The sequence below is a fragment of the Corvus hawaiiensis genome, chromosome 20 (assembly GCF_020740725.1).
Source record: "Corvus hawaiiensis isolate bCorHaw1 chromosome 20, bCorHaw1.pri.cur, whole genome shotgun sequence".
In the NCBI taxonomy this organism is placed as follows: domain Eukaryota; kingdom Metazoa; phylum Chordata; class Aves; order Passeriformes; family Corvidae; genus Corvus; species Corvus hawaiiensis.
Window position 1 is genome coordinate 5459272 of NC_063232.1, and position 67143 is coordinate 5526414.

Below are 67143 nucleotides of genomic sequence, written 5' to 3' on the forward strand. Positions count from 1 at the left end.
GGCACTGAGGCCAGGATTTTGTCAGTATTTGGTACAGGGAAGGCAGAGACCCTTCCAGGGAAGACAAAGACTTCAGCACTCGCTCGCCAGGCATGAGGATGCCCAGAGAAGCCGAAAGTGTCCAAGGTCAGGTTGGACGGGACTTGGAGCAACCTGGGATAGTGGAAGGTGCCCCCCATGGCAGGGGGCTGGAACAAGATGATCTTTAAGTTCCTTTCCAACCCAAACCTGTGAATTTTTTGAAATCTCTCCCTGTCCATCCCACTTTTTGTAGCAGGGAGCTCTGGATGCAACCCTGGATTGCTTCAGCAATGCAATGAGCTGGACATGTTTCCACACCACCTCCGGGAGTAAAGTCTGAGCCTGCTGTTGGGTCCAGTTTTGCTGCACAGGAGTTTTGGGGGAGCTTGCTGGAAAAAGTCAGTGTCAGGTGTCAGGGCAGCCTGGCTGGGTTTGGCTGCAGGCTGTGGCACCTGCTTTGGGTGAGGATCTCATGTTCCTGGGCAAAATGCCATGCTGCGCATGAGAAGAGGACTCCCTGTCCCTGGAAGGGACAGCTGCTGCTATCCTTGGGATTCTGGTTTTTAAACTTTTAGATGGAGTTGGTGTTTGGCCGTAACAACCCAAGTTTGGAGCCCTTTTGTTTAGCTGAGCAGTGTCTTGTGAAGTATTTTGATGCTGACTCCAGTGGAGTGGCTGGGCTTTCTCCTTTGTTATTGCAGTCATTAGGAATAAATATTAAACATTGCAAAATGCAGGGAATCACACTTGGCCTTTCAATATTGGCTCTGGAACTCTGTTAAAATGTTGTCTTCACTTTGTTGGGATGCTGAAACCATAACAAAACAAAACACCCAACCTGGGCCCAGAGGTTGCAGTGCAAATATCTGAGAGGCAATGTCCAGTTAAAACATCTGGGTCCCCAGCTCTGCCCTGGATTCTGTAACTCCCAGCTCACAAACAAATATTTGGTTGCTCTTGATTCTCTGATTTGTTGTTTTTTTGCCTGTTCCTCTCAGGGTTGTTCTCAGTAGAGGGCAGCCTTGTCAAACCCATACCAGCAGGCTTGTTATATTTTATGTTTTCCTTGATGATGCCTATGGAAAGGCAGGAATTATCCATCCTCAAACACCTGTGTTGTGTGGGGCTGGCAGCGATGTGGTTCAGGTTTGGGTTTGTGAGGGGAATTATTGCTGCAGGAAAATACAGGGGAAATTTAGTCTGAATTTTAGATTTTTTTTTTAGGAGGGAAACAAAAAAATAAGGGAAAAGCTGTTTTCAAAGACATCCTAATCCCCCATGCAGGTGGTCTCTGCTTTTTTTTTTTTTTTTGTACAAATGGAGAGGTTCTGTAGTGATGTACAAGAGTTGGGCGCTGCGTTTGCATCAACAAGTTTGTATTTTCACTGCTGAGCATCCTCCTACAGCTCCCAGGCAGAGCTCTCTGTGTTTCTTTGCTGGCTCACATTCCTCAGGATAGTTATTTTGTGCTGTAGGAACATTTCTCACGAGCATCTTCCCATTAAATTCCTGTTTTGCAGCATTTTTCAGCCATCAAGACAAGCTTTTCTTCCTTTTTCAGTCTTAGCTGTTGAATTGTTCTGTGTATTTGTTTTTTATGTGTAATAAAAATAAAGGGCGAATCCTTACCAGATTTAAATTGCCCTATGAATTCAATGGATTACACCAGGTTAGAATCAAAATATTTAACTAAATTAAAGCCAACATGTCCATTAAACTAAGCCAAATAAAGGCAATATCCTTCATGAAATATTCAGCAGCAATTCTCTTAGTCAAGCCAGGCACTGCTTATCTTGGCAAAAACCCCTCTGAGATTCTCAGTAAAAGCCATTTTCTTTCATCTTTATCAAGATGGGTTTTCCTTTAACCTTATTCACAGAAATGATTTCTAAATCTGCTTTAACCAACATCCTGTCCTGCCACGATAAAGCTGACAAACAGCACCAGGCTGCTGATCCCTGGCACCAGTTTGGCAGCAGAGGGGCTTGGTCCCATCTTTTCCTGACTCAAGAAGTTACTGAGAGATGATCCTGTGAACATTTGGTCGTGTACTAAGAAATTCTGAAAAAACATAAAGGGAGGAGGGGCACAAAAGGTGATCAGTTTTAATTAATAAATGGAATTTTGAGGGGTGACACTGCCAGGATGGCAAAAGAGGTCATGCACAGAATGTGACTGGAGCATCCAGCGATGCAGAACAGACGGGCAGCAGTCACAGGACTCCTGGCACAAGTGAACAGAAGTAGCTAAATCAGCTAAATCAGGTTTTCTTGACCTTGAACCAAACAACTTCTGGGCTGGCACTCTTCCATTTTCTAACCCACAGCAGTGTGCGAGGGAAGCTCTTCCGTGGGATGCCAAAACACAAGCACGGGCAGGTTTGGCAATTTTTCCATAGCTTTTGACAACACTGCTTTTGGGGAAACAACACAGAGCCTTTTCCCACGCCGTTTTCCCTTTGCTTCCGAGCTTTTGCCGGCTTTGGATGTGATTTGCCTGTGTAACTTTGCTCAGGGATGCATTAACAGCTTGAGCCAACAGGCGATATTGCAATCCCAACTCACAGACCCTCCCTTCTTTCCCGAAAACAGCGTCCCTGCCTCGCCTCTGATTTCTGAGAGGACAAACTCCCGACTGCTGCCTGCCGGAGCTTTCCCCGGGCTCATCCCCGTGCTCGGCCCCGCGTTCCCCGTGCCCACGGCGGGGTGGGCGAGCTCCCCGCGCAGCCCGGAGCGCCCCGAGCCGGGCCGCCGGCTCCTCCCCTGACGTGGGGCGGTCACACCTCTGCTGCCTTCCCTGGCAGCGAACAGCTGCCCTGCTCTGCTCCATGTGTCCAACCACCTCAAACAAACCCCCCGGGCTGGCTTACTCAGCGCTTTATCAGGGGCTGAGCGGCAAAATGCGGCTCTCGTCCAGCGCAGCCCGTGTGTGGGGTTTGTGTGACTGAAGGGCTCAGCTGATCCCTCCCTGTCTGGCGCAGCCAAGAGGTTCCCAGCGGCAGCAGCAGCCACGGCCAGTTCAGTTCTGTAAGTCACCGGGATCGTGCTTTTCTCGCAGGTCGGAAGGGGTTGGCGTTCGGCTCGCAGATCCATAACACCGTGGGTTTTTTCCAGCACAGAAAATAAGGAGGAACTTGTGCCTGTGCTGCCCGGCACCAGTGTGGTACCTGTTTTATAACAGCAACGTGAATGAATGATGCAATCGGGCACGGGGGGAGCAGCAGCATTTTGGCAGGACAGGCGAGAGGGGATTGGAGAGTTGGGAGGTGGATGTCAACATCCAACAGGTTCCTTCTGCTCCTTTTCACCTGCTTTTCACGAGGTGCTTAAATGAGTTCACTGTGAGGCACTGCTGTGCAGATAATCGTGTGGAGCTGCAAGCAGTTCATCTCTTGACTTGCAGACAGCTTTGTGCCTCTGCCTTTACAAACTGGACAGAAGGCTAAAGAAAAACCAGAAATGAAATAGAAAACCCAGGAGGTTGACGAAAAACCTAAAAAAAGGAAGAAAAGCCAGGAGATTAAGGACTGAATCTTCCTATTCTCACCCTACAAACCACAAAAAGCTATGGGTGGATGGGTTGAACTTCTAAAACTTATATAAAACACAAACACAATTTGCTTAAATATAACTAATCTGCTTAAATGTATCAGCTTTCCTCTAAAGCTTTCAAAATATTGCTAATTCTGAGGATGAAAGCTCAGCACAGAAAAGCTGTGGCACTGTATTATTCCCATTTCACAGACACAGGGCTAGAAACAATGAGGATTAAGTGGTTTGTTTAAACTCATACCATGGAAACACTCCTGGGAATGTTCTTAGAAGCTGTAGGAGGAAAAGGTCCTGAAAAAAGTTTCAAGAACTATTTTCTCCAAATCCTTTGCTCTGAGCAGCAGTTTCCCTTCAAGGCAACAGAAACAGTTTAATATGGTTGAACTTCTGTTAGTGTTCAATACAATGTTAAATGGGGAAGTGAATCAGAAATTGTTTGCAAACAAGGGTATTCCTGAGTGCTGGGTAATACTTCATTAAGATGCACTTAATCTTCATTTTTAACAGCAATTAATGTGAACATCATGCAAAGTAGCAGCGTGGCAGCACTTCTGAAAGCTGAAATATGACAACGAGGGAGGTCTAGTCACAATGAGGGGTTTGAGATCTCATCAAAACCTTGCAGCCCCAGAACACCTGCAGTTCTGAGCACCACTTACTGCTTCCATTTGCATTACATGTGGCTACAGAGGATGGTTCAGTTTTTCTGTGAGGCAAGTGCCCTTCTTTGAAGGGACAGCAGAGAGGGTTTCAGTTGTTTTCCTTTCCCATGTGCTCTTACATAATTCCCGTGTTTGCTGCTGTGACTCCACCCTGTCTATTATGAAAGAGAATTATTTCTTGTGAAAATATCGTCTTTATTTTTTTTTTTTCAGAACAGCCTAATGAAATACTTCATAGTCTGGAGGCAAGGAGATCTCATGGGAATTCCACTTTTCCCTTGTGATTTCCTTTTTTCTCCATCTTTATTTCAAGTTTCACCCTACCTCTCTCTGTCACTCTTTATCTTCTTCAGCCACTTCCTTGCCCATTGTTCTTCTCTTCCCCATATTCTTCTTTCCAGCTTTTCCCCATGATATTTTATTATCAGACCTGTTGAAATGTTTGCTGCTTGGATGCTTTTCCAGCATGCAAATAACAGGGTAGGAATTGATTACCTACCTGAAATTCGGTGGCAGCAAGATCAGAGATTCCCTATCAGTGTTTTTCCTATGGAGACAGAACCCATTATTTGTGGGAATTTCTTTTTTCTTCCCATCTCATTAAATCATTTACACTTTTAAGTAATCAGATGCCCTGTATTTTGGAGTAATTAATCTCTGCCAACTGCACAGGCCTGGACCACTCTGGAATAAAAAACTGCTCTTCCCTGACTGCAGCTGAGATTTGTCCATAGAAGGGTTTTACACAAATTCAATTCTTTTTTGCTCTGATGAGCTACTGATGATTTCTGCAATTCTTCCCTTCCAACCTGTCATTTTTAGACAACATAAGCCACAATCTGACGCTATTTTCAAAGAGTTATTGCGCAGAGTAAGAAGAGGACTGGGTTAATTCCAACTATGACTCCACAATAATTCTTCCTCTAACTTCTTTATTTGTCCATCAGAGTGCAAAGTCCCCCACAGCTTTCATGTCATCATTGTTAGGACCATCCAGCAGGAAAGGAGCATGGGAAGTGTGGATATCAGAGAGAAGGAAATGTTAACATTTCATCATTCCTGCTCCCAACGCGCGTTTGGAGCGATAACGTTTCTCTGGGAGAGATTAAAGACCTGTATCCAGACCTAAATTCCAGGTTGTCACCGAGCAATCACGTCACAGAGCAGTGTCCCCACATGGTGACATTGCCTCATGGTGTGGCAGTGTTGCAGTGCAGCCCCAGGTGAGGCAACGATGGCTTTGCATAAGAAGGGCTCGGTGCTGGAACACCATGACGCCAATGTCACGCCCCAGGGATGCCTGCCCTGGAATCACAGCCCTGCTGCTTGGAAAACCAGGATATTTCACTGCAAACACAAACACAGCCCTCTGCAGTCCATGGCAAGTCAAGGCTAAAGCAAACGTGGAATTCATGTGTCACCTGCCCAGCCACTGCCAAGCCTTACCTCAGGACTGGCCTCGGTCCACCAAGCCTTACCTCAGAACTGGGCTCTGGCACAGGGAAGTTTTGATGTCCATGGCCACATTTCTTTTATGTGCTGTGCTGATGGCTTATGACTATTTTTCTTACATGTCCAGTGCAGTCTTTGTAGAAAAAAATAAAACCCCACATGGCCTGCAGCAAATAATCCTTTAGTCGTGATCCTAAGGCTAGACTGGAGTTTAATGGTGTGTCCATGCACCGGTGGCAGAGTTCTGCCAAACTGCAGTCCAGAGGTGCTCTGTAAAAGCCCTTTTCTGGGATAGCTCCTCTATTGCCACACACTCCCCTCAAGGGTAGCAGAAAAGCCCCCACAAAAAAGTCCTGTCTGATGGCTGCCTGTACCTTTCACGTCGCTTTGTGTCTCTGTTCCTTGCTCATTCACATCTCCCTGTTTGTCAGACAGAATCTCTCCTACAGACACAGCTCCTGGCTATCACAACAGGTTTCACCACTCAGGCTGGGTGGTTTTGTTTAGACAGATTTCCACCTTTCTGGAGCATTGTCTTTTATTCCACGCACAAGAGCAGATGAGAGAGGTGTGTGTTCTACGTTTGTAGTGCTGATGGTAATTTCTCATAAAGCCTTTTGTATCCCAATATTCACCACATCCTGGGACAGAACCCAAAGGTTCTTGTTCCTGCTTTGACCATTAGTAAGAGGAAAACAAAAAATGAAAGGATATAAAGACATCCATAATTCTTAAGAATGTGCTGTTGTTTTTCCCCCATCCCAGAAAAAGAGCCTGAAACCCAGATCAATCATACAGGACATGTTCTGAGAGATGTCTGAGAGATTAGAAGAAACAAAAACTTTTAGAAAAATCTGGGAAGTGAGATAAAAATGAAGCCGTTGTTTGTGTCTAAATGTAGATTAGTAAATAGTAAAATCCACACTGAATTAGTTCCCCTATGAGAGGATGAAGCACAAGGTGAGTAGGGGTGAATAAGAAGATACTTAACTCCTCAAGTGCTCAACATATTGAAGTGGACAGATCTAAAAGGGAAGAAAATAAACTTTTGAGAGGGACTGTTACGGAAAATGTGATGTCTTGATGGGTTGAGTGAAGTTCTCAAAGGCCAAGGGTTTGATGGATTTTATGAAAGGCTAATCCCCAATGCTAATAGCCTGATCTTTTATTAATGAGGATGTAGGAGAGGATCTAACCCTTTATGCTTTAGGGACAACCACTCATTGATAGGTTTAGGATAGTTTGCAATCAGTCCTTAGGGCCTGGGTGTCCTGCAGCAACCATTGTGACACCCCAGCCTGGGACAGATGAGAAATCAAGACCCACCTGAGATGAAACAGAACCCTGCAATCCCACACAGCACTTGGCAGCCCGGTGCCTCAGCCAATGCCAAGGATTACAACCTTGAACCCATGAACATCAATGGGCTGAGGCAGCAGGGAGCAAATCAGCAGCTGCCCAGGCCTCCACGGCCCACCTGGAGCACAGGGTGACCATCAGTAGGCAGCAACAGCTGGGAGCAAATCAGCAGCTGAGCCAGACCTCCACCGCCATTCCCCCTGGGATAAAAGCTGGCGACCAGGCTGTGCTCGTCCCTTCTTGCACGCATCAGAGCAGCAGCACCAATGGCTCAGGAAACAGTGCACTACTCCCACTCAGAGAAAGACTTCATCTTGTCTCCTCACAGTAAGAAGGCTACCAAAAGGATGGCATCCCTCATGGAGCTGAAGGAGATCTTCCGCAGCGCCGATGCCGTGTGCTTCGACGTGGACAGCACCGTCATCAGGGAGGAGGGCATCGATGAGCTCGCCAAGTTCTGTGGGGTCGGGGATGCCGTGGCAGAGATGTACGTATGGCTGGGGGGAGCTCGGACAGGGGCAGGCAAAAATAGCCACGGATAAGATTAATCTGTGATAATGAATTTATCATTCCCGGTCATTTGATTCAATCGTACGTTACTGCAGTTGAAAAAGGGGTTGGGGTAATAAGTGGAGTTGATGCGTGATGAAGTAACTTGTTTGGGAATTGTGAGGCCACCCAACAAAACTGTACTGGCATAAATTCTCCAGTGATAGTTTTGATAGACTGAGAGCAGCCCTCATCATTAAACTCGGCTAAGCACTACCAAACACTGTTATGGACCAGCAAACCCTTACCATGAGATGGATGAGAGGGGACAGCTCTCCCAACCCATCTCTGAGGCTGAGGCTGGGAAACAGCACAAGTTGAAGCTTGTAGCAAAAGCTCTGTTAAATTCAGAGAAGGGCACCTGAGCTGCAGCTCAGGAATATGGTCCCAGTATGGCATCCCAGAAAGAATGGAGCCATTTTCCTTTGCCTCCCTGGTTCTCCCATCCATGGAGATCTCCTTCCAGTGGATGCCACCAATCTTTTAGCTCAGTATAATCTCCAACCTCTGCTCTCTTACCTGGTTCCTTGTCATTCTTTGTTATTGCTCTGTTGCTGGGAGAAGCCTCAGCTTGTGAAGTGTCACTGATTTGGTGTTTTGGCTGTCCCCTCAGGACCCGCAGAGCCATGGGTGGCACTGTGACATTCAAGGCAGCTCTGACAGCACGATTAGGTCTCATCCGGCCCTCCTATGAACAAGTGCAGAAATTAATATCTGACAACCCACCTCAGCTAACTCCAGGAATAAGGTAAGAATTTAATTTTTTTTTTTTTTTAAGTATTCAGGAAGCAGATAGGATAAATAAACCAAATTCTGTGTCATCAGTGATGCTGTAAGATCACAGAGCTGGTTTCCTGCTCCATCTCCATGCTGGATGTGTACCAAGCTTGGATCAGGAGCCTGACTTAATGGCAAGTGGTTAACAACCCATGGAAAAAGAAAAGTCTTAGATATCACCTGGCACCTTGGCTGGCAAGCTCAGATCCTGGCTTGAGGATTAAAGGGGCGTGGGAAAGAATCTGTTCAATCACTGGTTTTTCAGGGGTGATGGGACTGGGAGGAGATTTAATACCTCCTTAAATTTGGTCTAGTCTGCAGCTCTTTTACCTCTCTCTGACTCCCCTCAGTACAGTCACACCCCTGGCTCAGTTTAGGGCATCCTTTGCTCAGAGCTACTCATTCTGAACTCTCTAAAAACACTAAACACCTCTTGTATTAAGCAAACACACATAAATACATGTATTCATTCATCCTGAGGTTTGGAATGACCATTAACTATTTAAACTGAAAAGCTCTGGGGATTTTTTTCCCCCTATTCAAATTGTTTCCAACAATTGAAAATAATTACTACAAAATTTGACCATAGCTTCAAGTCTAAAATATTTTTAGTATATAACAGGAATTGAAGATGATACTGTGCTTGTATTTTGTCTTTTTTCTGTAGAAGACAGAGCAAGAGGTAATGACAAAGAGAACATTGTTTCCTTGTTCAGGATCATGTGATTTTCCTTTTCAGTCCTTCCCTTTTCTTCCTCCTTTTCAGTCCTTCCCTTTTCTTCCTCCTTTTCAGGCCTTCCCTTTCTTCCTCCTTTTCTGTGTGTCCTGCTTTGAGCCTCTGCTTTGCTTGTCAGTCTTTAGTGTTTCTGCTCTTGCTGCTACCACTTCCTTGCTCCCCTTGCTGCAGGCTGGTCTTCCTGCCTCCAGAGCCAAATCCCCCAAACTTTTCACTGCCTTCAAGTCCTGCTGACATGAACTGGGGCCACAAACTTCTCTTTTTGATTCCTTTTCTGTAGCTGGTGCCCTCTTCTAAAGATGGCATCGATGTCCAGCATCTGGTGAACCAACCCTGAGCTAGAAAACATTTGCACTTTGCACTTTTCAGCCAACTTTTTGCATTTTGGAGCAGTGGCTTTATCTCACATTCCCTGCTTTTTGCTGCATTCCAGATTCATTTTCTTGCTGTTGTTTTACTTCAGAAAAAAAGTCTGAACTGGATCTGCTCTCGCTTGTTCAAGGGAACTAATGTGAAAGTGGAAAGAAAACATTTTTAGGGAGTGCTTGTTTTTGAGGAATTAAATGATGGCTTTGTCCAGCTCTTTGCAGCCAGGTGTGTGCACAAACAGAGGGAAAGAAGGAAAAGCTTTGGGCAGCAGAGATGGATGGAGCTGGAAAGCAGCACACACCCAAACTAAGCTGGACTAGCACAAAGCCTGGTTTAGGAAGGATTTATTTGACCTTTGTGCTCTCTCTTCTCAGGGAGCTGGTGAGCAGACTCCACCAACGAGGGGTTCAGGTGTTCTTGGTCTCTGGGGGGTTTCAGAGCATTGTGGAACACGTGGCCTTGCAGCTGAACATTCCCACAGCAAACGTCTTTGCCAACAGGCTCAAGTTCTACTTCAACGGTGAGAGTCCCCTCAAATCTCCTTTCTCTGCTAATTAATGGCACTTTTTTGGTTCCCACTGTCAGATATTGGGTAGCAGGCACTGTGCTGTTATTAATGCAGCTAATTGCAAGCAGGAAAATTACAAAACCTTACGAAAAAGCAGCTCAGGTAATTTTCAATGTAAAAAATAGAGCTGCAGTTACTTTTTAATTGTTGTGCCAAAGGTAAAACTTGTTACAGCTGCTGAGAGCAGAGTTTCATTTTCTCCTGCTCCTTCAAGTTAAAAGAGTTCCTTACACTGAGCTGCTCTCACAAACCTCCCTTTCAGTGGCTTTTTGTAGCAGAGCTGCTCTGGATTTTAAGCCAGAGTGCCCAAGCAGAGCTGTAGTTAGTGAGGTTGTTCCTTACTCAGGGCTTCCTACACTGTGTCTGCATCATCCTGGATGCTGCTTTTGGGATGTTCACACCAGAGTGGCTGGGAATGGATCTGTACCACTGCCCTGACAGGTTTCTGTTTTTCTCTGAAAATGTCTCTATTTTTCTTTGAAAATCCCTCCACTGAAGACTTGGGTGAAATCCCAGTCTTAAACTTACCTTGGAATTATTTATTTGGGACGCTGTGAGGTTTACAGGACTGCATGCAATGAAGTGAAGACCACAGGCAGAGATATTTCTTCATTTCCAAGAAAATATCTGTATTTCCAGCTTGTCCTTCCATTGTTTTCTAGGAGAATATGCAGGATTTGATGAAACACAACCAACAGCTGAATCAGGGGGGAAAGGAAAGGTTATCAGTCATCTGAAAGAACAGTTCCATTTCAAGAAAGTGGTTATGATTGGAGATGGAGCTACAGACATGGAAGCCTGCCCCCCTGGAGTGAGTATTGCAGAAATCCTGAATTCCTTCTGAGCAAATCCTTTGGGGAAAAACAAGAGTGAGGTTTGGATTCTTTAATTTAAAAAAATAACAGAAAGACAACTTTTATAGATGTTCCAGGGGAGAGATTTTAATTCCATCTTCCCCTTCAGCTCCTTTCCCCACACAAAAGTCCCCCAAATACCCCAAAGCAGCTCAGGATTTGTTGAATGCTTTCCACCTCAAGGCAAAAAAAAAAAAAAAAAAAAAGGCAAAAAAAAAAAAAAAAAAAGCTGGCAGTGGAAATTTTAAACCGTGCACTTTCACTGCAGGGGGTTTGGTGAGATGTAGAAATGATGATTGCTCTGGTTAATGATTGAGGACAGGGTTAATGTTTGCTTTTGGTATCTCTCAGATGAGGTAAACAGAGGTAAGATAAACAGCAGAGGGGTAATTGTGGGATGCTCGTGCATGATCCAATGTTTACTTGCTCTTGGATGGTATTGCATCACATTTGCATCAGATTCTCAGTAAAATCTCACCTCTGAACAATCTGGAAGCTATAAGGAACTGAGAAAAACTCCAGTAACCAAAGTGCTGCAGAATTAATGGTCAATAAATCTGAAAAGTGAACGTGCAAAGGAAAACAGGGCAGGGAGGAATGCTGTGATTTTAAAATCCAATCTTAAAAGCAAACTTTAATTACTGAGAAGCTCCATGGGCCTGCACTAATCAATGTGGCCATTCCTTGTGTTTCTCCAGGATTGCTTCATTGGATTTGGAGGCAATGTAGTCAGAAAGCAAGTAAAGGAGAAAGCAAAGTGGTACATCACCCACTTCGACGAATTGCTAAAGGAACTGGAAGAGCGATAAATCCTCGTGTAAAATAATCTATTTAACACCTGTAAATCCATTATTCAATGCCATTAAACATTTATTTGTTTGCAAACTTGTGGGCTGGAGTTTTTGATGATTCTGGCAGTTGGGCACCTTCCACTCTGGCTCGTGTGGCAAATGGCGCCGTTCTACTCAAATATGTTGTAATGAAAATGGTTAAGATTTTTTATACAGCTTTGCCATGGTGGAAGAAGGAAATTGATTATTTACTTCCAAGTGAAGTCCAGACATAGAAAATAATAAATTAAGAATACCTTAATGGATTATCTCCTGGTCAATATTGCACATCTGTTGTTTCATCTGTAATGCCTTTACTTATTTTGGGTGGCAAAAAAAGAACAGGGCCACAAACAAAAACTTTACCTAAATAATAATAATAATAATAATAACAAATAATTCAGGCTAAAAGCTGAACAGTTTGGCAAGTACCTTTCACTGCACAGAATCTCAGGAGCAGGTTAATCAGTGAACAGGTGGAAAACATCACTAAATATCTCTGATTTCATTAAATTATGGCTACAGAGAACCTGAGCTGCCTCAGTTGCTCAACCTGTCTGGGACAGGAGTTGCATGGAAATCTGAGACAGATCCAACGTTCATCCCTGTCCAAGAAACATCTTCAGGTGAGGGACAGAGTGGTTCCCATCCTTCATTAAAACATTCCAACCAAACTCCAAACTGGTGATTTTGTGAAGTGGTCCCACTGTTTGTGGAACTGTTTTGTTTATTTACCAACCCACCCCCATCAGCTGTAAATGGAAGGGAGTGAATTCATCAACCTGTCAAGGAAATTCTGGGAAACTTCAGTCCCTTCCTCTGCCTCCAACGTGGATTAACCACCCTTAAACTCTGCTAGAGTTAAGCCTGACCTGTTCTGAGAATTCCTCTGAGCTCCTGCTGATGGGTCCTGGTTTCTTACGGAGTCTCTTTAGTGTCTGATCCAAGAGAACACACCTGGTAAATGCTGACAACTCTCCTGAGTGTGTTTTTCACATTGTGGGACTTTCATTTTCCTGACTTGTGAGAATCTCACCTGTGAAGATGTAAAAATCTTTACCAGTGTTAAAATACACCCCACCTTCCACTTCCTTCCATCCCCACAACACACAGGAGAAAGATGGGTAAACGTGACATGATTTGTGCTGGAAAAAAAATCTCTGCAGAGGTTTTTATCTTCTATGTGCTTACAAAGAGTCCCAGTATTTTTCCAGAAACTGAAGTCTGGCAATTCTCTTTAACCCCACCACATATTTCTGGGTGGAACAGAAACAAGTGATGCCCTTACCTTCCCAAATGTCACATTGTCTTATAATAATCACTGCTTTTCACTACTAGCACTGAATTTGCTTAATTTATTATGATTACATCAAGGTGCCACGAGACAGCTGCTGCCCTATTGTTAAAGCATCACCAACAATTAAAGCAAATACTGGATTTGTTCATTCTGTGACATCGTTGGGGAGGATATGGGGGAAAGAGGAGTTAACACAGCCCAGAGTGAGGGGTGCAGCTCTCATTGATGCTCTCAAAAGGTTTTGGCTTGCAGTTACAACAGCATTTAATAGTAGAGAAGAAGGGTTAAAAGAAAACAAATCCAGAACCAGAAAACAAATCCAGAACCAAACTTGTGATGCTTTTTGGAGCAAGGCAGACATGCAAGAGCCACAGAGGATCTGTCAGAGTTTGGCAAACCCCACAAAAGCCAAGGCAGACAATGGCTGGCAGCACTCCCCAGAACTTCTGGGAGTGTTAAAGATGGGCTCTTTGAAATTCTTCCTGAGAAAAGTCCCAGCCAGCTCCCAGGGCAGCTCCTGGACAATCCTGCTTTTGTTCAGGCAAGGCTGCATGAGCAGGGCAAGTCTGAAGTCCTTCTGCTCCCACCATATCTCTGTGCAATCCCCCAGTTAGGAAGTGAAGGAGTTTGTTTGCTGTTTTTTATGGAATTCAAAGGCCACAAAGGAAATAAATCTGACATGGAGCTGATCAGCTGGAGCTCCAGGCACTGGGACACGGCTCAGGGCTCTGAAATTCCCCCAGTGCCCCAGCCAGGAGCTCTGGAAGGGATGTTAACATTCACAGCAGGAGCTTCTGCCAGTCGGGGCACTATGGAAACTGTGGGGCCGTGCCAGGGATTTCACAACAGCTCTTTAGGTCAGACTGGCTTAGAAAAAAATCCCCCCCTCCCCTTCCACTGGGCAAATACTAAGGCTGACCTCTAGCCCAAGAGGTAGCAGGAGGATTGCTGAGCTCAGTGAGAGGCTCAGCTGTTTTGTCTGTGAAATAGTGGAAAAAACCCAGCAGGGAATAAAGCAGGGTGAGGAAAGTTTCAGTGTTACAGATTTGCCTGGACACATCCCAGCCCAGCAGGGCAAAGTCTGGGGAGCAGCACAGGTCACACAGGGAGGAGCTGGTCTCCAGGTGGGTCTCCTGACCACCTGCCTTCATATAAAGCCTCTTAATGTGATTATTCAATGAGGCAGAATTGCTTTAAACTATAGATTTGCATGAGGGACAGTTTGCAGCCTTCTCCAGGACAACTAAACCCGAGTTTTAATTGTGTTGTTGCAGTGGGACAAGAGTTGAGAGTTGCCAGAGACCCTTCCAGGCCTTGTCCCCCACTTTTCAACCCTTCAGTTCTGAACTCCAGCAGTTCTGCTGTAAGAAATGCTGGGGGATTGCTTGTCCAAGGAAAACTTAGACTCAGCCATGGAATTAAGAGGGAAAATCCCAACAGTGTTCACAGAACCAGGCAAAACCAAGCTCAGGCAAAGGGAAGCAAGGAAAGCTTGGCATTACCCATTTCCATTTGAGTTTACATTGCTATCTGTAAGGAAAATAACAGGAACTATTTAATCTGCAGGTAAAATACCAGGAATTAACCCTGAAGGCAGCCAGAGCACAAGCAGGAAGCTCAAAATGAGGGGAGGCACATCCAGAACACATCAGGGCAGCTCCAGGGGGAGCTCAGAGCCTGGGAGTGGGTGAGGGACCTGCAACTCTTGTGATGTCTCCCCCAAAACTTTGTGGCCCTTGAACAGCAAGAGCTGTGCCAGGCAGAATGTAATTCCTGGTGAAGGTAAAAACCATGGATTGCATCAGAACACACAAAATCCTGCAGCTCCAAAAATGCTTTTTGGTGTTTGCCTCTGGCTGAGATCGCTGGGTGTGGGTTACAAGGACAATTCTCCAGGGAAAAGAAATCTGGGAGGATGCTGGGAGAGGTAACAAGGACTGGAAGCTGATATTGACATCTCTTTTTTCCTTCTGGAGCTGAAAAGTAGCCCCAAAAGTCTGGAAAAATGGCAGCCCCAGGTGATCTCACTGCTCAGGGCTCATTTGTGAGAAGGATCAGCTCAAATGATTTCCTTGGCTCACTGAGCAACTTTAAGCTGATACAGCACAGAATTTGACTCAGTAAAATCCCATCACCACTTGACAACAGGAGGAAAATATAAACCCAGACAAGAACCAGATCAAATATTGACTTTGTTCAAGAGGAAATTCGAGGGGAGGCATGAGTGCGGTGTATTTCATGAAAGCAGAAACCACACCTGAAAAATGCAGCATAATTTGTGGAGAAAAATGAGAAGGAAAAGTGTTTTGTTATTTATCACCACAGCACTCAGGACCTCTGGAACACTCAGCAAAATGGGATGCGATGGAAAGATTGTAAATTCCCTTTGGAGAAGGAGAGCAGAACATGGGAAATGCTGTCCCTGAACCAGAGATATTGCTGAAATATTCTAAATTTTCCATACTAAACATTGCAAGAGGAGAGAAAACACAGGTGGTGCAATACATAGGAGGTGCCAGCAAAAAGTGAAAATTAAAAGGATTTTATTGACTGATATGTTCTTCCTGAAAACTTCTTGAAATGTACAAACTGGACATTCAGAACTGATTTGTACATTCAGTATGTTACACTGATTCTTGGAGCCACGAGAGAGAGAGAGAATATTACTGTCACTTACAGGATGTTCACATCGTTGCAGACACCAAAAAGTGTGGATACATTCTAGTCTAGAAGTGAAACCAAAACAGAACTGGACACCATGGTACACGGAAATGCCAATCCCACTGACCCCACATGCGCCAGCTTCACACACCAACCCAGCCACAGGGAGTGCCACCCCCTCCTCCAAGTCTGAATCAGCACTGCTTATTAAATTCAACCCCTTTTCCCAGATTTCAGAGCTGTTTGGGGAGGGAAATGCTTTGGAGTGAATCGATTCCCTGCAGGGTGTTCAGCCAACCACGTCTTGGCAGTGTCTGTGGGGAAAGCGTGGGTCACCCTGCGTGGGATTAATTCCAGGGGGAGGTACCAAGCAAATGTGTGCTCAGAAATCCTACAAATGCCCCTTTCTGGCCATAACCCATCTCCTGCCACACAGGATTATCCCCAATTAATGACTGGAGACAGAGACTTGCTGATTTCAGGCCTGCTCCACCAGCCAGGGGTTATTTCACAGCAACCCCAGCGCTTCTCGTTTTGTAATTTGAAATGAAATTCTCCTTTCTTCAGAGCTTCTCATTTCACTCCCATTTTTTTGTTTGTTTTTCAAAGCTGCAGTCATTAAATGCCTCACAGCAATGCTGTTACTGAGCTCTGGGCAGTGCCTGTGTGGCAGGAGATTTGAAATCCTGCAAGCCACACATTACCTGGGGAGCTGTCCCACAGATCTGGAGTTGTTTTCAATTCACCAACCTTTTAATCACAGTCTTGTATTGTTTTTTTCCCCCCCCTCAGAGCAGAAGGTCATGGGTTCTGGGTTCTGAAGAAAAGAGGTCTCTTTTATAAGCTCAATACAGTACTTTTATATTTCAGACTATGATATACAGTGTATACCATAAATTAAGACAAATACTTGTCACTTTATCTATGTAGGCACAAGAAAATCAGTGACTTTACTGAAGTGGAGAAATCTTCAAGGGTATCATGATTCTGGACTCCATCTCCTGAATAAGGGGCACTGAAAAAAAATGGAGAGAGCGTTTTATTTCACTGACAGAGTTCAGCATGTTCAGTAATCATCCCTGTAGCACGGTAGTTTTGGGAATAAATGACTTTAATATCATCTCTCTGCTCGTTTAAAGACAAATATTTCCATTCTTTTAACCAAAATGGAAGTGATCCTACATTTTTCTGGTGTAACTTCCTTTGAAATGTGCCCCGTGGAACCCAAAGCTGACATTCTTGGCACACTTCTGGGAGTTTTGTTATGACAGTTTTCTTTGATCTCAAACATCTCCTGGCTTTTAGTTCCAAAGTCTAAATTCCCTTTTCCCAGCAATGCATTTAACAAGGCTTCTGTGTTTAATGAAATATTCGAAATAATCATTTAATATAAAGGTAAATTTCACTCTTGGCTCCCTAAACCTTTGGACAAGCATTTACATAAATCTGTTCTTCCACAGAAGCGCTGGTATAAAAATCTAATATTAATGCAGCAATTTCTTAGCACTTGGGCAACTTCTCCAACTACAACCAGCTGCAAAATTCACTTTACAGCTCAGTGCAATGTCCCTCTGTGCCCTCACAGAATTAAAACTGACACACAAACACGATTCCCCCTGAGATAAAGAACTTTTTCTCCCAGTGGGATGTGCTGAGGAGCAGAGAGGATGGCACAGCCCAAAGTCTGCCCCCAGCATTCCAGAGGAGTTAATGGGTTACCTGTGTAATAGACCAGTTCATCCCAGCCCGGTTTATGCCACGCTGCATTCCTTATATCTTCCCTGGTTTGCAGGTCTTTGTAAGCTGGGAAAACAAGCACAAAGTGACTCCTTTTCCTTCTGAACAGGAACAGATCCCTTAAAAGCATTCCAAGGAGGAATCAGGAGGCTGGGAACAGCGGGAAGAAGAAAGGCAGGAGTTCTCTGCCAGAAGGAAAAGCTCCCAGAGCAGGACAAACAGAAGGAGCTGGGGAAGAGACAGAATTCCTGGACACAGGTAAGATAATAAGAGCAGGGGTACAGCTGTACATAATATTCTGAATTGTTGGGATATTTAGAAAAAACGGAGTGATTTCTAACAAATTATCATTTTTCAAGCTGAAACAATCCTAAGGTGTTTATAAACATGAATGCACACAGAAAGCCAGAACACCTCCAGGCAGGTATGGAAATAAATGCCTGACTTTTCTGACTTTCTTTTCTGCAGCTGTGGTAAATGTGAGGCTTGAAATGGAACTGTAAAAACCTGATTTCAGCATGAATTGGGATGGCAGGGTCAGGGCTGTGGGACTGAGAGCAAACAGAAGGGGACAGGAGAAACTGTGGCAGAAACAGAAGAAAACATGAAATGTTTATTTCTTGTTTGGTGAAGAATAAATTTGCCTACACAAAAATTTTTTAAAAAATCAACAAATTAAAAAATCAACAAATTAGGGAAAGAAAAAAAAATATTAAAACCCAATTTGTAAGACGCTCCCTTTGCCTTGTGTAAAAATGTTTCCTCCTGGGCTGAAGCAGTGAAAGAAAAAAGCAGGAAAAAAGCAGAAAAGAACAGGAATTTACCCCAAAGGTGATGGACCATGTAGAGCTGTCCAATCTGGGAGAAAAATCCCCCAACTGCTTCATTACTGTCCTGTCGGAAGCGAATTGCACGAGCCCTGCAGAGGAACAAAGAGACATCAGAACCTGCAGGTCTGGGGAGGAAATCAGGGAAAACTGGAAGGGAAACAGAGTGGAAGGGAGGCTGGAATGTCAAATTGCATTTGTTGCACATTTCAGCAATTAAAGGTAAGAAAAAAATCTGCAGCACCCTTGTTTTCAGCACTAAGTAATTAAGATTTACCTCTTGTCTTGTTAGGCATGCATTAAAATTGGAGGCTACATTTACACTAAACTTGGCATGAATCATTTTTCAACCAGATTCAGGATCAAGATAATTGCTGGAACAGTGTCAAGTGGCCTTTTCATAGCAGGTTTTATAACTAAATCCTGAAGTTTTAGTCATATCAGCTTTGCCACATTAATTTTCTACAGATTCTGACTTTTTATTCATGTGGATCTTTGCATAAATAAGACAAATATTTCTCTTGTTGGATCTTATAAAACAGATTTCTTACCAGTAGAGATGTGCCTATTTTATAAAAAAGTTCTAAATTCGATTTGTTCAAATGATTGTAATTGAAAAAATTGTATCAATGACAAATCTGAAAATCTAAGTCCTCACCTTTGTCCAAATAATTGAAAATGCTCCAAATTGTTTAACTATCAACCAGCAGAATTGCAAGTACAGTGAGTGTAAATTGAAATAAGGTTAAAAATAAGACAAAATCAGAAGCATATAATCAATAGAAAACTGTCTCAAATACTTCTAACCTATATATTAAAATAACAAATGTGCTGCTCAGCAGCTTTTCAAGCAGCAACTTGACTTTAAAAGCCTGAAGAGCCAAGATTTAAGCTAAAAGTGGTCTTGTAAAAGATGACCCAAGTCTCCCAGAGGAACTGCCACCCTTTCCAAGCAGCTTTCTGCTGAAAATCCATGGTTTTTGCAGCAAACTAAAACAGTTCTGGGAAGCAAAACCAAACCAGAGCGTTGTTTGTGCACAAAATTCCTTTTCCTTTCCTCAAAGGGTCACAGGACTGTCTGACCAGTGGTGCAAGTGCAGCAGCAGCCCCTGAACTGGGGGATTTGGTGGCTTTGGTGCTTTTTCTACACCTGCACCTCTCAACCTGGAGCACACCAGGGCTGAAGGCAACACTTACCAGTAATTGCCCCACTCAATCATTGTTCCAGGCTGCAAGAACAACAGACACTGTTAAAACTGCAGTTAAAAAACCCCCAAAATACAATTTTCACACCGATTCTGTATGGAAACCACTCTGCATTAACACAGTGCCTTCCTTTTGAGTGATAAGAATATAAAAATAATCTCTAATTGTTCTGTTTACCACCTCTTAGTCATCTCTGAAGCATCCCTCAAAGCAACCACAGGGTTTCAGCCCTGCAGACATCAGGATCTTGCTGGAGCCTGCCTTCACTTCAGACCCCACACTTTGAGAGCAGCACTGACTCAGAAATCAGCTTTGATAAGAAGAAGATTTTTCACACAAGCTCAGTTGGCCATAAACACCCTTAGAAGGTTTTAGGACAGCACAGAGCTTCAAAAATAATAGAAGAAATAAAATTTAAACTTACTCTGAGTTGATAAGATCTCAGTTCATAAATATTAGGGCCATCTCTGGGAACAGGTTCATTCCAGAAGCTGAACTCCAGCAGCAGCTGGTTCTTACGGGAGAGGAGCATGTTACCCCTTTCCTTACGGAATTCTATGAATTCCTAAAAAAATAATGTGGGAATTGGGTCAAATTCTTCAACAACAAACAGCAGGACACCATATGGTGGCTTGGATTTTTGGTTTTTTAATGCTATCAGGCTTGTGGGACAGTGAAATCCTTAAAGGAATCTGGATTCTCCTTGGTGAATCTGAGAATTCCAAGGATTTACACGTGACGTGTTCAGGAATTAAACCTGAATGTGACAATAAATCCTTTCTCAAAGAGGTTTCTGGGCTTGTACAGGAAGGGATGAGACACTTTAATATCTAAATCTGCATTTTTTTTTTGCTCTGCCTGTTCTTTGCTCTCTCCTGAGTAAGAAAATCAGTGGTTTTTACCTTATTTTGACGAAGTTTGCTCATGACCTCATTGAGAGCTGGGTAACCTCCCTCATATCTCCACAAATGAACTGAAACAGAGAAAATTAAACTTTTTCGAGGGATGTCCCAGACCAGTGGTAAATCTTCTGGAAAAATCACGCTATAAAATGCTCTTCACATTACAGAATTATACAAAAACAGAAACCAGGCAGCAGGTTTGAAAACAAGATTTTCATTCATGAAAGCACTACACATTGGGATAATTTAAGGATAATGGCATCATCTGCTTTTTGAAAGGGGTTCTCTTGGAAAATTTTGCAATTTACTCTGAGGGTAACAGGGAAATTTCTGAAAGGACTTTTTGTTGCCATGCTAGTAAGATGTGATGACTTGACATGACTGTTATTGAAATTAAGGTTCAGTTGAAGAGGATGACTTAGTTCCAAAAACGTGCTTTATACCAATTTCATCTAAGAGCAGTGGAGGGGCAGATTTTCAGTTCAGTAAATTACTCCAGCACAAAAGCAAGACACTTTCTGTAGGACATGAAAAACGATGCAAATGTTATTTGTGAGCTCAACATTAATAAAAGCAGAAGATAACTGAACATTAGCCAGGATTTCCCCCACAAAAACAACTTCAGGACATGTATTTATGTTTGTATCTAAATTTTTTACAAAGCATTCCCTCTGTAAAAAATCAGAACCAACCCCTTTAATAAATCACAGAAAGATGTATTTACAAGCATTTAGTGTAGCAAGGCAATAATTTCACCTCACAGAATCATAAAAAACTATTTTCTCCCCTCTTAAGCAGCTCTGTGCCTTTTCCAAGAGAGCAAACAAGGCTGATGGGAGGCACTTCCCCGTGAGAGCAGATTTATCCTCCTGCTTCTGCTGCCTCAGCCCCAGGGCAGATTTGATGGATCCATCTGATATTAACCCAGCACTGAACAAGTCAAACCCCATAATCTGCTTTATTCCAGTGCTGCAAGAACACTTCCAAGGCAGGCTGGGGATGCAGTGACAGATCCAGCCTGTGTTCATCTGTTACAAAAGCAGCCACTGAGGCTTGCCTAAGGAATTCCCATTTCAATTGTCCTCGTTGCCCAATTCCCCTTCAGCTTGCAGGGTTGGCTCTCAGACACTGTTTGGTTTATCTGCTGTTAATTCTCTGCATTTGTTCAGTGTCAATATTGCAATATGCTGGCAGTGCAAGGAGAATTAATGTGTGCAGGAGTTTATTTTTTAAGTAGGAAGCAACAGCACCGATCCTGGCACAACTGTAACAGAACCTCTATGGATTTGGATCTGTGGCTTCCCATTCCTTCCAATTCCCAGGGTGTTTTCCAGGTTTTCTCTCTACACTGGACTCTTTGGAGTTACCTCTGTAGCAGCTCTTCAGTCATGCCTAGTTCCAGTTTGTTTTCATAGTTAGGCAGTATCCTCGTATGAACATGAACAGAAATATTTTTACTTTCCCCCGGTAAAATTTAATGTTAAGTTTACAATGCAGATGGGTTGGAATGATTTGCATTTCATTACCATACAGCAATTACAGTCTGAAAGCCTGAGCAAAGCTTTTATACTGCCCAAGGAGGGATAAACTCTGGCTTTGCAAGAGTTACCCTAAAATATTCAGGAACTGTGTCCACAGGACTATATTTTACAAGCATTTCCCCAAAACCTGTTAATTTTAACAACCATCACCACCTGGAAAACAAGAAAATATATTAAAAATGAGACAAAATTGAAGGAATGAACACTTTGCTGTCCAACCCAGCACGACAAAAGCAAGACAAACAGCTGAGAAGTGATGCACACACCCCCTCAGTGGACACACTGCCAACAGGCTTTGAGTGTCAACAGAGATGATTTAAAAGAAGAAACCTGCCAAGCACATGGGTTTACATTGGGTTGTACTTCTATCTCCTACCAGCCTGATCTTGCTCTCCGTACCACGTGTTCCAAGTCCCCACCAGAGCACAAGGGTAGTGTTTTTCTTCATGAATCTTTGGCAGCACCTCTTGACTTGAAAACAAGGAACACAGACACTGGGTTGCATTGCCTTCAGGGAGGCCACAGTCGATATATGAATAACACAGCATCATGCTAGGAACATTCACAAGGTTTATTTTGCACAGGAGAAAGCTGAAATATCAAATTCTGCTACGCAGGAGGAAGGTGGCTACACCCTCGTGGAGAATTAAGGTGAGTGTTACCATTTTCTTAGAATCTTTAACAAAGGATTCTTTGGATGAAGGAAATTAGGTTTATCTAAATAATTATGTCTATCTAAAAGGTTATCCAGCATATCAGGAAAACAAATATCAGGATATCTCACAGAAAATTCAGCTTAAAGGGGTGATTTTCTTGAGGAAAAGCTTTTCTTTGCTTGAGGAAAAGCTCCCCTCAAGGGGGGGAGAATGCACAGAAATAAGAAAGCACAGTCTTCTAAACCAGTTACACTTGCTGAGCTGAATGAATAAAAATAATGTGATAAATGAAATAATGGCTGTACCTCAGAGTATTGCTTTTTAATTTCAAAAAGCACTCTTACTTTGAGGCAACTTACCCACTAACCAACAGTGAAACTGCCTTAAAAATACCTCCAAAACACGATTTCTGGCTGACTGTTCCCAGGATTTCTAACACTCTTTCCAACTTTACAAGTGGCCCACATTAGCAGGAGGAAATTAGGTTTTGCTGATTGCTGACTTGGCCAAGACAGCTTTCCCTGCACTGTGCCTTGATGAATAAGTCAATTAGTCTGGTTGAACTCTGCCTTTTCTGTTTTTCCCTGAATAATTATCCTTCTTCCTCAGTTTGGCTCACAGGCAACGAGTCTCTGCACAGTATCAAGTAATAAAAAGTAGGCTGGGCTGGGGTTGGGAGTCATTAGAGATGAGTTTTCCTCTCGATTCTGCCACTGACTTTCCACACAACCTTGAGCAAATCTCATTACCAATTTGTACCTCGACGTTTTCTCACTAGCCAGTGTAAATAATATGATAAATGACTCTCCAAGGACATTCTCAAGGATGTTTCACCATCAGTTCATTTCTGCAGAGCAGAATGAGGTCCTGGAAAGGCAGCTTTGAAGAGGAATGGTAGATTATTGCATAATTCTACCATATATTGTTGCAAATTAAGAGAAAAAATGCCCACAGAACACCTTTTTAAAAACACCTGTCCCTAATTCTTCAGAAGGGCTCCTTAACCACAGTAATTTCTGAAATACTCTTGTAATTGTCTTCATTACATTATTTCTTAATAACTAATGACTAATCCTCATTCTGATTTGATATAGAATTAACCTGTTCTTTTTTTTTGTTTTTTATTTAGGAAGAGGCAGGAGGAATTAAGAGAGGCTTAATTTTGTTTATTACTTTACTCAAGTTGTCTCCTTCCCTGAAATACTTCAATTTGCTTTGGAAAGAATCAATCCAACCACACATATTTCATCTGACTGCTGTCAGCAGTTTCTTTCTTTGCTGTTTGTCTCTTTCCTTGAAAATAGAAATCTCTGCTCTCACTCAGTGTTTAGGCAGCTCATGAAATACTGCACAGAAGTGGTTCCCTGCCTTGAGTAATTGGACATGTTTATATTCAGCTTTTAAACAGCAAGCTGGCTGAATGCTAATTGTCCTTTACTGTGTATCTATTTTTTAAACAACAAAAAAGCTAAAAATACCTTGATTGAATGTTATTCTAGTGGCTTTTTATGCTTCTACAGCAGGGAAAACTGGGTTATCCAGCCCAACACAAGAAGGCACAAAGGTGACAGATGAGCTGTGCAGCCACCCAGTAACAGCTGAGGACATGAACTGGGAGCTGGGACTTCTTCCCCTCCCTCCAGCCCAGCTGCTGTGCTCACACTTCAAAGCTGGTTGTCGTTATCCTGAGAATGTTTTATTTCACTGGCAAGTTGGGCACTGTCAGTGAGAAAAGCACTGCTGGGTGCGAGGCTCACTCCATCCCCAAATTTAACCACACAGCTCTTTCAGGGCTCCAGAGGGGGGATTGTGCAGGCAGAAAAGGAGTAGTATTTCTGCACTTTCACCCTTAAAGCAGTCCATTTCAAATGGGATTAACTCCTACATGTTCTAAAGCTGGAACTTTTTGGGAAAGCTGTCACAGTGCTGCTCTCATTGGAGGGAATCACCCCGAAGCAGAGACCATATCCAAGGGTTTGTGTAACTCCTTAGGAGCAGCTCAGCAACAGGAGTTGTGAAAGGGACATTAAAAAGCTGAGAGGAAATCAACCCCTGGGTTTGTAACATCTCAAAGTTCTACTTGAGTTTAACACTGGTGTAATTTTATTTACCAGTGATCTCTCTTTCCTTTCAGTGCAGAGACAAAACCCATCCTCAACCTGGCAGCTGCAGAGGGAATGCCAACATTCCACCTTTCCCTGCATGCATCAGCAACTTTAAGACCACTAAGGGAAGGGGGAAAGCTGTTCCAATAAATATCCCAAAGCTCTCACAACAGGAATCCTCCTCAACTGCAGCTTAGAAAATGACACCTCCAAGAGGAAAGTGGGGTGAACTGAGTAGAGGATTTTTTGCTCTTTCGTTAGCATCTATTTAATACCAAATCCTAAAAAAGCAGAATTTTGTCACCTCCCCTCTACACAGTTACGGTATTTGCCAATTTACAGATCAACTCAACATGCCTAAAAGGTGAAAAGAGAACTCACACACTTACCAGAGCTTGTTGTAGGCCTCTAGACATTCAGGTTTGACATTGTGAACTGCAACAACAACAACAGGGACGTGAGACAGGCAGGGACAGAGGGGAGGAACGGTGCTGCTGAGCACAAAGCCATCACTCACACTGGAGTTTGTACAGACTGCTGGTCTCTCTTTTGGCCAGGAGGTTGGAGTGGGCGTCTTTCCTGGGATCGACTTTGCGCACGAAGAGGGATTTTAACCAGCTCTCCTCACGGGCTCTGTGGGCCGAGGAGCCCAGCCCCCTGCAGGGAACAAGGACAGGGCACTGAGCCTCTGGAATTCCCACCAGGCAGGGAAGGCAGCCATGAGTTTAATGCAAATTATAGTATCACAACATACAGTTACATATTGCTAAAACTTCCCACTGAGTCTTTTCCCAGCAAGGCAAAGGGGGCTCATTCCCCAGGGAGATTTATCATTTCACTAGATACAGTTAACCACACATTATCCATGGTTATTCCCTGTGCAATGGATACTTTTGCTGCCTATTTATCCTCTTTTTAGCCCATTGTCTTTGCCCAGGGCTGGGTCTGCCCTCGTGTGAACAGTCAGGAGTGAAAAAGAGGAAAGAAAACCGTGCAGAAGGAAAACTGCATACAGCGTAAAAGGGAAAGGAACTGCCCTGTGTTCCTGTGCAGAAAAATGAAATGTCTTTCAAGAGGAAAAACAGCATGAAAGACTAATTTGGGAAAAAAGATGAGTGGTAGGAAACAACCAGCCAAGAAATATTTCAATTCCAGATTCTGGCAACTGCATCATGTAGGGACACAGATCCAGGCTCTTTGTACAACATCCATGTTTCCCTTGCCTCGAAACACATGAATTTCACTGTCTTTTCTTATCTCATCTTCATTCAGCTTCTCCAAGTACATTTTCCAAATAATACCAGCTCCCTTTACATCAGAGCACACAAACCAAGTGATAACTGTGATTTTTTTTTTAAGTGATGTGTTAAAAGAATTATTCTTCTTTTCCAGATGACCAGGACAGGGAATCTGATGCATTTAACTGATCCTCTACAATGTCTGACAAGCTCAAATGTTTTTGCTTCTTTCTCCTAAGATCACTTCCTTCAATTTGCCTTTTTTTGACAGCCCCATAGTAGCCACTGTGAAGAAAATTAATTCTGTCACAAGCTTCTAGTGAAATTCTAAAGTATCAAATGTGGTATTTATACCACATATATTTACTTGTAAGCTGGAAATTTCAGCCTTTTCCTGCCTCAGATGTCAACTTTTCACCCTTAATTACTGACTTGGAGATGCAGAAGACAGCTGGATCTCCAGCCTAAAGCTTTCTTTCAGGGGAAAAAAAAAAAAAAACAGGGAAAGAAAATCTCAATTTCATTTGAGAAAAATATCCCACTGGACACACCTGTATTACACAAAAGCAGTTTTTTACAACAATCCACCTTTTAGTCTGAAAAGAACATAATGACCTGGTTCTGCCCATGGGAGCAGGATGGAGGAGCAGGAAAGTACTTCACAGCAGAGAAACAACAACTGCAGCTGAGATGACCTTAAGCATGAAGAAATAATTTGTAAATACTGGTGAGTTTATTGAAAATGGTGCCCTCCCTGGCCCTGAGCACACACACAAACATGTGGCTGTGCTGGAAGCCAAGCAGCTATTCCTGAGTGCAGGCATTTGAAGGGCATTCCATGATAAGGCTGCTGCTGGAATGGCCTGGAGCGGAGCTTTCTCCGAGCTCAGAGCACAGGGCTAAACCCCACCTCAGAAATCCAAGTTAAAAAGTTCCCTCAAATTAAACCCTCACTGGGCTCCAGGAGGCAGAACTCAACCCCAGCCCTGCAATACTCAGACCTGTAAACTCTCAGCATCCCCTGCCCTTTATTAAACAAAGTTAGCAAAGCAGTATTTAGAAAACTACTCTTCGAGGATCATTGTTTGCAGCAAACTTTGAAGATGAAAGAGAGAAATAATCATGATTAATTTCCTAATCATCATTTTTGTGAACTTCAGCAGCAGCGGGAATAAGCTGGAGCTACAGGGACAACTCTGAAAAGCAAATTTCTTTGCTATTAGGAGAATCTCATGACTTGAATGTTAAACTGCACCTAAAAGTGGAGGTATGGCTAATTTTCAAAACAGTGACAGGAGTAATACTTTACACAGTTATGGAAAATCTTTTCCCCAGCAGCTGGAAAGCTCCTCATGAGCACTGACTAACAAATCACAACTAAATATTCACCTCACTTACAATAAAGGTAACAGGCTAAGTTTATTAAAGCAGATGTTCACTGCACCCAAACTGAGATGCAAGGGCCTGGTTTTTAATCCATATCCTAAAATACCACTGTCATCCCAGACTCCCACAAACCAAGAAGCCCTGAACTGATCACTGGTTCAATTTTGTGGGCAGTGTGTACCCAAAATTAGCTCTGGAGGAGCAGGGAGCCAATTCATGTCTTTAAACAGCTGTGAGCATCAACTTGTCTTTGGTAGCAAGTTCTCATCCTGCAAATATTAACTGTGAGCTTTGCTTTCTTGCTACAAAGGTTGGGCTGTGAATGCAAAAGGCTAACACTGAATAGCTTGCTTAGATTAGATTAAAAATGTCAGGGAAAATACTTCTTTTCACTTAGCTCCTACTTTAGCACAAAATATAAACTGGGTAGGAGACACCAGGTGAAGTATTTAGATTTTTTAATAACCCATGTCTGCCTGGAAGAGAAAGAAAAACAACTTGTCTATCGTTTGACAGTGTTTGATCTGTGGTCTGAACAAAGTTTATTTGAAACTAAAATAACCCCAAAACATGCACCTCTCAACATACTCCTTGAACAGCTGCTTGCAGGGATGCTTTTAGTCTTGCCTATTCTGAGGCTTGAGGCAGCAGCTTTCCCCGTTTCAAAGAAAGGGAGGAAAAACCGTGTAAATCCATCCCAGCTTGGGAATTCCTGTGTTTCCAGCACCCTGTGCCAGTTTCCTACAGCTGGAAGGTACCCCAGGAGCTGTGTGTGTGTCTGCACCTCGGGCAGCCGTTCACACAGAGATGCAAATCTCTGCACCCCAAAACTTGATGGATGTGCCTCTCTCTGTGCCCTGGCACCAGGACAGGGGTGCGTGCACATCCCAGCTCCCATGGGAAGCACAGATACACCAGCCCTGACTCCCAAGGGGGTTTCTATGTGTGGCTGTGCATGGTGAAGGCAGGAAGATGCCGGGGTGTGCAGTCACGCACCCCGACCCTGAGGAAACATGGATTTTTGGGCTGTGCACCCTGTTGCTTGGAGGAGTTGGGATAGAGAGCTGTTGCACGCCCTGATCCTGGAGGGATAGCGCGGTGCGGAGCATCCAGGTACTTAAATCCCAGGAATACATGTGAGCACGGCGGCTGGGCACCCCGAAAGCCGTGGCTGTGGGGTGCCCTGTTACATGCGGGGGTGTCCATGCAGGGGCGGGGGGTGCGTGCGGGGATGAGGTGTCGCTGCCCCCTGAGCCCGGCGGCCGGTTCGTCCTGGCAGGTCAGCGGCGCGGCCATCCTCCCACCCAGGGGCGGACTCGGACTCGGGAAGGAAGGGGCCGGCCTTGCGGCCCGTGACCTTGAGGGACACCCCGCCGCCTCGCACTCCCCGCCCCAGGCCCGGCCGCTGCCCCGCCAGCGGGGCGCCATTTCCAGCCTGGGAAGGGGACGCTCTGCGCGGCGGGGCGCCGGGTGGCTCGGGCGGCGCCGGCTCCGCGGGCAGCCTCCCCCGGCGGCCCCGTCCCGCCCGCCTCGCCCCCTCAGGGCTCACCTGAGGGCCAGCCCGGCGCCGGGCGGCAGGCGCGGCACGGCGGGCGCTCCCGCCAGGCTCCGCCGCAGCAGCACTCGCGCCGCCATCTTGCTCCCGCCGCCTCCCTCCTGGGCCGGGGGCTGCGGCCACGCCCCCTGGCGGGCAGCGCCGCCTGCGCATGCGCGGCTGAGGCGGCCCCGGGACCCCTTCAGGGCCCCTCAGCTGAGGGGAGACCCCCGGCCCCGGCTTTGGGGGACCAAGCCAGGTTTAGGGGGGACTCAGACCGCTTTGGGGACCGCTACTCAGACAAAGGGGGGCCCCAGCCCCGGTTTTGGGGACCCAGCTGCATTTGGGGGGACCCCAGCCATAGTTTTGGGGAGGGACACACTTGGATTTAGGGGGATCCCCCCAAGCCCCGGTTTTGAGGCCCCCAGTTTGGAGGCCTCTGGTCAGATTTAGGGGAATCCCAGCCCCAGTTTTGGGGATCCCAGCCCTGGGTTCTGGGGGACACAGTTGGATTTAGGGGACCCCCCAGCCCTGGTTTGTTGTTCTCTGAGTACATTTTTCACTCGCTGGCAGCTGAAGGGTTTTCCTCACACCGCTCCGCTATACTCAGAGGTATTTTGGCTGAGGAGGAGGTGTGTGCTGGCATTGAATCCTTAAATAACTTCAAATTAAGGATAAAGTGATAATTAGGGTAATAATTAAAGGGTAGTTCTAAAAGCAACAAGCCAATAAACACAGAAAGCAGTCAATGACTAATCCTTATCATTTCACATAACACCTATAATGATTCTATCTTGGCCCTATAAACTTTCCCTTCCCATTTTAGGATTTTTCTATCAGCACTCTCTGAGACTAATCCTGAAGATAACACATATGATGTGCTTTAACATCACAAAAGTACAATCTACAATTGCCATCACTCTATTAAAGAGCACAGTCTGATGTGTAATTTGTTTTTAGTCACATTTCGATCTGACAGCATGGCAAATTCTTCAGCAACCCTCCCAGAGCCTACACTGGAAAAATGATAACCTTCTGTGATGACTCAATCTTAGAGGAAAAAAAATATGGCATTTTCACTGCTACTCAAAGGAAATCACAAGAAATACAAGAAAATATTTACTTTCCTAATTAGATGTAGACGCAACCTATTAAGCAAACAGGAAACCTTTTCTATTTCTTACATTTATCTAGTTATTAGACCACTCATATCCCATATATTGAGGGTCAAGTTCTGCTTGGATACAACTTCAGTGCATTTCCTACAGCCCAGGGCCGAATTCTACCCCATACCCAAATTCTCCCAATCTTTGCTTGGATGAAGTTTTACGTTTTACATTCACCTGGGGAGGAGTCTGAGCTCAGGTTTTTCCTTCCCTTTGCTTTGATCTGAGGAATTTATATAAACATAAACCCCTGCCACAAACAAGAAAAACCCTACAGCCACATACTTAAGGCACTTCCTCAAACGCAGAGCCCATGCCCACATTATTTTATACACAGTGAAGGCTTCTTGACACCCCACGTGAACACTGGCATTCAAAGAGCAGCGTTTTTTGCTTTGAAGCACTGAAGGAATTTTAAGTTTCTCATTCCTGCTGTCCCAAATAATTTGCTGAGTTCAGTCAGGCTTTTTAGGCAGCCAGAACTGATTTTGTGCAGGAAGTTAAAGGGCAAATGATCTTTAATACTCTGACAACAGCAGAGAACACAACTGGAAGCTACCAGTGCAAGGCAGCTCAAGTTGCTTAAAGGAAGGTATTTTAGGTCTGATACACCTTGTTTTGCTTCTGATCTTAAAGCCCAACAGACACTTTGGAAAGGATTTCTCACAGCTCTCATATCCTACTCCCCCCTCCCACACTGCTAAATTTTGAGGCAGATGCCCTTTTAGATCTAAAGTCAGGAACATGAGGCTGCTGCAACAGCTGCAGGCTCTCAGCTTGCTTTATGTCCTGGAAGAGAGGACATGAGATCCCCAGAGCTGGACCAGGATAAAGTCATCTTTCATCATTAGCTGCTCTGAACTTTAGCTCCACATTAAAGCATGCAGCAAAGCAGCACCTCCATCTCCCCAAAATGTGTTATTTTAATTAGCTTTTCTGATGAGACTAAATCTAATCACCTTTGCTTTTACTTTTTGGCTTTGTACGCTCATCAGCTCCCCTGTGCTGCTGGCAGCTCAAAGAGATTCAGCTCTCCCAGAATTAAATCCTGCCTTTGGACAGGTTACAAAGCCAACCACACTAAGCTGCCCAAAGCTTTGATTCTCACCTTTCTGTCACTATAAAGGCAAAGGGCTGTGTTTTGTTAGAGAGTTTGGAAGTCAGGAGGTTCCTGCAAGAGGAAATAAGGACACAAGCATGCAGCTGCTTTTAAAATTCTACACTTCCTTTCAAAAGCTTTAATAGCATCATCTCCAGTAACCCTACAAACCACAAAGGACTGCCTGAAATACAGAACAACCAAATAATGTAATGACCCTCCCACCAAAATTAAACATCACACAGTTGTAGTCTTGTCTTAACACAGAGGAGTCATTCCAGGAGGGCAGCTGGCTTTGGGAACTGTCACTGGGCCAAAACTACAGGCAACAAAATGAAGTGGCAACACTAAACTTGCATTTTTCTCTGTGTTTTCATTCAAAGCTCCAGGTGCCCATCACTCTGCAACATCTCTTTGCATAAGCAACTACATTTACTATTTATTTTGACTACAGATTTCACTGAAACATTTAACATGTCACAGCAGGGCCTCAAACATCCCTGGCAGAGAGAGACAAAAGCTGGAAGCCCTCTGCTTAAAGTATTTCCCCTGCTATTTGTCTGTTGAACAAACTTTAAGTTCCTGAAGTTTCTCACTTAGATAGGTAGTATCTGCCTCTGTCAGATTTTCCGAATCTGACAGGTTTTCCAGGAATCTGGTTCCTGCACAGGGCTTTCCTGTGATTGGATCTATGACATTGCCAACCTTGAACACAATTTCAGCCAGTTCGTGTTTCACGTGTTTGCTCCTTCGCTCGGGCAGAGCTTTCAGAAGAACAATGTCTCCAACAACACACTGCTGCAGTGGGTCATGGGCAAAATAGGTTTTTCTTTTGTTAAAGAACTGTAAAAGGAACAAAAAGAAAAAAAAAAAAAAAAGAGAAACCTTGGCATTATATTTCAATGGGTAAATATATAGCTAGTATCAAATAAATAAATAAATTTCACTAAGTCAAGTCTTATGTATCTTTTAAAGTGAGATTCAGTTGGGATCATGAAGAGAAATGCAACTGTGCACTCTACAGGCTCTCCACAGAAAGCACAGCACTGCCCTTCTCAATCTCTTGTCAGGATAGTTTTGCCAACTGAGCCCACAGGAAAGGAGATGGGGAAGAAAAAGCTCTGAAATCTGTATTTTGAAGTTTTTTATGTGAGGGTTTTCTTGCTGAAATAATTTTCTTTCATAGAAAAAGTCAGTATTTTTTTTTTCTTGTTGGAACAGCAGAATTCAGAATCCTTTAAGAAATATATTAGGTTAAGAAATAAATAAAGATTCTTCTACCGGATAAAATATTGAAAGGGGCTCCACATCCTGACTCTATCCTTAACCTTCTGGTCACCAAAGGCAACTTATTCTACCTCCATGTACCACTGTTTCCCTATTTAAAATGGAGAAAATACAATTTTTAACCTTCCCGTTTGAAGTGCATTGACAAGGAATAAATCCAAGATCACAGTAACATTACAATTATGCATACAGAAAAAAACAGCTATAAAATTTGTCATACAAGTGGCTTATACACATTCAAGGCTCCAAAGCATGCTCCACATCAACATGAAAAGTTAAATCTAAGCGTGAAACAACAAAAGCTTACCTTCTCAAAAAGATCAAATGAAGTGCATTAACAAGGCACTTCAAAGAAATACATTTAGTAGGTAATTTGTAAGTCCTCACCACTCACTGCTTTTCATCCTTTGCAGTCATCCCCACAGCTAAAACCTTAAGTTCCTTAAGGAGTTTGACTTGTAAGGACTCATCAAAACTTCTAAGAGTCGAATGAGCAGAACATTTCTCCACACAATACAAAACCCACCATGCAAGACAAGTTGTTAACTGGTGTTACCTTTAGCAAGTAGGGATCCAGCACAAGCCTTGTCACTCTCACTTTGGCAGTTTTCTGCATTTTGGTCCCAATTACTTTCCCTACTATCCATTTTGCATGGACAGCTCCACGTGGGACAGACATTGTTTAGTTATGGTCATGCAGTGCCTGGCAGCAAGAAAAGCAGATGTGTTATTGTAACAGAGCAAAAAAATATAAGGGCTTTCTGATCAATACCAAAGTTTTCCTTATTTTAGACTAAGAGCTGCATTAGGTCATTTTGTTGGAAAAATGGGGAAGAACAGTTCAAAACTCCATTTACTGCACTACCTCAGCCTTGTTTGACAATACAGAAGGGATGTCACCATGTCCTTGCTATCAGTAAAAGTTACCTCAGGACAGCAGTAAAACCGGACACAACAGCATGAGGATGAGATTTATCCCACAAAACTCCTTTGAATCACCCCAACTGCCACAAACACAATAGAGAAAAGTGTAGCTATGGAAATTACTCATTTAACTCACGCTCCAGCAGCTGTTTTGGCTGGAAACCTGTTCATCAGGTCTGTGTATGACCAGAGTGCTCCCAAACAAGGGAGCAGCCTGCAGCTTTTGTTCAAAGTCATTTGCTTCTGTGCCTCTCATTATCAGCTGAGCTGATGAAACCTAAAAAAAGGTAGTGAGCTTCTCAAGCCATAAATGACACATCAAAGAGCTGTCTGATCTATAGTACATCTATTTGCTTTTGAGTCCTTCCCTGCAAGTAATTATATCCCATCACCTTATTTGGTTTAATTAGGGACAGCTTTCTGCACCACTCTTTCAAGAGTCAGGGGCAAAATCAATAGAAAACTTGAATCAATATTAAGACTGATAAGAGATTAACGACCATTTTCTCTCCCACTCTGATATATTGTTAAGCACTACCAACACCTGTGAATTCTCCATCTACCCAATTTGTTAGACTTGCTTTGATGTTGCAACACATCAAAAGAAGAGTTTAGAGATACAGGGACACAGCCATAGGATGAAACGCTCAGCAAATACTCAGGGGCTGTTTTTCCCACCCCTGACTCAGCTGTGGGCGCTCAGGGCTGGAAGAGGTCAGTGTGGGGAAATCTCCTGTACCCCAGGGCTAAACACCCCACACAGACAGGCGTGTGCAGCACGGGCAACACCCACCGAGCACCAGCGGCTACTGGCAGACACGGATAAAAAAGAAAATTAAAGCAGAGAGGGAGCCCTCAGCCCCCCCCCCCCTACCGCAGCTCCCCACAGCGCTCCACGTCAGGCCCTACCCCGGAGCCTCCGCGCCAGCAGGGCCGCGCAGGCGCCGGGGTTCAGCCGGGCGCTTCATGCAGCACCCAGGGCGCAGCCCCAGCACGGGGGAAACCCCTCACGGCCAAGCCCCCAGCCCCAAGGAGCCCCAGTCCCTCTCACCGCCGCTGCCGCCACCGCGCCTCGGGGGCCTTAAAGGGACGGGCCCGGAACAGGCGGCGCCGAGCACGGAAGCGCCGCGCGCGGGAAGGGGCGGGGCCGGGGGCGGGGCCGGGGGGGCGGGGCTTCCCGGGGTATTTAAAGGCGCAGGCGGCGGCCGCCCCCTCAGAGGCAGCGCGGGTAAAATGGGTGTGGTTGGGGTAAAGCATCCTTGAAGTAGGAAGAGCACTCTAAGATCTCCTTAAAGATCTTTTAAGGATGGCGAAGGGCCTGTAGGGGAAATCTTAAGATGAGTGGCTGAAGTAACTTGATTTGTTCAGCCTGGAGGAGACTGAGGGTCTGCAACATCCTCATGAGGGAAAGAGGAGGGGCAGGTACCGATCTCTTCTGTCTTGTGTGTGACAAGGCTCGAGGAAATAGCTGGAGCTGAGCCACGGGAGGTTTATATTGGATATAAGGAAATCAGGAAAAATTTTTTCACCCAAAGCAGTTAAGTGCTGGAATAGGCTCTTTGGGGCAGTGGTCATAACACCAAACCTGGCAGAGCTCAAGTACTCAGGCACATGGTGGGATTCTTGGAGTGTTGTGTGCGCTGTCAGGAGTTGGACTCTATAATCCTGAGGGGGTCTCTTTCCACTCAGACTATTCTGTGATTCTTGGAATGTTAAGTCCAGCTGTGCACCCGGCACTGCCACTGCGACCCCTCAGCCACATCACCCAGCACCAGACCCAGATGCTCTTGAACACCTCCGGGGTGGTGACCCCACCATCTCCCTGGCCAACTTACTCCTGTGCCTGACCACCCAAACAGTGAAAACATTTTTTCTTCTATCTAATCTGAATCTCCCATCTCAGTTTAAGGCTATTTTTTTCTTGTCCTCTCCCTACAGGCACAGCAGAAAAGACTTCCTCTTGTCCTCTCACCACAGCCTGCTTTCAGGTAATTGTGGGGAGTGATGAGGTTCCTCTCTGAGCCTCCTCTTCTGAACAAATGCAGGGTGTAAGTGCTGAATTACGTGGAATTTTGGAGGTGACTCTCAGTGCAGCCTCTTCGTGTGGCACTGAGGTTTCTGCACAGCAACAAGTGTTGTGCTCTTCCCCCTGCTGTTAAGTGATGGATGTGAAACAACTCTTGAAGGTTTTCTGTGTAAATCTGGAATAGTTAGAGGAGATATGGAGTGAGAGCTGGCCTGTTGTCCTTGCTCTCCATAACCTGGCAGATACTCAGTTTCTGTAAATCTGTCTATAAAATGGAGGTTTAGCAAAAAACTCCCAGACCACTTACAAACTAAATATTGGCAAAATTATTTGGCTTTGAGGTAAGGTGCTCCTGGTTTTTCCCCGTGACTGGAGACTGAGGCCATCCTTTTTTTTTTTTTTTTATTTAAATGTGCTCACTTAATCACTTTCTGCTGGTATTTTGGCTGCTGCCCATTTTTGAGGCTTGTTCTCTCTTTGGTGTCAGTGTCTCATCATCTCTCACCACAGGAAGAGGACAGGTAGGGAATCATATTTAATTAACAGCACAACTCTGGGCAGTTTCCCTTCTTCAGGTGGCTGATATGTGGAGAACAGGAGACACTGTTGAAATAGTTTGATCAGATACACATCCAAGGAGTTATTTGGAAGTTCATTATCAATCCTTACGAATATCCAAGCCAAAACTCGTGGACTTCTCTTATTTTAGTGCCTGGTTACGTGAGTTACAGAGCAGAGAAGTTGGGAGGAGCCCTGGTGCAGGCAGGAAATGGTTAAGAGCCGTTCCTATCACCTGGGAAAGCAATCCTTTGATTTTTCAGAGGGCGCTAACATGCTGCAGTTCATAGAAACAAAGGGAAGGGGGATCAAGTAGAAAAGTTGTTCTTGGATTTTATTCTCAGTGGCAGAACTTGTGAGGGCTGGATATTGATGTCTGTGGGGAAAATACGGAGTTTTTGGATGAAAAGGGATTTTTTATTTTTCTTCTTATCGTCATTCAAAAAAAGGATCTGTGAGGTAAGTCTTGATTCCAACTGGTGACTTTAGATAACTTCTTTTTAGAGTGAGGGGTAGAGAAAATCCTTTATCTTGCTGACCCATTTTAAAACAGTGAATTCTTTGCTTAAATTGTTCCTCGGGCAGGGAGCACAGACAGGAGTGTGAGTCAACAACTGTTCAAAGCCCACGACGCTCGCCTGTGTCGTCTGCATTCAAATTGCTTGCATTAATTCCTGAGCTGGAGTATGGAAATTCAGGAACTGGGAGAAACATAATGAGTCAGGGGAATTTGCCACTCCGAGTTGCAGTAAATATTTCAGCGATGACAGTCTTTCATATTGTGGTAGTGTCTATGTTAATGTGCTTTTGCAGTGGATGCTCCAAGCATCTTCTGTTGGTGGCTCTTAAAAGTAATTCCCAAGCCTTGTCTCTTGAATCCTCACTGCTCTCCCAAAGGTTTTCTATTTCCAGCTCCTGTCAAGACTTTGCTGCTGTGGGGCAGATTCATTTTGGGGGTGTTAGAGAGGGGTCTCAATTGCTGTTAGTTCTTTGCCTGTCTGCACCTGAGTTCTCAGCTTAAGAAGTGCTGCTGGTTTCTGTGTGAGTGTGAAAACAGATGATTTTTCACCCCAGTGTGGCTGCCCCAAGTGTGATGGATGGTGACAGCTCCCACCCAGGTGTCACTGAGAGCCAGTGCCGCGTGAAGGGAAGTTTTTATACCCTGCAAAACCCCATCCATCCACCTTGGAAATGCTAAGCTGGGAATAAATTGCACCCTCACTCTTGGGCAGCTTGTTCCTGGAGATATTTGTCTACAAGGTGCTGAATTCTGGTGGATTTACTGAGCTTTGTGTGCGTGCGGTGATGCTGCTTTCACATTTTTCTCTCTGGTTGCCGGTGGATGCTGTGAGTGAGTGGGATCTGATGTGTGGCGTACTCCCCGCGTGGATCAAAGGGCAGAGCTGTGCTGTAACACGCTGCCCACCCGCTGCTGTGACACAGATAAGCATCGCTGCTGCCAGAGTCACCTGGCCAGTTCTTCCTGCTCTTCCCCGTTCCCGGTTTCTACTGCACCCCCACGCTTTGCTCCTGGTTTCTCGTTGTCCACGAGGGAGAACACTCTAATCCAGAGCTGCTGGATGTCCCTCCTTTCATCCTGGGTGTGAAAAGAGAGTTGGGGCTGTTTTGTTCCTTCACATTTTATTCCCCATCGCTGCCTTTCTGTTCCCCTCACCACACCAAGCTTTTATCATCTCCCTGCGCTTGTTCCCAGCTCCTGAACTCTCTGTTCCCAGGTTCTGGCTGGGCAGGAATCTTTGATCACCGTGCCCTCTTTTGCATTCATGAGTTCTTTGGTAGGGTTCACATTCTGCTGCTTCTGGATCCCTGCAGGAATAAATCACTGGAGCTGGGTGTCAGGAACTCTGCCTTGGAGCACTTGATTCCCAGTTAAACGCTGTTGTTAGCAGGGATTGCTTTTGCATTTATACAAGAGATGGCAAACCCAGATTGGTTTTTTTTTTTTCAGCAAGATTTCTCTTATTTGAAAGAGTTCTTTTTCTAAAATCTCATCTGCTAAGTGCTTTTGCTTCTGTTGTTGGGATCTGACATTCATTTCAGCTATTCAGTGTGAAAACCCTTTCCAATTTCTTTACCAGTGCTATTGATTAAAATGCAGTTTACTTTTCTGGGGAAAATTTGATATTCAAAAATGTCTTTTCACTGTGAGTCAGAATGTGCTTTTCCATGGAATAAAAGTTCTGGAAAGAACAAAAAAAATATGCTATTGGAAATGTTGAACAAATTATATTGTCATTTCAACCTGGTTATATAAGAAAAAAGAAATAACTTCAAAGTCCAAATGAAAAGCTCTGGCATTTTTCTCATATTTTGAGATAATTAGTACATTTTTCTCTAGCTGCTCAATTTTATCTGTTCAGAATTTTCCATATGAAACTCTGAGAATGTTCTGTACTGGCCCTAACTCCAAGTTCCTGTTTAACTCAATTGGCTGTTTCAGGTTACATATTAAAAATGAATGATGAAGTTTTTTTTCTCCTTAGTTTTCAGCCATTGATGTTTCTTCTAGAAACGAATAAAACTATTTCCAGGATTGTATAGAAACCTGTAGTTCTCAGGCTATAAATGGTGTGTCTAATGGTACAATTATTTACAGTTGGGAAGAAAGCCAGGTGGAGAAGAGCTTTGGAATGCAACAGGTTAAAATTTAATTTTGCAGCTTGCAGACTAGAGATCAAAAAATGTCTGGGGTAATCACTGCTGGCTTGGATGCCCTCACATGATGCTCTCCCTGTCAGTATTGCTGTGGTCATTTTGGGGGTTTTCAATATTCCCTTTTTCATTAATTGAAAACACTTTGCTGTGCTAAGCAGAAAGGACCTGAGCTCTGCTCAGTTGGGTGCACTGAGCTGCCTAAATTTGAGAGGAAAGTTTGTGACAGATCTGGTTTTCACTCCTTTAAAAAATAATCCCTGAGGAGAAAGGGGTGCCCTGGGGGTGATGGGATTTGGGCTCTGGATATGCTGTTCCTTGGATTTCACTGGTTTTTGGTGGTGTGGCCTCTCCTGGGCTGGTGGTGGGCACTGGCAGAAGGGACCAGCTTGGGAGGAGTCCTTTGAGGGTTTAGGCCCCTCCAGTCTCGAGGATATGCAGTCACATTGTTTTGTGGGGAAGTTCAGAAAGAGAAATGCCACCCTGTGCTTTTCCAGCACCAGAACATCCTGATTATTCTTGAATTTCCCTCAGTCTGCATCCTGCCTGCAGCTTAATTAAGCCCACTATTCCTTGTCACGAAGAGCAGCCATTACAATGTGTCACCACTCGGCCTTTCTCTGTCCTAACCAGTGCTTTCATCTTACCACAGATGATTTTCTAGCCCTTGGACCTCTCCTTTTGACTCTCTCCAGTTGCCTTCCCAGCTCCAGAAGTGGTGCCCCAAACCCAAAAAACACTTCAGCAGAAGATTCACCAGAGCCAACTGGAGGGAGAGGCCTCCCCAACTGGTCCCAGTGGTATCAGAAGGATGAATTTCCTCCTGAGCTTGTTTTCCCTACTCTGAGTTGCCTCAATGACTTGTTCTCAACTGTGCCTCTGATATCCCTATGATTTGGTAACTATTTTATCTCTTCCCTGCCTCAGCTTCCCTATAATCTGAAAAGAAAAACTTCCCTATCTGTTTCACCTCCTATTTAACTGCTCAGAATCTGTGGGTGGGGGGCACAAACAAAGTAAGTGGAAAATCAATACATTCCCAAGCCAATTTAGAACTCAGCAGAAGCAAAAAAAGGGAGCAAGATACTTTATAAAATCCTGGAAGGTGCAGGCAAATGGAAATTTTCAGTTTAAACTCGAGCTTTACTTTGGAATTCCTCAAGGACAGATTGGAATTCTGCCACACTGTAAATAGTCTTAGGTTGTAGGAAACCAGGAATGCCTCAGCTCTTGCCCTGTATAGTTCACAGTTACTCACTGCATTATACAAGTTTGACCTGTTAATTTTATAAAGTAAAAAGAAGCAAAAACCTTTACAGGCTGATTTCCTGTGCTCAGAAAGAAATGCCTGAGAACTGCCTGGAGCAGATCCACACCATCATTTAACCCCAGCTTTCAATATTTGCTTTCCACAAAGCCCTTGTGGAAGCAGCATCTCCTCAATTTTGTGGATGGTGTGCAGGTGATTACATTTAGAAGAGAAGATTTCTGAAGGAATTTTCTGTTGGCTTCTGCAAAATTAAACTCATTTCAGAAAAACTTCACTGGGAAAATTTCTGTTCTAAATAACTTTTGTCATCGTGAATGAGTAGCACAAGAGAATGTGGTAAATTCAGCTTAATTTCACTGCATATATTCCTTGGCTTTTGTATAATTTCAGGGAGTTAAGATCTCATGTTATAAAGAAATCCAATAGTTCAGTTGCTGAAGGAGCCATAACTGGTGGAAAAGGATTGTGTTGGATTTGACATCATAAAATTTAGCTGCACTTTCTGCTGTTCTACTGTGTGGAGATGCTGCAGAGACCCTTGAGAAAGAGAATTTTGTTTGTGATAGCCAAAACCTGAGAAAAGACAGCAATAACATTTTCTGACCAACTTATTTTAAGAAGCAAGCTCATTTTCAAGGTTTTTCTTTCAACGTCCTTATTGTCTTAGACACAAAAAATGCATCTCTAAAGGTGACTTTATTCTGCATGTTTGGACTCATCCTACTTTGGAATCTAACCAAGAAAATGCTGCCGAATTTCCATCCCTCAATGTGTGATTTCAGGTGTGGCTGCTCTCATCAACTGAAAAATATGTCCATCCGAGGCCTGAAGAAGAAACAACCAAAGACTTTTAAAGTTAAAATTATAACAGTGGATGCTGAGATGGAGTTCAGCTGTGAGGTGAGAGTGTCAGCAAATTCTGGGGACTTGGGGACTGACCTTTGTATTAGCAAGAAATTAGGAAAAATCAGGTTATCAGCTCGTGGAGAGTCTTCAAACTGATCTGTTATTTTTATAAAGAATGAATTATTTCATCTCAGGTGCATTCTTAGCTCTGTTCAGAATTTAAAGCTGTTTGCATGAAATCTATTTGGCTGGCATAGCTAAATTAACACTAAACCTGCTTTCTTCATAAGCATTCCAATTGTTTGTAAGCATTCCTACTTCTCCATGAAATTCTTTTTTTTGGAACTGCCACAACTCTTTAAGACACTTCCAGATTGGATAAACTGGTCAGAGCTGGTGCTAAAATGTTGCTTTTAAAATAATTTATAAACTGGTACTTTTGTTGATCTGGGACATTCTGTTTAAATTTGCCATTTATAAACTCCAGTTCTTTAACTGCAATGTGTGTTAGGATCTCTGGGCAGAAGAGAAAAAAAGGATTGATGAAAAAGCTGACAGTTCTTCCATTAATTATGGCTATCTGATAAAATGATTAGGGAAATCATGGCTGGAGAAAAATAAATGATCAATTGCTAAATAAATTGAGCTGCACAATTGAAGGGACAGAACTGTCCCTGATTAATTAATTCCTAATCATCCAGCAAAAGCACAGCAAGACACAGTTATTCTGAGGAGTTAGAAAACTCAGTTCCAATGGGACTGGCAATTTTAGTGAGACATTTAATGTCATTTATTAGGTCCTGCAGAAACAGAATAGATTAGTCTTGTGTGACTTACTGCTCTGGAGTGCTTGCAGGCAGAGTTGTGAAAATAAAGGATTTGGAAAATTCGATTTGGAGGTCAGAGTCCTTGTTAACAAATCATGTGTTCCTTCCTTTGCTACCTCTCCTTTCTCCCCAGACACTGCTCTTTTGCTGGGATGATTTCCAGCTTTCCACTCAAATACCGCCTAAAAGTTCACTTTATTTTTGGGTTTTTTGCCATTCAGTTTTTAGTTTTAGCAATTAGATAAAATCATCGTTCTAAAATGTGGTCAAATAGAAGAAAGAGATGAGCAGCCTCTTTGGTGAAAAAAAGCATCAGATGTGTGTGAATTTGGGACCTTTAATCAAAGTTTGCTCTCTCTGGCTGCTGAGTTGAAATGACAACATGTAAGAAGACTCATTTAAATCAGAGTAGGATAAAGGCTTGGCCTGGTGCCACAGAAATACCTGAGGGGTGTGAAAGGTGGATCTGCTCTCATTGTTCAGCATTCCTACCCCGTGTCCTGATTTGATTTCCCAAGGCTTTCCTCTCAGTCTCTCCAATTTGTATAAACTATTGAGTCAGAGTTTTGGACAAATATTAATAAAGACTTATTATAAAGCCACATCCCAGGAAATCAATAGTACAATCCTCATTCCCAGTGCTCCTCAATTGCTTGGTGATTAAATGACTCCAGCTGCTCTCTGGATGTGTCTGGAGAAGGAGAGGAGGTGGAACACAGCAACTCTTAGACTATTTCATTAAAAACCTAAAAGTGAAACAAGATTTCATAGGAGAAAGGGCTAAAATGGAGCAAATTCATTTAGGATAGCCATGTTTTTCTTGATTTTTCTCTCTTTTAGATGAAGTGGAAGGGAAAGGATTTGTTTGACCTGGTGTGCCGAGCCCTTGGTTTAAGGGAGACTTGGTTCTTTGGCTTGCAGTACACGATTAAAGGAATGTGCACCTGGTTAAAGATGGACAAAAAGGTACAGGGAACAAAATGTGTGGCAATTATTTACTTCTATTGTGTGGCAATTATTTATTTCTGTAAGTATTGACTTTCTGGAGCACAGGAGCTAAAGGGGTGTGTTCCATGACAACTCAGAATTTTACATGATAGCTTTTTTTTAAGGCTAAAATTGGATTCTTTGCTCTGATTGCTTCTATCCCATTTGACCTGGAACATCCCACACTAATCACCACTAATTGCTTATAGATTAAAGCTCAGAATTATCCTTCCCTCTAAAATATGGGAAGGCTGCTTTAAGGGGATTATTTGCTGCTTTCTGCTTTTCCTCGGGAATATTATCTTGAGACACTCATGTATCCTTTTTGCTGCTGATTTTATCTCTAAACAGGTTTTAGATCAAGAAATCCCCAAAGAAGATCCCATTAGCTTTCATTTTTTGGCTAAATTCTATCCAGAGAAGGTAGAAGAGGAACTTTTACAGGAAATTACCCAGCATTTATTCTTCCTTCAGGTCAGGAACAGTTTTTAACCATGAATTCCTTCTGTATTTCCCCCAGTCCTTTTGCATTGTCTTTGATCTTGTTGGCAGCTCAGGATAATTTTGCTTGCTTCAGCTTATCAAGAACTTTACAGATATTACTTTTATGAAATACAAACATCTCTCCTGCCTGCTGTGGGTTTGTGTCCAGGTAAGCTGGAATGTTCCATCTTCTGCAGGTTTTTGTGACAACACCCAGCAGTTTGGCTGATGATTCCAAATCTGGATATTCCAGACTTGTTTTGCTCCTTAATGTGTGTTAAAAAAAAATAAAAATTTCATGCAAAGCTGGAACTGTTGGAAGAACTGTGAGGCTTTTGGGGAGATCTTGTGCTGGAGGGCAAAACCTCTAGAAAACAAGGACTCCCTAAACCTTCATTTTGGATTGTAGGGGTAAAAGATCCTGGAATTTGACAGGCATTCTGAAATCCAGGTTTGTTCACCTGGCAAGGTTTAAAAGGAGCAGAGCAGCAAACACCATTTGAGCTCCATCAAAAAGTGGATGAAGGAGCAAATTCTTAGAGCCTTATCAAAAAAAAAAAGATGGATCAAGCAGGAAAAGCCCCATAGCTGCAGCAAAGGATACAAGCACTGAATTTGGGATGGTCACTTCCAATGTCTGGGACATCCAGCTTCTCTGCTGAGTTGTTGTGGAGTCCCTCTGAAAGTTTCAGCCTCTGGAGTGTTGCTTTATTCCAGCAGGATGTGTCTGTGCAGGTAGCTGGGGTGTATGAGAGAAATTCAGTCTGCAGCTGGAAATGAACCCAGTAAATTCCCCTGTGCTCTGAGGAGGGTGTGCTAATGAAATAATGGGGAAATGGTTAAGAAACCCACCAGAACTTCATCCAGAACCTTTAACCACTTTGGCAGTTTATTTCTTCAGCTAATTTTGGAAAGGAATGAGAGCAGCAGAACTCTTTTCCTACTCTTTTAATCCTGATTTTTCCACTTCTTTTTCTTTTCTGCTTGAACCTGCCTTAACTAGCAGACAGGCAATTAGCAAATACTTCTCATTCCAACGTAGGAAAACAAGGCTGAAACAAATTGGAACTTGCAAAGTTTCCCGACTGTTAAGAACTTCAGCTCACACCTGGATGCTAATAGGAAAAACATGTACAGACATCTGGATGCCTGAAGATTTCAGCTCTCCTGACTCTTCAGAACTTTGCAAATTAATGTGGCATAACAGCTTTTTCCAAAATGCCTGAATAAATGTCAATTACTAAAGCTAAATATTGTCTGCTGAAAGATGAGGTCATTTATTGCTTCTTCATGAAGTTTAACAAAAAGTCCTTGTAAAAACTGATTAGGAAAAAAACCCCAAAACAGCCCAGACACTTAAAGGGGATTTATCCACATTGTTCTGAATTCTGGAGCATGATTTACACCGTGGAGAATGAAAGCTGGAGCTTTCCAAATTGGAAGAAAAATCTTTTCATTCTTTCCATTTTAACAGCCTAGAAAGAATGTTCCCTGCGCTGGAACTCAGGTTCAGAGATTGTGCTCACCAGGGACTAAATTTAAAAGAAAAAACTTTCTTGGTGGTTCATTTCAGTTCCCAGCACCTGCAGAGGTGTGTTTGTAAACAGAACTTGTGCTTGCTCAAGTCATTTTTTCTCTTTGGAAATGTTTAAGACTGTGAGCTATGCAAAATGTTGTTGTCTTGTGTTTGTTCCTGGGCTAAATCCACCTGAGAGGAGGATTTGGGAAGATTGATTTCCCCTTCCCTCTTTAGGTTTTCAAACAGAAATTGCACAACTGATTTAAAATCATACAACACATTCCAAACCATTACACCTCTGGTCTTGGTAGCACCACAGGTTATTAAAATGAGACGAATGTTGAAAGACTCTTTCCCATTGTGTGATTGTGCTTAGACCATTGCAACTGAAGAAATTAAGTGCTCTATTATTCAGCTTCTCTTTTGGGGCTCTCCTTTATTCTCTCATTTTGGAAAGCTGGAGAACACCTCTTAGGGTTTTTAATATGGCAGCACCAAGCAGCTGCACAACCCTGAGTGTGCTCTGGTTGAGCCTGACCTCCAGAGCTCCCTTCCAACCTAAAATTTGATGTCTGATGTGATACACAGCAGGCAGAAAAAAAGGAGGATTGTTAAAAGAAATGAAGCGCAGACAATAAAACTGATGTTTTATAAGATATTCTTTCATAGGGCTCCTTATGTAACTGTGTGGAGAGAGCTGACTGGCATTTTTGGTCTCATTAAATGCAATGCTAACTAAAGGCTTCCTGTGTTCCTGAATGCCAATTTCTTGTTGCTGTTATTAACTCATAAAGGTGATATTTGGTGCCAAGTTATAGTCTGGGCATGTCTGCTTTCATTTCAAGCCTGACAGAAATCCTGACTTTGAGCTTCTTTCACTTGCTCCCTTTTTCTGTTGGTTTAGGTTAAGAAACAAATCCTGGATGAGGAGATCTATTGCTCACCAGAAGCTACAGTTTTACTGGCTTCTTATGCTGTTCAGGCCAAGGTTTGTGCATAGAAAATCTCTTTTTTCATTGACTTTTTTCTGGTTTAACCAACACATCTACCTGGTGGTGTGTAAACACAGCAGGGTTAAAATTTGCTGTTAAAGAAGTTGATCATCCTGGGATGTAAAGGCACAGCTAGAAAAAGAAGCATCAAATGCTACTACAAGGATTTTTTTTCTATACTGTGCTTCTGCAATTTAGGGGATTTATTTGGGCCTAACATTTTAGTATAATCTTTGTCCAGGCTAGAATGATTTCGTGTTGTCTTAAAAAATGATCGTGGATGCAGGAGGTGCTCAAAACAGAGCTCAGAATGGGAGGACACTAAGTTTTTTAGTGTCTCTTAGAGCTCTGTTCCCTTCTTGCCACCAAGAGCCCAACTTACACAATGGCAGGAGGTGAACACAACTTCTCAACAGCTGACGTTCCTCTAGTCCAGAGGGTGAATTCCTGGGAGATTCCTTCAGTTTCCAGGTTAGGATTGAAGTCTAAGTGACTCAGTGGCTGTGTTGGAGCCACCTGCATGGCACAAGGGCTGGAAGTTCCTTCCAAAACAAAACCAAAATAAAATCTGCCTCAAGTTTTCGCGTCAAAATTTGCAAGGAACAACTCCCTCAGCATTCTGCCTCTAACAAACTGATATAACTTTTCTTTTTTGGGACAGTATGGTGACTATGACCCAAATTTCCACGAGCCAGGCTTTCTAGCCCATGACGAGCTGTTACCCAAAAGGGTGAGTCTTAATTTTATACAAATCCAAATCTCTGAATCTGCTCTTTGCAGTGCAGAATCTTTGAATCTCCCCTTTGCAGTGCAGATATTGCTGGGGATTAACCAGAGCATTAAAAACTCTGCAAAATGACCAAGATGTGAACTGCACCTCTGAGCATTCGCTTTGCTTGGGAGAGGCAGCACTTGGATTTGGATCTTCAAAGGGACTCAACCTCCTTCCTTTCCCCTGCAGGTTCTCAGGCAGTACCAGCTGACAGCAGAGATGTGGGAAGAGAAGATCACTGCTTGGTATGCTGAGCACAGGGGGATTGCCAGGTAGGAAACCTTTGCATTTCTTAGAAATCCCAGACGTTTCTTTATGGGATTTGTTGTCTTCAGTGTGATTCAGCCTATCTGGAAATGCAATTAAACAATAAATAGGATGTGTTAGCACCCAGAGGCAGCTTTTCCTAATATTTGGGTTCCATTTCTCTCTGTTCTAGAGGCTTCTTAGCATTATTTTTATTGAATATTTTCTTAAAGATGTACTGATTTACCTTTGAAGGGAGGAGAAAAATGGGCGGAGAGATTCTCGCCCTTCTTTGGCCTTGGCCAAAAGCTCTGTTCAAGACTCATTTCTCAATGAACTCTGTTTCCTGAAGGAGATATATTCATGGAAAACAATGGGAGGTTGGGTTTCCAAGACATGGAGTGGCAAAACTAACACAAGGATGAGACTTTTCATGCATTTTAAAGAAGATTACACTATCCATGAGTCATCTTTTCAAATAGGTGCGACTTTACTGCCTTTATTCTGTCCAGATGCTGTTTTTATTATCCTTTTTTCTATTATTGAGAGCAAGATGACAAAATTAAAGTAAGTTTGTACAAAGGACCAGATTACCTGTTCTTTTCTAAGTGGGAAATGGAGAGTCAGCCAGGAGAGAAAGGCTGGAAAGGAGTTTCATAATCATGGCTTTATTCTCCAGGGATGAAGCTGAGATGAACTACCTGAAAATTGCCCAAGACTTGGAAATGTATGGTGTCAATTATTTCCCAATTGCTGTAAGTGCCTTATTTTAGCAGTTTGCAGTTGCTGCAGATGATGGTGCTGTCCTTTTAAAATCCTCCAGGGAGTTTGGAACTGGGACTCCTGACTCCTGCTTTTCCCTGCTGCTGGTTTTGTTCTGACTTGGTTTTCTTGCCCTCTAAATGAGCAGGTGAATCAAACAATTAAGATTAATATTTTTACAACTTGACAGCTTCCTTGGAATAGGAAGGAGAAATAGTTTGAGGTGCTATAAACAACCTAGAGGACTGAATTTATTAGTAACAGCGACAGCATTCATAGTATTTTATATAAACACCAAATTCCTAAAATACAGATAAATATCAATATATTAAAATATGGGCTTCTTGTCTGTGGTTGTTTAATGTCACCAAAAAAATGCCATTTACTGATCTCTCTTGTTTTTTAGCAAAATAAAAACCACACAGATCTCCTGCTTGGAGTTGATGCCAAAGGTATTCATATCTACAGCATTAATAACAGGTTCTCTCCAAATAAGTCCTTTGAGTGGAGCTCTATCAGAAACATTTCCTGTAGTGAGAAAGAGGTATGCTGGCTTTGATGTATTATTCTTTTTACATGGGCATGGGTGTGGACTGGGATTCTTGGAACAGGCTGAAAGCTTCCTCTGTTGAAATAATTTTGGGGGAGAAGGGGGAAATCCTGGGGAGCTTTGTTACAAAACTAAAAATAACAGCCCTGCCTTGCAGATGAGCTCGAAACCTTGGTTCCCCGAGGCTGCTCTGAGCTCTGACTCCATTCTGGCTCCTTCCCTGCTGCTTGGCCTTTGCAAAACAAGTGTGTTGATCTCTGAAAAAGACAGATATTATGAATGCCACCGTGCCTGGCTTCCTCAGTTATCCCAGCAGGAATTCCACAATCCATAAAACCTTAATGCTGTTTGCACATGCAGGAGCCGTCCTTGTAGCTGAGGCTTGGAGCCCAGTGGCAAGAGGACACATGCAGGGAGATATTAATGGTTTTCTGCCTCAGCTCTGCCAGTTTGCTGGGACATGATTTCACTCCTCAGCACCACCCCACCGCTGCAATTTCACTGGGAAGCCCCTCTTTTGCTTCTGGAAAGTGAAGGAGCAGGGAAAACTTACTCTCAGTGCAAATCACGGGCTGCCTGGAAGGCTCTAAGCAGAAAAATCAAACCCAGGAAAACTCCATTGGTACTGGAATCCCTGGGATTTTTCAGCCAAAGGGCAGCACAGCCTGTTCCATTTTCTGTGGGCTTTTTGGAAAACATGAAGGTGAGATTTTAGATTCATGCCCATTCAGTAAGGCAAACCTACAGGATTTGCTGCCTCCAAAACATTTTTGGTACCTGATAACATCAAACTTCCCCTGAGATGTGGGAATAAACTGCTTCAACTCCCTGTTGTGGGGAAATTGGGCAGCCCTGTGTTTAAACTTCACTTTATTCAGTGCCACAGCACAGCCTGGCTCCTCAAAAGGCAGCCAGGCATTACATATAGGGTGAAAGAAGCTATAGGACATCATGATCCTGGTGATCCAGATGCCCTGGAATCATATAGGAATTACCTTGCAAAGGGATTAGAGGAATTGAGTACCAAGGAACCTCTGAGGCACAGAAAACAGGGTCTTAAATTATTAAAAAAAAAAAAAAAAAAGGGGGGGGCCGTATTTTGTTCTGCAGCCAAACAGAGCACAAAGTGGGGAGTGGAGCAGGAAGACCCTTCCTGGCCTCTGGGAACAGCTTGGGAAGTGGACTGAAAAAGGAAAAAGTGAGGAAGTCTCCAGGACTTTTACCTGCTGCTCTGAAGAACAAGCCCGTAGGCCCTTGATCCATTTATTTATCCCTGCAATGGTTGCTGTCCTGAGAGGTGTTTGACATTTCCCTGACTTTAGGGCTATGCCTGCTCCTTGGGATTGCTGATGTGTCCTGTTCTCCTGATAACCAGTGCTTGTTCCAGCGCTCTGGGGACAGTGTGCAGTGCACAGGTGGCATCAGGAAAACCACCCAGACTGGCACTGGGGTGGGCCTGGGGGTTTATCCTCCCACACAGGCTGATTCTATGGAGAAAAACAGTTTTATATCACTGTCCCCCTCTTTGTGGCATGAATCACTGCTTCCCCAGAGAGACGTGGAGATGGGCTAAAGTTTGCATTGGTTTTAATAGTTTCAACTTATTTTCCTCCTCACTGTGCTTCCTTTCTTTTTTTTCTTTTGCCTGTGTAGTTAACTATTAAACCCCTTGACAAAAAAGCAGAAGTCTTCAAGTTCTTTTCCTCTCAGCTCAAAGTGAATAAACTGGTAAGTGCCCTGCTTTCCTTCTGTGAAGCTGAACCTGGTGATACTGACTGAGAAATATTGTTTGTAAACAAAATCATGATCTTGACATCTCAGCCTAGATGTGTTGCCTGTGTAATTCAGGAAAATGGGATCAGAGGGAGATGAGGGACAGAAGGAATCTCTCATCCTGTTACAAACTTACCTAAACTGTTGTGTGCCTGCCCTGGGTGCTGATTTGCTTGGAAGGGAAGCAGCTGCCAGTACTTGTGCTGAAGTCAGAGTTGTCCTCTGAGGCCAGTGTGGGCCTCTTTGCCCCTCTGGCAGGGGCACAAGTCCATCAAAATTACATCTGCTTTGCCTTTCCTCTCCAGATTTTCCAGCTGTGCATTGGAAACCACGACCTATTTATGAGGAGGAGAAAAGTGGACTCCATAGAGATCCAGCAAATGAAAGCACAAGCCAGGGAAGAAAAAGCTAGGAAAAAGGTGGATTCTTCCTGCTCCTGTGTTGTTGAAAACACTGATTATTATTCCAGTTGGTGCCCTTGCTGCCCCTGTATTCCATCAATATGTGTGTGGGAGGTGAGGAAATGCAGCAGGATTGGATGTGGGAACAGCTCTGAGGCATCTGAGGATATCAGAGGTGTTTGTGTGGAGAGGTGATCCCAAAGATTTGGGCCACACAACAGATCAATCCAAGGGCTCTCCCAGCAGTTTGAAATAACCAGGAGTGCCTGCCTGAGGAGGTCCATGCTGCAAAGTTCAGGCAGCTCCAGCATCTGTGGTGACCATCCCAGCTGGAGAGCAGCCCCTTCTTCATTTGATGCATTTCACTCAGGCCCAGGTGAGATTCTGCTGCAACCCCACAAACTCTTGCTCATCCTACTTCCAGATGGAGAACCAGAGGCTGGCCAGGGAGAAGCAGCTCCGAGAAGAAGCTGAGAGAGCCAAAGAAGAGCTGGAAAGGCGCCTCTTCCAGCTGGAAGATGAAGCCAGGCAGGCCAACGAGGCCCTGGTGAGTTAGGCTGAATGTTCTTGTGCTTGATGGGCTTTCTTGGTTTGGAAGTAGGATGCTTTTTTGACACCAGGAGACAACCAGACATTGTAGCTCAGGCAAGGCTGGAGAGTTTCCAATCACTGGTGGAAAAGGCATTTCCCATTTTCCCAGGAATACCCGGGAAAACCCTGATCTGCCGTAATCTGTGAACCATTCTCTCCCTGGATTTGGCTCACAGGGCTCTCTTCAGGCAAAGAGTGGGGGAAAGGAAGCAACCTTGGAGCTGAAATGGGGAGAAAGGGGCTGGCTTCAACTTTGTCCAGCTCTAAAATTTTTCTCCTTGCTTTATAGAGGTGAGACACAGGAAATTCTGGAGCAGAGGAGGAGCATTAGACCCTGAAATTGTGTCTGGTTTTTATTTAAGAAACAATATTTTATCACTTGATCTCTTGGTAAAAGATGTCTTCTGCCTGCTTGCCTGCCTGCAGGGGGGATTTTGCTGGCTCTAAACAAGGAACTAAGAAAAATTCTTTCTCTTCAGCTCCGATCCCAGGAAGCAGCAGAGCTGCTGGCTGAGAAGGCTCAGATTGCAGAAGAAGAGGCCAAACTGCTGGCCCAGAACGCTGCAGAAGCTGAGCAGGAGCGCCAGAGGCTGGAGATCACAGCTCTGAAAAGCAAGGAGGAGAAGCGGCTGATGGAGCAGAAGATGCGGGAGGCGGAGCTGATCGCGGTGAAGCTGGTGAAGGAGTCTGACAGGAGGTGGGGTTTGCTTCCCTGGCACTGCGTGCTCTCAGCAGGGCTGCAGAGAGTGCTGCTTTCCTCAGAGCCGAGCTCAGCAGGGGGGAACTGCTCCTGAAGTGACACTTCAGAGTGACGAAGCCTCCTTGTCCTTTGTTTGTTCCACCTGGAAGCTGTTGTTGTATTGCAGGTCAGGTTTACAGAGGATCGGATGCAAAGCTGTGGAGATGTTTAGCAAGAAAGATCCAGAATGCAGAGGCATTTTCTATTTAGTGTTATCAAATGAGCACTGGCTACCTAACTGAATTTACCAGTCTTTATCCCCTGTGAGATATGAGGCTGTTTTCATTTGTTAGTACCAAGTGAATGGCCTCTTTTTTCCCTTTCAGATCTTCCAGCAGTGTAAAACCAGGTAAATTCATGTGAAATATAAACCACTCGGAATGTTTGCATGTTCCCTGAAGATGCAGAGCAGGCCGGTGTTGACAGAGGATTTTTAACCCTGTTATTAAAAAATCCTTCTACTTGTTTTAGGATACTGCCAAAAACTTGCCAAAATAAAGAGCAGCCTCTCCCCACCTCAGGGAGGATCTCTGATGGTCTGGAGACAATCTGTATCAGCAGGTTGTAACTGAGCCCATGGAAGTTAGGAGTAGGAAAATCACATTAATTCAGCCACTTTGTGCAGGAGTGTCTCTGCCCTGCTGTGTCCTGTGAGCTCTCCACGTGAGCATCCTTCCACGAGTGTCTTGGTGTAAAGACAGCACAGTAGTGGACTTGTTCTCTGGAAGTTAGTGAGCTCTGAAATCCATGTGCTGGTTGGAAACCATCAGCCATTCCCCTCAGGATGTTTATTTTCCAGAGCCAAGGAAGCAGAGCACCTGAAACAAGACCTGCACGAAGCCCGAGAGGCCGAACGCAAAGCGAAGCAGAAGCTCTTAGACATAACCAGGCTTAATTATCCTGTAAGTTCTGCTCCACTGGGAACCACTCCATCTTCAGGGATAGTCAGGTGTTGATGACATTTCTGTAGCCCCCAGCAAGCTGAGTAGTGGCACGGCTGCATCCAGCTGGGGACAAAGACCTGTGGGACAAACTGGTGTGTAAAAACAGTGTAGTGAGGATGGGAGTTGTGTTTGCTCAGGATGATAAGAAAGGCATGAAGGCAAGACAGCCTCTGCTCCCTAAGTCCATCACCAGTTCTTGTTTTAACTTTGGTCTTGACTAACTCGTGGTGGCATTGCAGCCAGGCAGGTTTTTTGTGGAGCTGGTTGTGCTGAGCCAGCTCTGTCATCCTGGCACATCCATGAGTGCCTTCAGGCAAAGGAGTGAAGTTGTCCCCAGCACGAAAGCACTGCTAAAGTTCTGTGCCCCAACTCCCTCCTCTGCTCCAGCCCTGCTGAGGATGGATTTCTATTCTCTGCTGAAATAGAAACGCTGCAGCCAGGATAAATCTCTGCTCTTGGATCTGTGGGTTGTGGATTCCAGCTGGGTGCAGGGGAAGGGCTGCAGGAGCATCTGTGTGTCTCAGAAAATGGCTCAGCATGGCATTCTTGCAGAGCTGGGGAGATAAACCCCGGGTCAGTCCCTCAGATCTGACTGACAGTGCTGTGTTGCCTCTTCCAGCACATGGCCAAGTACCCCCAGTACTCTCCAGGTGACAGCAGAGATGCCAACTTTGACAAAGGATCCATAAAGCTGGATTTGAAGGACATTGACCTCAAGAGACTCTCCTTTGAGATAGAGAGAGAGAGGTATCAGTATGCTTGGGGTGCAAATGAAGGAGAGAGGAATTGAAATCTTTGGGAATCACAGTTCATCTTTTATTAACTTGGGATATGCATGTGGCTGGAGGCCTTTTACTGAGCTGGTGTGGGTGATTCTGTGTCAGACTGGCTGTTCACACAGAGGAAAGGTTTTTTTGGTGGCATCAAGCCGTGATAAATCCAGAACCTTCTGTCTTGGGGAGGGACAAAGCACTTTGCTGAACTAACAGCGTGTGAGAGGACAGAAGTTTCCCTCTAGTGCTAAAGTGTGGAATTGCTGGGAGCCAATCCATCGGGCATCCCTTAGTCTGGAAGGAAATGCTTGGTAAAAAGTTAGGAATTAAAAAGAAAGACGTGAACCCCCTTGTCACTGGGTCAGGGGAGCCAGGCTGGCACTGGCAGAATTCATTCTACCTATAAAACATAAAATGAAACGAAAACCAACTCTCCTCCTTCCACAAACACCTGTTGTGGAGTTAAATTGTGCCACTCTAAGCTTTTTGTCTCTGATGCGTGGACCCAGGCTGGACTACTTAGAAAAGAGCAGGAAATTCGAAGATCGACTGAAAGAACTGAAGTCTGAAATTCATGCTCTGAAACTGGAGGAAAAACAGGCTGGGCTTTACTGTCACTGGAATGAAGTCCTGGGCTCCTTGGATCGCTCCATAGGAGCTGTAAGTACCCTAAATCCCTGCCCCTTTCTGCAGCATGAACCCTAAAATGGAACAGTGTGGGTGTGCCAGAGGGAGCTGCTGTATTTCAGTCCAAGCCTTCACTACCCTTGATGATAAAACATTAGAAGCATGAACGCAGAGGAGGAAAATTCATGTCAAAACAAAATCTTAAGGCCTTTTTCCTGGGCTGAATAGCAGGCCCATAAGCAAAAAAAGAATCATTTTATGATTATGAAATCACAATCAGGGGTTTAAGGTCTTGGAGCAAATGAAAATGTTGTGACTGACTCGTTTAAATGTGGTTTCTTACAGTTTGCATCACATTCTCATTCATGTGCTTTGTGGCTGCTGAAAGTCATAAAAGCCTTGGTGTATTTTTTTTTTTTTTGAAGGAAATGAGGAACTAGACCCAGATTTTTGTCATAAGTTGCTTGTTTTAAATAAATTCTTCAACTTCTTCCCGAAGCAGGGCAAGAGTAGGGCTGGCTTTGTCTGCAGGTTGTTGCTCATGCAGCAAAAATGGCTCTGAGTCAATGGATTTTAGAGACAGAAGGGGGAGGCTTGAGAAATGATGAGGAAAGATGGCCTTTATTTTCTGACTACTCATCTGATGTTCTTTTTGGCTTGCTGAGTGTTGCTACAGAGAGGGCATTCAATTTCCATGTGCTCTTTTCTTTTAAAGGCCCCATCTTGGATGAAAACCTTTGAAACTGGGGATTCGTTGGATGTAAATCTTCCAAGACCTTTCCCTGCTTACTTGTTAAACACTGCAAGCAGCTGGCCCTGTACCAACAAAATTCAACACATGGTGCCAGTGGAAAAGTCATCTTCCCAAGGAAATTCCTTGGCTGCCAACAGTGTGGGCACGGGAGCCAGAAAACAGATGATAAAGGTAATCAGATTTGTGAGTAAATTCCTAAATGTTGACTAAAAGTTTAGAGTTCAGAGATGGTGGCTGCCTGTAGGGACCTGGTTTGTCCTGCTCTGTCCCAGCCTCACAGATGACAAGGCTTTTGCAGGATTTTGGAGCCCCTGGTGCTGGCACATCATTTGGGAATGTTTATAACTCGAGGCTGCCTGTTTTTTTCTCACTTCTGATCTAAGCTGGAGTGCAAAGCTGTAAGCCTGGGTAAATGAAGCAGAGATGTCTGTACACAGTAGGAGGATCTGCGTTAAATTTTATTTGTACCAGCCAGACTTGGAAATGAGAAATGTGCTCCCAGGTACAGAGAGCTTAAAACATACTGTGCCTGTCTTGTGGTTTTAAAAGGCAGGCAGGAAGAGACCAATAAATACCCAGGCTCCCAACAGTTCAGTTCTCTTCCATGTGCTCCCTGTCAAAAAGGCCTGAAGAGCAACGAGCTGGGTGTCAGGAAAGAACAACCTGCTTTGAAATGTCACTGGACTGGAGAAATCAGGAAGAGCTGTGAGGAAATGTGGTCTGGAACAGTGGGAAGGAAATCAGCTGTCTGTGGCAATGCTAATTGGACAAGGTGTTGGGAATGAAGAAAGCCTGATGGATTTGCTGTGGTTTATCTGAACAAAACAGGAGGGGGGGGGGGGGGTTAGGATCAATTAAAAGCTCCAGAATATAACATCCAACACCTCCTTCAGGGTTTGGGTGCTTAGAACTAAAGGACACAGCTGAGTGCAGCAACAGCTGAGGGATCAGCTCTTTCTGAGGCAAGTTACAGAAGCAACTTTTAAGACTAAACTCAGGGCTGAGGTGAAGAATTTGTTTAAAGAAAGAAGAAAAAGCTCTTGCAGAGCATCTTGCAAAAGGCTCCAGAGTTGGGGCAAAGGAAGACCCAGAGCAAAGGGAGTTACTTTAAGCCAGCACTAATTCTCCCTCTTTGATTTGCCTGCAGGTTCAGCAGCATGACTCAGATGTGATCTACATTTGAAGCCCCTCATTTCCTTGCCAGCCTGGTGGGACTGGTGGCCTTTTTACCTCTGTGGGGACACGTGAGCAGCTCTGGCTGCTGCCAGGTGTGAGAGACAAGGCACTGTGGATCCAGAGCTGCCATCCAGCTCCCAGGCAGGTGACATCAGCTGGGAATGCCACAAGTGGTCCCCGGTGTGTCTGGGAGCAGTGCAAACCCAGAGGAAATGTTGTTTACTACTTGTGCACTTTGGAAGGAACTCTTCACACTTTGCTAACCCTTCCTCTCCCAGGTGTTTCACACACTCACAGCTCTGCTGCTGGAGGAAGGATATGAGGCAGCAAGTGCCCAGGAGGTGTTTGGGATGAGAAAACAGAACATAAGCTTGGTGTTTATCTCCACAACAGACTAATTATGTTTTTGGTCCAGTCCCTGGGACATGACTCCCACAGAGCTGCTCGACGTTTTAGTGTTTGCCTGCCAAATATTTTCCTTCTCCTCCCCAAACATTTCTTGGTTCACTTAATTGATTTGCATTTCTCTGTGAGAAATCTCAGCTTTTTAATTCCAGATGCAGAAGTGGACATCTTCAAATACCTCCCATTCCTGGGGGAATCCTTTGTTTGGAATGCAAAGCTTCTGTTCTTCAAGTCCCTGACTAGATCAAGCACTTTCTGCTCCAGCAAACTTTGCATACATTAACTGGCTTCCCACTTCTGTGCAACACAGCTCCCACATTAGACAAAGACAAAAGATGCTGTTGGTGCCTGCTAAAGTGGGACTTGTTTCTGGTGGAGAGGTGCATGCAGCAAAGTGCCTGCCTCATTAGTAAAACCCACTTGCATTTCCCTGGTTTGTATGTGTTTAAGTGTCTGCTTCTCCCTAAATCTTCACTCTGAGGACTTCTGGGGAAGCAGACAACATTCAGCTGCAGCTAAAGCAGGAACCCAGATGAACTTGAGACATGTGATGTAGAAATGAATGGTCATGTTGTTAAATATCTTGTTCTAAAAGCTAAGTTTAAAAAAAATAGGTTCAATAAAAAGCTTCAATTTCCATTTGCTTTGAAGGGAATGCTGTGTCAATATTCCTCCAGCATTAACAAGGCAGGTTTGGAGAACAAACACCCAAATCTCCTCTGTACACATGTGCAGCAGGCTGAGCACAGAGTGGGATGGCAGCTGCCTGTGGAGAGGGACAGCAGTGCTCTGCAGGGCTGCCCTGACTGTGCTCCCAGCCCTGGGAGCACTTGGCTGGATGGGTTGGGCTGTGTTAATTGTCTCCCAGCTCAATCTGGCACGAGATGTTTGCAGAATATTGGCTGTTACACACAATTTCTGAGCTGTCTGCAGAAGCCTGGTCTGAGAGGGAGAAGCTGTTGGAGATGCCAGAATGATGAGGCAGCTGCTGTCATGGTCAAGGCTGGAGAGGGAGCATTGGCCAGGACTTGGGACAGTGAACCAGCTCCTGTATTAGCTGGAAAATGCTCCAGCACAACTTTGAATATGGCATTCTCGGATTTGAGGGTGAGGAGAAATACTGGGATTCCCCTGGTTCTTCTTTTCCTGTTCCCTCTTTTTTCTCGGCATGTGTCTTGCAACAGCTAACTGAGATTGTGCCCTCATCCTTCACACGTGCTGGAGCTTCCTTCTGCTCTTGTGTCTGAACTGCACCATGGAGTAGGGCCCAGAGGAGGACAACTGCTCCATGTGCACCATTGGTTCATGTCTTTGGACTTAGTCCTGTAAATTCCAGTGAAGAAAAGGACAAGATCACACTCCTGCCAGCTCAAATACAGAAAAACAGCCTTTACAAGCTGTTCTCAGCCTGCTATGTCCTGGCTGTGCATTGTTCCTGTGCAGCACCACGATCCTGCAGCCTGGGGTGGGTGTTTGAACCTTTGAGATGGGGCAGGAGGAGCTGGAATCTCCTGTGAGCCTTTTAGATGGGGAAAAAGGAGGTGAGATCTGCTGTGAACCACTGAGGTGGGGAAAGAGGAGCTGGGATCTGCTGTGAACCACTGAGGTGGGGAAAGAGGAGCTGGGATCTGCTGTGAATCTTCTAGATGGAGCAGGAAGATCTGGGATCTCCTGTGAACCATTGAGATGGGGCAAGAGGAGCTGGAATCTCCTGTGAGCCTTTCAGATGGGGCAGGAGGAGCTGGGATCAACTCGAGAAATGCACAGCCACACATGGAGTCAGATGTGCTGTGCCCCTGCTGGGAGGCCACTGCAAAGAGAAGTGTTAATTTGCTTAAACCCTGAGTAAATATTTGCAGCAATCAAACTTTGTGAGTTGGTGCTTCTGCTGCTCACACTCACCTGCGGTACTGACCTCAGCATCTGAGACTGCCCTTCAGCTGAGGAAAGCCTGAGGAGCCTGAGCCCTGGTTCCTCCCCAGAAGAGAAGACAGATCCATTGTCTAATCAGTGACTGCAGGATTTGTCGCCCTGAGGAGTGAGGTATTTATCAGCTGCCTGCTGAGGAGCTGGGGAGCAGCAGGCAGCAGATGGTGCTGCAATGCTGCTCTGCAACAGCCCGGGAAGACCTGGCTGGGAAACCCTCCTTGGGAATCTCTGCCAAGTCCTGTGTTCCCACACTAGCAGGGACTCGCTCCTTTTCTTTTCCTGGAGTTTAACCTGACATCATTTTTGACAGGGATTCAAAATCTGCGAGCAGTGTGCTCTGGGAAGTGATTATTGCATGAGCAGCTCAGTCCCGTGGGGATAAGCCAGCTCCCCAAATGGCAAAAAAATCCCCTAATGCTTCTGACACCTCATTGGCATTGTCAGCCTGTGGAAATGGCCTGGGTGCATTTCACCCCTGGCTGCCAGGAGCATGTGGGACCCCACAGCTCTGGTGCTATGTGATATTTTTATTAATGCTGCTCGAAACAAGCACGGATTTGTTAAATTTGCAGAGCGTGGAAGAATCGTGGTGTGCAGTGCAAAGAGGGTGAGAGAGGCCTGAGAACGGTCCGCAGGGGTCACCGCACAATTTCATCCTTTGTTTTCCTGCTGGAAAGGAGATGATGTTCTGATCTCAAACAGCAAAAACATGGGAGAAAGAATCCTGCAGCAGTGAGGAAAAGTGTGCTGGGAGATCACCAGGAGAGAGAGGGGAAATCTGTTCCTAGATTTCAGTGAGTGGAAGTTGACTCTCCGAAGCCCTGTTTTCTCCTTTTCTCTGAAAAACCACTTGCTCTAACCCCAAGGGCCTCTCCCTTCCCTCATGAAACCCTTGGATGGGGAACTGTGTATATGGGAAGCTCCTCAGGATGCTCCTGAGCCATGGAAGGGGCAGCAAATGCTCTTCAATCCTTGGAGACAGCACATCATCTGCTGGGACCTATCTCTCAAAACCCCGTTCATTTTCACCTCTCCTGCATGATCCAGGGTTGACCTGACCCTGGAATTTGGGCACCACCACACATGTGGCTGACCCCTGAGTCATCCAGATCTTGTCCTGCCCGTGCTGCTGCTCTGGAGCCCATTTACCAGCAGCAGGATGAGTTCACATCTTGCAGAATCACACACAGAGCAAACTCCTTCCTCTTCCTCCTTGCAGACATCCCCGTGTCTGTGTTTTTCCTCTGCTTGTCCCCAAGGTCTGCTGCCTCTTGTGCCCAAGGTGTTTGCTGGAGGCTGTGTCCCTCCCAGAGCATCCCTGGCACTTGTGGCACAACCTCAGGAGTGTGCATGGAGCTCTAGCCTGGCACCTGTAATTTGTCATTGTCACCTGAGCTCCCAGCCTGCTGCTCCTGGTGATGGGGGCACAGTCCTGGTGTGGGGACAGCTGTTGTGAGCCCTTGGTTGCAAAGTCACTGTTTCTTCACTCAGCTCGATGGGCAAAAGCCAGGCTTGGATGCAAAACCTGGTTATATTTTGTTATTTCTGGTTCTCTGCACTGTCTGCACTCTTTCCCACCTTCCTGCAAGGCGTTTTTGGGGGGTAGCAGGGTCAGCTCTTTGGAGAGGCCCTGGGCACACAGGAGAGCCCACCCTGGGGCTGCACTGAGGAGTTTAGCCAGGGTAAAAAGCAGCTTTCACACCAAAAAGCACTCTGAATCAGGAGTGATGCCTCTCCTGAGAGGAGGAGGCTTTGTCATGCTGAATTACACCCAGCAGGGGAAAAAAACTGGCTCTTAAAAGGATGGGAAAGGGTTGATGGTTGTCATTACTCCTGGCTTGGTCCTAAAAGCAAAGCAAAGGTTTGACAGCATGTCCTGCTGGGGCCTCCCATGCTGGGGAGTTCACAGGAGGAAAAATGAGGAGAAAAGCAGGAGAGAGGGTCCAGAGAGACAGCTTTGGCTGGGATTTGGGAGTGGAGGGATGCTGTGGGTGCTGGGATTCACAGATTGGGGGGGACAGAAGTGAAGGACCATTATGTAATTCTCCCTACAACGTGAGTCAGTGCCACATCCTGTGGTTGAACAGGAAAGGGATCCAAGCAGACCCCAGAATTAGTCTTGTCCCAGTGAATTCGAAAGAGAAATTCCAGAGAAAGAGGAAGTCCATAGACAGAGCCTGAAAATTTAAAGTAGTGCTATAAAAACCTTTCAGCTCAGCAGTGAGGTGGCCCAGGAAGCTCTGAGGGACTTAATCAAAGATGAGGATGTGGAAGAAACCGAAAGGAGGGAAATAAAGAAATAGAAACCCCTGATGATCCCAGAGGTGATTTGATGTGCTTGAGTACTGCAGGGATAGTGGCACATTCCTGCTGGGATGGGCACACACGGGGAAGGTGGAGAGTAAAAGGTTGGAATTACAAAATTAATTCAGCCCTGGGGAGCTGAAACAGCAAGAGATCAGCTTAGGAAATGGGGCATGCACAACCAGACTCAGCTCTGCTCCCTCAGGGCCCAGGAAGAGGGGCTGGTAGAGATGGGAGTGCCCAAAAAAGATATTCTGGAGGAAATTGGGCAGAAGTGCTGTTATTCCCTGGTTCCAGACTGAAGGCTTGAGCTGAGCTGGTTTCAGAGTGAGGCAGCTCACACCAAAACCCCACAACCACCAAAACCACCTGCAGGGGAACGAGTGAATCTGGTGCTTTTCCTGGGAATGAGAGCAGGCTGCTGGTGGCTGGACAGCCTTGGAGAGTGCTGGATTCCACAGCAGCGCTGCTTTTAGGGACACCTTGGAAAACAGGGCTCTCACAGGCCTATGTGACCCTTGTAAAGACAAGCCAGTTCACACCGGGAAGGAAATCTCAGCTCCAGTCTGGATGGCTCGTGGAATTTGCTGGTAGGACTGGTGTCTGTGGGAGCAGTGCTTGGTTTTTATCTTGGGTCAGAAACCTGCATGAGATCCTCACAGCTCCCCTGTGGAAAGCTGATTTCCCCTTTGTTGGTATTCCCAGGCAGTTTCCAGCCTGTCCTCACACCAGCAGTGCCCCCTGCACCTCCTTCCAACCTCTGATGCCTTCACATGGATCAGTCCCTCATTTTTCAACCCAAGCTTTTTGCATCGAACCCTTTTCATGCTGTTTAACATCAGCCTTGTGATGTGTGCCATGGGTCTTTCCCTGCCCCAGACATTCCCAGCTCACAGGATCCCAGACTGGAGTGGCTATTCCTGTTATCCCAGTCCCCACCAGCAGGATCCTTCTCTGTACCGCTGCCTCGGATCCTTTCTCCATCCCTCAAGGTCAGTAGAATCCTTTTGTGTGATTTCCTGGCCTGCTCCAGATTGATGATCCCATCTCGTTTTGCCTCATCAGCACATTTCCTCTGCCTTCCCCTGCTTTGTGTGCCAAGGTCATTAATGCAAATGTCAAGCAGGATATTTTTTGAGGCAGAAACCCAAGGAACTGTGTGGGTAACCCCCTCTCAGTGTGACACAGCCCCTTGCAGCTGAAGCAATTACCGTGCCCCTTTCAGGCAGCTCTTGACCAAATTCACTTTTCATATGCTGGTCACATCTTCTCTGCCTTTGCTCATAATTTAGTCTTTGGCCTTAATTCAAGTGTCTTCCTGAAGCCCAGATGAGTGAGATCCACTGCATTTCCTTCACCACAAATATCTCTGAGCTCTGAGCTATCATCAGCTATGAGGTGTGGTATTTAAAATATGTCAGGATATTCAAACCCAAACAGTTTCCACTTCAGCAATGTGCCTGTTAATGAAGAGTTGGGTGGCACAGAAATTTGGGTTGGGGCACAGTGTCCTCATGTCCTGTGTCTGGGGATGGAGCTGCCCATGTCCTGGCTGGTGGTGTCACCAGTGGTGTGGGGCAATGGAGCTGGGGAAGGACCTGCTGCTCAATTTTATTATCATTTTTTAGATATTTGCTGATGGATCCAGCATGAGAATAATGTTGATAATACGCTGATGTTTTAATTGTTCTGATGTGTTGTTTTCCTTCATCAAGGACTTGAGGAGCTGCTGTGGGGGGGGCAGAGTCTGATCCCAGATGGGCAAAGGATATTCCATCCCATGGAACATCATGCCCTGACTCTCCTGTGGCACCATGGTGCTTCCAGGACATTCCCTAAACAAAAGCCACCACTGGTGTTACCTGTGGGGACAGGCTGGGTGGCACCAGAGCTGGACCCAGGCTGGGGAACAGCAAACCCAGGGTGAAGGGAGGGCAAGGGGGTCCCTGTGGGTCTCTTCTCCCACCTTGGTGCAAGGAGGCATCAAAGCTGACTCTTCATGACCAGACACATTGATGTGATTGAAATGAACTTTATTTTAGTTTATTATTCTGACACAGTTTAAATAATTTTTGTGCTTAGAAAAAGAATATTTAGTTTAACTTAAATAAGTTAAATAAAATAATTTTCCCCATCGAAGAAGGGGATGTCAAATCCTCTCTGGTGTGCCCGAGGCTGGAAGCCATGCAGGGGTGTGATTGGGGATGTCAGCAGGGAAGGCTCAGTTTTCCAGGCTCTGGAAGTGCTTCTGGAGCTCCTTCACCCATGGTGCCTGTGGATCTGCACACAGCATCTTCTCCTTCTTGGTGACCACACTGCCGGAACAAAACCTGCCTTGAGGTGCTGGGCTGAGGCAGTGGCATCTGAGTCCCACCAGCAGCACCTCGAGTGTCCCATGAACGTCCCCAAGTGCCCCCTGGCACCCCTGGGCACTGCCCCGAGCGCTGGCAGTGCTGGGTACTCACATCACGCCTGGCTTGGTGCAGGAGCTGCTGGTGACGAAGACGGAGCTGACGAGGCGCCGAGGGATGGGCGTTCTATGGTATTTGAAGCAGCAGGTGCTGGGGACACCATCTGTGAGGGGACAGACACACGGCCCTGGTGATGCCTCAGCTGCAGCACAGCCTCTGCCCCCCACCAGGGATTTGCCATCTCGTGCCACCATCCCTGGCAGAACCCCCTCCAGGAGCCCCCCAGCTCCAAACCTGCATACAGACCCCCCAACCCTCCCCACAGCCACCAGCGCCGCCCTGCCAGAGCTGGGACTCTCTGGCAGCTCCCAGGGAGGATGCAGTGATGCTGGACTCACCGAGGTGGCCCTCAGATGGGGAGCAGGTGGCCAGGAGGAGCAGAGTGGCCAGGGTGGCTGCCAGGACTTTCATGGTGCTGTGGGCTGAGGGCTCTGCGAGCGAAGCTGGAGCTGGAGCTGGGGAGGCTGCAGGACTCTGTGGCCCCTGGGGCCGTGCTCCCCTTTTATCCTCCTCGGAGGGCGGGTGCAGGGCTTCAAAGAAAGAAAGTGATGGCATCGTACCAGGGAAATTGTGTCAGGATCACCCAGTTTCGCTGAGCTGGAGAAGGCGAGGAAACCGCAGAAGGGGAAGCGCCGGCCACGAGGCTGCAGCTTTCAGGGTGCTCTTTGGGTGCCTGGTGGTCCCAAACCATGGCAGGGCTCTGGAGCAGCTCTGGGGGTGGAATAGCCCAGCTCAGGTGCCCTGGCATGGACACCCCCAGCCACTGCTGCTGGCAGGACACCACTGCCAGGAGTCAGATCCCAGCTTCTCCCCGGGTTTGCCACAAATGCCACTTCTTCACCCTGCTCCACCACAGGGATCCAGAGCGAGGAACCACTGCACACACATTCCTCTGCACTGGTAACCCCAGCTCCTGCTTGGACAGCAGAGATCGTGAAGGGACAGGGTTGTGTTGAGCTGGAAGTCACCGTGGGGCTCACATTTGTCCCTTTTTGCTGTGATGTGGTCAAAAGATCAATTTCCTCACTGGAAAGGTTGCAGAGACACGGGGTCCGTGCTCTGATCCAGGCCTGCAGCCTGCCCTGCTACCTTCCCTGTCCCTGGCTGAGTTTACACCTCTTTAAGGCTTTCAGTTTTGGCTGCAGCCTCTCAACGCTCAAATTGTTGCAATTAACTGCTTGCCCACTTCTTCCCAAGCAGGGTCATTTAATCCAATTTAATCTCTCCTGATTTAGCCCCAAAAAGCAAAGCTCCCTCTGTCAGGGACAGCAGAGAGAGGAGAGGATCCTGCTGGTGCCCATTGGGATCAGCTCACTGCAGATGAAACCTCCAGGAAAATGGAGAGTGAGTGAAAAAGGGCAGCATTTGCAATGCCAGAGGGTAATTCCCAAACACCCCCCTCTGCTGCACACCCAGACAGAGTGAGCTGCCAAAATCACTCCATACTCCTTTTTTTTTTTCTTTTTCCAGCCTTTCCCTGATGCTGCCACAGAGGGTTTGCAGTCACCATGCAAACCCCCAGCTTCCCCTGGCCTTCCTGCTGACCCTGCCTTGGGCATGACTAATTCCTGACTGATTCGAGGGAAAAGTCCAACTGCCCAAAGTGCTGAGCCGTGGCAGTGCCTGTGCTCCCTTCCCCACTCACAGCAGCTGCCTCTTGGCCAGCAAACCTTCCCCAGCCACCAGGTCCTGCCATTCTCTGAGGTGGGAATGGCTGCAAATCATCTCCTGGAGTTGGTCAGGAGGAGCTGGGCAGTGCTAAGCTGGTCTTGGGGTGGTGGAGGAACAGGTCCAGCTGTTCCAGCTCTTTCTCCAACTCCCAATTTTCAGCTATTTCTGTTCCAGCCACTCTGTGCACGGGGCTGCAAAGGAATCAATGAATCCTTTGGATTTAACAATAACCAGGCTCTCCATCAGAAAGGCTTGGAGAATTCACCTGCTGCTTGTGCCATGTCCCTGGGAACACAAAGGCAGAAGGAAGGGACTTGGTTCCTTGGGGGAATGCAGATCTGCACGAGTTTATTCTGGTTTTCTGCTCTGCTCATTGCAGAGACACCCAGAGGTTTCTCTAAAACTCAAAGCACCCCCTTTGTGCAGGGGAATCCCAAGTTCAGGATGAGCCAGCAGAAGTTTTTTGTGCTTTCATGAACCTCTCTGCCTGTAAACCCCACATGTCCCACAGAGACATTCCCACACCTCTGCCCTCCAGCCACCCCTGGAATTCTGGCACCTCTCCTGCCCTTACCAGGGCCAGCTTTGCTCTGTGCATGGGGGAGAAGTGGGAGTGGGGACAGACAGGCTGATAGGGTGAAGGAAACCAGGAATTGCTGCCTGGCTCAACCACAGGAACAAGATCCTGAGCTATCCAAACCCTGGGATGAGTTTTTTTATGGAGAGGACAGCCCTGAGCCAGAGATGAGCTGGACTTGGGTGCTATTGCCTTGGTGGGAGCCCAAACAGAGGGAGAAGGGGCAGGATGGACAAGAGAGCAGCACTGGGGGACAACAAATGCCAGGAGAGTGGTGAGGAACATCCCACAGCCAGAAAACCTTGGAAACTGAGATCGGGGCACTGTGAGCACTGCAGTTTCCAGAGGATGACAGAGGGTGACTTATCATCCGGCAGGAAGCACAGAGAATCTCACAATTAATAGATGCTTTCTGGTGGAAAAGACAAAACCATTTCCTCTTTGCTGCAGAAGTGACTGGCCAAGCTTTCGGTTCTCCATTCAGCCGAGGACCGGATGGGACTTCTTACTGGATGCTGATGAAATATTTTCCATTATAACTGGAATCAAGGGTATTACGGTGAATTGCACAAAAGCACAAAGGCAGCGAGTTTGTGTTTAGTTCTGTTTGAGGAATTAGATACAGGGAACTGATCTAAAGGGAGAGTAAAGAAATGGCTTGGTGGTTTTATTTCTCCTGCTGTGGAAGGCCTCGTCTGTGAGCAGATGATGTTTGGATCCAGCAGACAAACACGAATTTGGGGAGGAGGAAAGGCAGGGAAAGAGAAACTTCGGCTTTACAAATGCAAATTTGAAGAACTAAAGAGAGAAAAAGCCCATTTTTGTTAGGGAGGGGAGTAAAGAGCCAAAGCTGCCACTTGTTTTTAGCTTGTCTGGTTACGGGCAAGTTCTCAACACCATCAAAATTTTGTGCACCAAGGAGAGAAAAGGGAAAAGGGAACAAATGAGGAAGGAAGAGGCAGGTGGGACAGGTGCAGTCAAACAAAAAGGCCCCAAAGGTTCCCATAAATTCTTCCTGATCCAGGCTGTGGCCACCTCACCACCAGGACAGACTCACATGGACTGGGAGAGGTTCCGCTGCTGAGCAAATGTGGCCCTGGTCTTGCATAATCTGATGATTGTGGCACTGCCTTGCATGAGAAACCCAAAGAAAAGGATGGAATTAAGTCTAAAACCCCCCTCACCCTCTGGGGCTGTGCAGAGGGACCAACCCTGACTGAGGGGGAGCAGCTGAGACAGTGTGGGGCTAGAGCAGACCCCAAATTTGCTCAGTCCTGGGGTGAGAAACCTGCCCTTTAGGGCTGCACATTCCCAAAAATAAATAAGAGGAGAATCACAGAATATTCTGAGTTGCAAGGCATCCACGAGGATCATCAAGTCCAACTACTGCCTGTGAGGCAGGGGGATGCTCTGGGCACCTCTTGAGGAGAGGGACCCCACATTTTGCAGCACCAAAGGGATCACAGCAACCTCTGCCTTCCCCAAAACAGGAGCCCACAGCAGGAAGAAATGAAAGGTACTGGCAGCACTTTGATCCCGTGCAAGTGCAGAGAAAACCACTGGGGTTATGCAACCTCCCTCTGGGAAGTGACACTCATTGATAAAAATTATGCAAAGGGGTCCCGTGGCTCGAGGTTCTGAAGAAGGCACAGCCTCATGAGCTGCCTCTGACCCTCGTGTGTGTGGCTTTATGGCAGTAATTCTGCCTTCAAAGAGGAGATGGGTTTGTAATTCCAGTTCCCAAATGTTCTTTCCCTCTCCGAGGATCCTGAGGGAAGGCCCACAACCCAGGACAGGTTTCCTGTGGTCCTGCATCAAAGACAGAGTGAGTTTTGTGCCAGACTGAGAGGAAGAATGGCCAGGAAAAGACCAACCTCTCCCAGGCAGGAGGCTGCAGCACACCTGGCATTCCAGTAAATCCCAAAGGGATTAGTGGGGGATTATGCCCGGGAAAAGGGCAGTGATTTGGCACTGCAGCCACCCTCCTGCCATGCAGCACTGCCAAAGCCACAGGGACACTGAGCTGGTGGCCCTCAGCCCCGCTCTTGGCAATCTTCCATCTCCAGGTCGTGCCCTGCTGTCATCATCCTGCACCTCTGTGTGGGCTCCGGCTCTGAGTCACAGTGCTCGGGGTGAACATGGCATTTGGAGTGAGATCCCCATCCCAAGATGTGTCACCTGGGGACACAATTTGGTGCTGGGT

The 67143-nt window shown here is 45.3% G+C and overlaps 5 protein-coding genes and 1 long non-coding RNA gene across 9 annotated transcripts; 3 read left to right on the forward strand and 3 right to left on the reverse strand.

Annotated features, from left to right (window-relative positions):
- The first annotated feature begins 7271 nt into the window (after window positions 1-7271).
- PSPH (phosphoserine phosphatase) lies at window positions 7272-11783 on the forward strand. The gene is made up of 5 exons (XM_048324203.1): window positions 7272-7532; window positions 8208-8342; window positions 9851-9996; window positions 10707-10855; window positions 11597-11783. The coding sequence occupies exons 1-5, from the start codon at window positions 7312-7314 to the stop codon at window positions 11705-11707; spliced, it is 762 nt and encodes a 253-aa protein (XP_048180160.1). The 5' UTR covers window positions 7272-7311; the 3' UTR covers window positions 11708-11783.
- A 3768-nt stretch (window positions 11784-15551) lies between these two features.
- On the reverse strand, window positions 15552-28940 carry NIPSNAP2 (nipsnap homolog 2). Its single transcript, XM_048324201.1, has 10 exons — window positions 28834-28940; window positions 25178-25317; window positions 25050-25095; window positions 22276-22370; window positions 20359-20429; window positions 19881-20021; window positions 19448-19479; window positions 18248-18342; window positions 17406-17489; window positions 15552-16701 (listed from the first exon to the last, which is right to left on the reverse strand). The coding sequence occupies exons 1-10, from the start codon at window positions 28917-28919 to the stop codon at window positions 16637-16639; spliced, it is 855 nt and encodes a 284-aa protein (XP_048180158.1). The 5' UTR covers window positions 28920-28940; the 3' UTR covers window positions 15552-16636.
- Window positions 17484-24916, forward strand: LOC125336094. Its single transcript, XR_007207648.1, has 2 exons — window positions 17484-17681; window positions 22484-24916. It is a non-coding gene; the product is annotated as an uncharacterized LOC125336094 (long non-coding RNA).
- Window positions 28941-31191: 2251 nt separating the features above from the next.
- MRPS17 (mitochondrial ribosomal protein S17) lies at window positions 31192-34435 on the reverse strand. 3 transcript variants are annotated; one of them, XM_048324206.1, is made up of 3 exons: window positions 34346-34435; window positions 32927-33073; window positions 31192-31926 (listed from the first exon to the last, which is right to left on the reverse strand). In XM_048324206.1, the coding sequence occupies exons 2-3, from the start codon at window positions 33047-33049 to the stop codon at window positions 31636-31638; spliced, it is 414 nt and encodes a 137-aa protein (XP_048180163.1). In that variant the 5' UTR covers window positions 33050-33073; window positions 34346-34435; the 3' UTR covers window positions 31192-31635. The 3 variants fall into 3 exon arrangements, with proteins under 3 accessions (XP_048180163.1, XP_048180165.1, XP_048180164.1); XM_048324208.1 differs by lacking the exon at window positions 34346-34435 and adding an exon at window positions 34204-34280; XM_048324207.1 differs by lacking the exon at window positions 34346-34435 and adding an exon at window positions 33431-33558.
- A 1337-nt stretch (window positions 34436-35772) lies between these two features.
- Window positions 35773-56627, forward strand: LOC125336402 (merlin-like). Of its 2 annotated transcripts, none has more exons than XM_048324878.1 (19): window positions 35773-36337; window positions 39204-39449; window positions 40604-40721; window positions 42335-42460; window positions 42833-42955; window positions 45388-45471; window positions 46137-46205; window positions 46437-46519; window positions 47173-47248; window positions 47662-47799; window positions 49459-49533; window positions 49884-49997; window positions 50404-50526; window positions 51050-51267; window positions 52109-52211; window positions 52873-53000; window positions 53536-53686; window positions 54369-54578; window positions 55555-56627. In XM_048324878.1, the coding sequence occupies exons 2-19, from the start codon at window positions 39442-39444 to the stop codon at window positions 55588-55590; spliced, it is 1983 nt and encodes a 660-aa protein (XP_048180835.1). In that variant the 5' UTR covers window positions 35773-36337; window positions 39204-39441; the 3' UTR covers window positions 55591-56627. The 2 variants fall into 2 exon arrangements, with proteins under 2 accessions (XP_048180835.1, XP_048180836.1); XM_048324879.1 differs by having other exon boundaries at window positions 39259-39449.
- A 5606-nt stretch (window positions 56628-62233) lies between these two features.
- On the reverse strand, window positions 62234-63164 carry LOC125336292 (C-C motif chemokine 3-like). Its single transcript, XM_048324684.1, has 3 exons — window positions 63031-63164; window positions 62687-62795; window positions 62234-62536 (listed from the first exon to the last, which is right to left on the reverse strand). The coding sequence occupies exons 1-3, from the start codon at window positions 63101-63103 to the stop codon at window positions 62443-62445; spliced, it is 276 nt and encodes a 91-aa protein (XP_048180641.1). The 5' UTR covers window positions 63104-63164; the 3' UTR covers window positions 62234-62442.
- Window positions 63165-67143: the final 3979 nt, after the last annotated feature.

Coding starts and splice junctions, on each gene's coding strand:
- LOC125336292 (XM_048324684.1), bottom strand. CDS start 63,103: ATGAAAGTCCTGGCAGCCACCCTGGCCACTCTGCTCCTCCTGGCCACC. Junction 62,796..63,030: donor CCCATCTGAGGGCCACCTCG/GTGAGTCCAGCA, acceptor GTCCCCTCACAG/ATGGTGTCCCCAGCACCTGC. Junction 62,537..62,686: donor TGCACCAAGCCAGGCGTGAT/GTGAGTACCCAG, acceptor TTGTTCCGGCAG/TGTGGTCACCAAGAAGGAGA.
- NIPSNAP2 (XM_048324201.1), bottom strand. CDS start 28,919: ATGGCGGCGCGAGTGCTGCTGCGGCGGAGCCTGGCGGGAGCGCCCGCC. Junction 19,480..19,880: donor TGAGATCTTATCAACTCAGA/GTAAGTTTAAAT, acceptor TTGTTCTTGCAG/CCTGGAACAATGATTGAGTG. Junction 17,490..18,247: donor CATGGTCCATCACCTTTGGG/GTAAATTCCTGT, acceptor TTGTTTTCCCAG/CTTACAAAGACCTGCAAACC.
- LOC125336402 (XM_048324878.1), top strand. Junction 46,206..46,436: donor ACGAGCTGTTACCCAAAAGG/GTGAGTCTTAAT, acceptor TTTCCCCTGCAG/GTTCTCAGGCAGTACCAGCT. Junction 54,579..55,554: donor CCAGAAAACAGATGATAAAG/GTAATCAGATTT, acceptor ATTTGCCTGCAG/GTTCAGCAGCATGACTCAGA.
- PSPH (XM_048324203.1), top strand. CDS start 7,312: ATGGCTCAGGAAACAGTGCACTACTCCCACTCAGAGAAAGACTTCATC. Junction 7,533..8,207: donor GGGGATGCCGTGGCAGAGAT/GTACGTATGGCT, acceptor CTGTCCCCTCAG/GACCCGCAGAGCCATGGGTG. Junction 9,997..10,706: donor GCTCAAGTTCTACTTCAACG/GTGAGAGTCCCC, acceptor ATTGTTTTCTAG/GAGAATATGCAGGATTTGAT.
- MRPS17 (XM_048324206.1), bottom strand. CDS start 33,049: ATGTCTGTCCCACGTGGAGCTGTCCATGCAAAATGGATAGTAGGGAAA. Junction 31,927..32,926: donor TGGATCCCTACTTGCTAAAG/GTAACACCAGTT, acceptor TTCCTTTTACAG/TTCTTTAACAAAAGAAAAAC.